The sequence below is a fragment of the Dermacentor andersoni genome, chromosome 11 (assembly GCF_023375885.2).
Source record: "Dermacentor andersoni chromosome 11, qqDerAnde1_hic_scaffold, whole genome shotgun sequence".
In the NCBI taxonomy this organism is placed as follows: domain Eukaryota; kingdom Metazoa; phylum Arthropoda; class Arachnida; order Ixodida; family Ixodidae; genus Dermacentor; species Dermacentor andersoni.
In genome coordinates, this window is record NC_092824.1 from 29926140 (window position 1) to 29994289 (window position 68150).

At 44.2% G+C, this 68150-nt stretch overlaps 2 protein-coding genes across 3 annotated transcripts; one reads left to right on the forward strand and one right to left on the reverse strand.

Annotated features, from left to right (window-relative positions):
• Nucleotides 1-213: 213 nt before the first annotated feature.
• On the reverse strand, nt 214-12622 carry LOC140214141 (uncharacterized). 2 transcript variants are annotated; one of them, XM_072285502.1, is made up of 4 exons: nt 12431-12622; nt 9770-11024; nt 5867-5971; nt 214-375 (listed from the first exon to the last, which is right to left on the reverse strand). In XM_072285502.1, the coding sequence occupies exons 1-4, from the start codon at nt 12548-12550 to the stop codon at nt 371-373; spliced, it is 1485 nt and encodes a 494-aa protein (XP_072141603.1). In that variant the 5' UTR covers nt 12551-12622; the 3' UTR covers nt 214-370. The 2 variants fall into 2 exon arrangements, 1 of the variants encoding a protein (XP_072141603.1); XR_011891092.1 differs by lacking the exon at nt 9770-11024.
• A 6329-nt stretch (nt 12623-18951) lies between these two features.
• LOC140214142 (uncharacterized) lies at nt 18952-34712 on the forward strand. The gene is made up of 8 exons (XM_072285503.1): nt 18952-19216; nt 22208-22288; nt 26175-26222; nt 26402-26458; nt 28317-28424; nt 31055-31096; nt 33154-33236; nt 33731-34712. Exons 1-8 carry the CDS (start codon nt 19174-19176, stop codon nt 33995-33997), a joined length of 729 nt encoding a protein of 242 aa, XP_072141604.1. The 5' UTR covers nt 18952-19173; the 3' UTR covers nt 33998-34712.
• The last annotated feature ends 33438 nt before the right edge of the window (nt 34713-68150 follow it).

Sequence of the window (68150 nt, forward strand, 5' to 3'; positions counted from 1 at the left end):
TCGTGTACTCTATATTCATGTCCCCAGCAGCAAGTAAACCTGCTCTTAATAAATTAAGCAATGACAGCTATCGGAATCCCTCATGAGACATTGATACTGCAGATACACCGAGATTACCACACCAAGACACCACTCCCGACGGCTTCTCGCACCAGCCACCTCCACCTGTCCTTTGCATTGTTCCTGCAGCTAAGCTTGTGAAATAACATGAATCAGCTGCGACTGATCGTGCAGACACCAGCTTTTGCTGTACTATGCCAGTGCCATCAGAGCACCAATGGATGACACGGTCCTCAACATCAGCCCTTGCTGGACCCTTGCCGTCAGCATACACCTGCCTGGTGCACCTCGGCCCCGATTCCAAGATCCGTCACACTGGAAAAACATATGTATATTCAACATAACACTGTCAGTGGGCAAGACTGCACGTTTCATGTACAGCCACAGGCTTGGTCTTCCCATGGCTATGTCTTCCTGCAGGCTCGCAGCTGACAACCTTCAGATAGGCAACTACGACTGGCATGTACGTACTTCTTGAATCTATGCAACCCACCGCCCATCCCCAGCACCACTCTCAGCCTTGACCTCTAAAGAACCGTATGTACCATTCACCCCAACATGAACTCGACCAGGACAGCCCAATTGGCCCTATGAACTGCCACCATGTGTACGCACTCTCTTATTCGAGCGTTTCTTTTGCATATATTATTCAATCGCACTGCATGCTAGGGGAAGTACCTTAGCAGAAATGTGCCAATCAGCTACATTATCGCCAAGGACAAAGAAAGCTGTAAGCAAATTTGTGCATGTATAAAATGCTAGCACAACTGGCCTGTGCAGCTGCACTTGCGAAATGCTCTCAGCTTCAAGGCTATTTGGCTTCGACGAACCATGACCGTGGCATCTCCCTCTCCTCAAATGCCTCCACATGCTTTTCAACTCTGTCTTGATTAGCAGCCTATGGCATTATTCTACATGTCGTAAGAGGAGGGAATGGCTGCACTCTTTGCGTGCATCATAAGTGATTCATAATCCCATACAAACAGTAATGGCCTTCCCACAACCAGTTTTCTCATCTGCCATGGTCCCATTTGTTACATGTGGTGGCATAAAAGCCGGCTCTGCTTGCCATTCTAGACAGCTCACAATGAAAGGCATGGCACACTTGATGAAATTGCTACCGAGCAGCCATTAGTAAACCTTATGGAGGTGCATGCGCTCGCCCGCCTTACCACAAATTCGCATAGTAATAGAGGCACACAGCTCCTACACCTTGCTGCATCTACGTCAAGAGTGCTGGAACATGAGCTGCTACATTTGCCACCCCAATTAGGTCCTCTTGTCGAAATGCTTACTGCAAGTTTCTTTTATCCGACCATTCCAAGTTCCAAGGCGATTTCAGTAACAGGCACTGACGAGGACACAGACAAGAAGCAACAAAGGCTTGATGAAGTCTGCACACCCTATTACATGGCAAGCATGATGTATGGTGCTCACAGGTTGAAACACAACACTGCAAGAGGGTGGCCGCCGGTATATGCAATGTCGCGTGGGAGCAGGGTGATGCAGTGTGGTATACCGCGAGGGTGAGAGCGTTTTGTGCATAGGCTTACTGCTTCCAGCTGCCAATGAATGAGACTGCGGTTCCCCGCAGCGCCCCACTGATGCTGCATGCCTGGCGCGCTAGAGTGTGCCGCCAATGTCGTCACACTGTCTGCTCGCATGCTCTTGTTACACATGCCCTTCCAATATGGCAGATATTCTGTGCACGTAAGGCACATTTACGTTCACCTTAATAAAATGAATGTCTGCATGAAGGAATAGCAAATGTTATTCTTTCTTTTTTTTTTTCTAGAAGGTTACATTCTGCAATAAAGTTTGCTATTCCTTCGTGCAGACGTTCGTTCTATTCAGATGAACGTAAATGTGCCTTACGTGGACAACACATGTGCCGCATAGGAAGGGCATGTATAAAAAGAGTGCGTGAGCAAATAATGTCGTGAAACCATCGGCACGCTCCAGCGCACCAGGCTTGCCGCGCCCCTCCGGCGCTGCAGAGAACCGCAGTCCCATTAATAGGCAGCCAGAAGCAGTAAGCATACGCTCAAAACAACCTCACTCGCAAAGTACCACAATGCAACACCTTGCTTCTACGAGCAGTGCTGCATGTACTGGTGGCCACGCTCTCAGTGTCGTGTTTCAATCCGTGAGCACAGTACATATCTAGGTAATGCAATGCATGAAAAGAGCCTTTTTTTATACAGGTGCAAAAAAAGAAATACAACTTGTGGAATATCGGTTAATAAATTAGATGAACAATTACATATTGATCGATTCTCGTTTTATAAAAGGACCACTAGAAGTAAATGATACAATAAACAAGAAACAGCAATAGAAAACTAGCTATTCTGCAAAAGCTCAGGACACACCATGCAATGCCACATAGAAACGAAGTAGCAATACAGCAGTGCAAGGCACTGGGAAAAAAATAGCATTACAACAGTTTGTACAAAGCATACCATGACAGACACACTTCACTAACAACAGCTTTCACATGTCATTACTCGCACACAATAACAGTGAAAAATACATAATAAAATAAACAGTCCAATGGTTTGTGCAAAGTGTTCTACTATAGACACTTTGCAAACAATATCAGCAGACAGGACTATTGATCAGTTTTTAAGCATGTTGATGACCAGATGCAAAATACAAATAAATAAAAATGCCACATTAGTGATTGAGAAAGGGGGAAAAATTAATTATACCCTCACACTACTTCAGCTTGCGGCCAGACCAACAAGCCCCAATTCAATGTTATCAATAAGGTAGAAAAACTCAATTTTATGACCAGAGCACACGCACGTAACAAAGCAGCTCCCTTCTCAGCAGCAGTCTACAAGACTTGGCACAGAACCATTGCAGTTAGATTCCTACAAGAACATGGATGTGCAGATACCAAAAGGAGGACATGCCTGCCTCTAGAGTCACCAACATCAATAGTATACTGGGCACAGTTTTCAAGCAATCCACGACTGTATGGTGAAATAGAAAAGATTCCCGAGAACTAGAAAGGGCGGCTAAACTTTGGCCATGCTAAAGAACAATTGAGCACTGCACATAGCGCTAGCCAATAGCCATGACAGCCTGCCTGCTTGCCACTGCCAGGCAAAATAAACAAACTGTAATTCACCCACAATGACAGAAAACAGAACCCCTGACAAATAAGTGGTCAACATGCATGCAGCATCAGCAGAGAACATTCCTAACAAAAGCTGAAAACACTTTTGCAGCTTTTAGTCTGTGGTGCTCTCCCGATTTTCGTTATATGGGAAAAATAAAGGCAAATTTCAAATGTCGCGATGTTAACCTTTCCACCATGTCCAAAAGAAATATAGGCTTCGATTATACCACTCAGCAATAAAAGCTCAGTAGAGCAGACACCTAATAGTTTGCATTTTTTTTTTTGCGCAGCTTCACTTCACTGAATCTATGTGCCTGTAATGCCCACTGGCAAGAACAAAGAGATTGCCACAAATAAAAATTGCATCTGCTGCAAAAAATATGTGTGCAGGAACAAATGTAACAGATTGTCCTCATTTATCATCAGATGGTTCCTTGTGCTTTAGTTTCACATGGAAACAGTATTACAAGCTAGCCTAGCAAAAAGTCAATACGAAGTGCGACACAAACAAAAGTATTGCTATCATTTGCATCTACAGCTTCTAGACCATTCATGACAGGAGCTTCTGTGCAAACATTCTGGCAATGTCATTCTTGTCTACGACCTCCAGGGCAAAGTTAGTTAGCATAGAGGGTAAAAACTTAGTCACAGTTGTCTTGAACAACTTCTCGTGATCACTGGGGCCTGAATACTTAAGACTTAATGCTGTCGCAGCACTTCAGCACCATTTTTGCCAATATCGCACACCAATGCTTATGGTGCCGCATTGATCAAATTGCATTGATCGCAATATGGCATTTAACAGCAAGAATAATTAGAAATCTAAGCTTTCAAACCCGGTACACAGTCGACGACAACTCCATTACATGTTTAAACGCAAGCACATTAACCTTGCGACTTGTTCACAATGTGCAAAACAAGAACACTAACCGATACATATATATGTTGTTTTTTTTTTCATGTGGCACACGACTGGGGCTCTCGGCCAATGCAGCTAGTTCATTGTATAAAAGTAAGCCAATGAAATCCTACAGCGAAGTAAGGGGCTCTTGAATGCAAAACAACAGATTTGCTATGACAGCCTAATGTGTGCTTTACTTCACAGACAGCAGTCATTGCTCTATTACTATATCCTTCATCCCAAGCCACAGTTTTAGTAAGGCGAACAGGTTTTGTCACATTTTAAGACTTCCAGAAGTGCATACACTGCCATTGCGACTTTTCCGCATAGGTGCTTCGACAGAGAGAGCGCTGCAAGCCTGGATTGAAATGCGAGGCGGCTCAGAAACTATACAAGAGACTATGGTGTAAATTATGCAGAATGAAGTCCCCACTGCTCTCTCAGTTCAAACATTGCTAGTATTGATGCACATCAAGAGAGTTCATATGATTAACTACTGCAGGCAAGAATAGTTTCAGCTCGCTGTACACATTTCGTAAACTCGCCATTTCACCACAAAGGATTCCTTTAAAAGATCAGTAGTCAGTCCCTGTAGGCCTTGTACATCTACAGGTGGAATCAAAACTTCTCTACAGAGTTCCCAACATCACAGATGTAGGATGAGCTGCCTACAGTGAAGAATACACACTGTGCCTGCAAGTCATCACTGCTGTACAGGCAGTGATTTTCTGAGGGCGGTGGGTGTTGGCAGTGCATAATGTGAGGTACATCAAAAGCACAAGCACCAATGAGCATGTGCTGACAATGAAAATATATGGAGCTTGTGTCCGCATAAATTCCCAAGACATGCACGTACTTGCCATCCTTCATGCTGACATAATATGAAGAGGTTTTTCGCGGAACTAAATAGTCTGCAGCATGTACGACTACTGTGCCAACCTGTGCTCGGAAGTACCTTGAAACTTCAGGCACTCTCTCAAATTTAGATATAAACAATTCCTGCAAAGTTTCTGACATCCCTGAAAATGGCTGGGGCACACCAAGAACACATGTCTGAAAGCATGCCTTGTACTGAATTTCCATCTTCGCTTTTGCAGATGCTATGCGAGCAGACATAGTCACTGTTCTTTCCAAGTTATGATACATCTCTCGCATAATGCACCTCTCAGCTACCTGCATTGGCACAAACTTCGCCGCAGAAATAAGACGCAATACAAAGCCATTGCCATCTTCAAAGGGAAATGTCGATGTTGCCCAAAGAGGACCAAACATGCGTGTTGACTTCGGCAAGTGTAGCAGTTGGTGGACATTAAATGTCATTGAAGATTCTCCATAAAGTCTTGACATATGAGCAACAAATCTCAGCAACAGCTCTTCTGCCTCATTTATGCCACTTGCAGTAACAATATCTTTAAGCAATAAAAAAACAGCTTTCGAAAGCAGAGAAAAATGAGCCAGGAAACTTTGTGCAAGCACACCTGAAAGGCATGGAATACTATAAAATAAAAGCCAATGCCGCCATTCAACAGCCTTCCAAAAAGAACGCTCCGAGAGCGGTCGCGGTGTTCGTCCGAATGGTATTGGTGGCTTGATGCTACACAACTTCCCATCCAGCAATTTCAGCTCTCTGCCAATGTAATAGGCAGATCCTACAGATGAAAGCCACAACTCAGTCAGCTGTTTTGTTACACCTTCTAAAACACAATGCATATAGTCTGGGGGCAAGCCCCACACAAGGTCTAGACTTTTTAGCTTCATCAAAGGAGATGGCCCCTTAATACCAGCGACTGTAGTTCTCTGGTGTACAGCTTGAAGCATCGCCTTGAAAACACCTTCATGCGTCCTTTCTGGGGCTGGCTCTGCATGGCACAAGTACTTCAGTGTTCCTGCAAATATAAGCGCACAAATGCAAAGGTCATCTCCTGAACGCATCAGAATAAGCTATGAATTACATCATATGGCAGTATCAGCAATTCAGCTTTAGTAAGTCTTCACTCACATACACTAAGTATTCCTGCAAAATAAGTGACTCAGCAATCGGCCTTTGTCCATATAGCATAACAAAACCAGATAAAATATGGTGATTGCAGCTATTAAAATTGGTAAAGTGTGCAGAGCATGCCACCTAAACATAATGTGATGTGGTACCACTACTACTGGTGGCAGCACAGAGCATTGCAGCAATGGTGCTTTCGGCAGTACAGTGGGAAAATGATCAGCGATGTAAATAAGAGGGTTAAATGAATTCTTGATGGACTCTGCAGTTAATCCACCAATGTTTAAACCACAATGATTTTTATGTTTCTATAAGTGGTTTAGCACACTAGCTTAAAAAGCCAAGCATTCAGCATAAATTTATGTGCGCTTTTTAGGCAGATAGCTACCATGCCCAAGTAATTAACCACTTATTTTTGATTTACATTTAAATCATTTAAAACATTACCTTTCAGTGCATTCCCACTTTATTCGCATACATGTGGCAGCTAAATCTGCAGTAAAAAACTGTCAAAGGAAACAACAGAGATAGACTCCAATTCAGTGGTGCAAGCTAATGTAGTGCTTTTAGGGATGAGAATATCTTCAGATGTCATGTTTGTAGCGTAGAGAAGTGCAGAGCCATGATAAAACTAAGCCAGCCCTGATGCAAAGGTTATCCCTCTTGCGAGACCGCTTGCAGATGGTAATACGAGCACGTCGCCGCAGTCAATGACATCAGACGTCACAGTAACAATGCTTTGATGGCGAGGAGGTAGCGCAGTATCTTCTGCAGCAAGCAAGTGAAGTGGAGCATCATCTGCATGAAGTGAATAGGTCGCGTCGTTCATGTGGAGAATGCGTTGCCCGCAGCAGATGGAGGCGGAGGCCATAGAAAGAAAATCCCATCCCAATATGAGCTGCTGGGCACACGAACTTAGCACTGCAAATTGTACGTAATGCAGAAGTCCATCAATGGATATACAAGCAATGCACATGACAGTAGGTCGAATGGCGGCCCCTTGAGCAGCGAGTAGCGTAGGTCCATCATAGGGGGTCGTAACTTTCCGAAGTCGCGAAGACAATTCACGGTGAATAACTGAAACACTAGCACCAGTGTCTATCAAAGCTTCTACTTGTACACCTTCTACTACAACCAATATCATGTTGCACGGACGCGATAGAGGAATTTCTGTTCTGTCGTTTGATGCAGCTTTTCCTCCAAAAGCCGGACGACGCTCTGCGAATTGAGAAGCAGGTCCAATTGGGGACGTGGAGTGGCGAAGGGGTGATGGCGAGCAGCGTCTCGCAGGACGGTACGTCGGAGCCATCTTGGATGCTACATTAGGCGATGGTGAGCGGCCGCGTGGTGGAGCATAAGGATGGCATTGACCATGGAGGCTCCCTAGACAATGGAAAGTAGCTTTGGGCGAAAAGTCATCCCGTTCGTATACGTCATATCCGCAACGCTCGTCTTGCTGGCGCTTGTGGCAAAAATGTGCTATGTGGCCACGATAGCCGCAGTAGTAGCGGATGGGACGAGGAGGATGCCACAGCGGATAGCTGGTTTGGCTAGGTGCGCTGGTAGTCATGGAGGCCATGTGGGCCGGCGTTGGTTTTGAAGGCATCAGTGGAACGATGACTGGAGTAACTGCGACAACTTGTGCATATGTTGGCGCGGTCCAGATATTTCAGTAACTCAACTTGTTTCTAAACTTATGCTTTGATGTCATACATATAATTGTACCCATGAATTTTGCACTGTACCATGTTTATTTTTCAATTTTTTTTATTCAATTTCGTTCCCGGTCATCACAGGAGGTGACCGGAAGTGCTGCGCAAGAAACAAGAGTGTCCCTCGGAGCTCGTGCTACTAAAATGTATCACTTTTTTTCTGCAATTTCTGCTCGATTTATTTTGACATTGCATAGCAATGGAAACAAGTATCAAGCACCAGCATATAAAGTAAAATATAAACATAAAGTAATAAAGCAAAAGAACCAATGTTCTGCTGAGACTCAAACCTGGGTCTTTTTTAGTGGGAAGCAACCATTCAACCCAACAACATAACTTATCGCAGCACAACTACTGGCATTACCATCTTCTGGCTTATTTTTTTGGAAGTTTCTTCTGCATCACTCCAGCATGGCACATTGAAAACAAAAAGTGCAATGCATGAAGGAAGAAATAAATTCACCGACAATCAGGATACTCCCTAATGCAGAATTGGAGCACAGCTCTATACATGTTTTCATTTCGCAATATATTGGCTGGCACAGACAATCAGTCTTGTGCAGCCCACTGCAAACAGAGTGAAGTACGGCGCGACTGCCTTGCTAATTTAGAGATTGCGGGAGCCAGCGTGTGTGTGACGCGTGCTTGCGAATCACAGCAGCAGCCGCCGGCAGACCTCCTAGATGACGCGCACTACTCTGGCACCGACTCGTAGCCATCATCGCTACACTACACTTTTCTTCTCATGCCTTCCTCCTCACATCTCGTCCCCTGCTGCAGTCCGCATTCACTCTTTCATTCTTCGCTGCGGTCATTTGCTCAGTTACGCCAACGCTTGCCGCAGAACAAGCGCCTACGAGCTGCACTCTGCAATGAAGATGAGCCCTTCCTGAACAGGAAGCATCTGCAACTTGTAGGGCAGTAGCTCCTCTATGCATGCCGTCTCTGATCTCCGAGCTAAGCACGCCTACGCCAACCAAAGCCACATCGGAGAGCAACCATTGAGATTTGTTCCATAAACAAGGGCAACGAGACCTAAAATTACATGCGAGTTTCGCCACACTTTTTGCAATGCATCTAGAATTGTCGGCTTACCAAGACTGCTGCTTGTGATTGCAGCAGCATAGCTTAAACTCCCGTTCCATGCACAGGCAAAAGCACTTAACTTTTCTGCTGACCTACACACTAGTCCTAAAAAGGGCTTTCAAGTACCTTCTGAAAAAAGTACCTTCTGAAAAAGATACAAACGGAAATTGGCTCAGGAATACTAATGTTCCTGTGGCTTCATAGCATGCTGTCATAATGCCATCACTGATAGGTTCAGCTGAATTGTATGTTCTGCAAGTAATAAATTTGCAAATCGTCTGGCTGAAGCCACAAATTAATCCATGGGTATCATAGCGCTATAGGACACAGAGAAGACGGAGGCAACAGCATGAGCGCTTGTCCTGTTGTCTCCCTCTAGTCTGTGTCCTATAGCGCTATGATCCCCATTAATGTATCTAACCAACTAGCACAAAGAACCATACTTCTAAGCCACAAATAACTTGCTCATACGGAGATAAATTATGTTAAATTCCACTACCAGTTCTCTAAAGAAATGGTCTATAGAAAATGTCCTGTAAAAAACAATATATACACTGCTTTGAGAAAAACTAGTCAAAAATTGCCCAATGTGGCATAAAAACATTGCAACTATCCAGACCATTTAGTAGATGGGAACATATGCAACAAAACTTCACCCACCCAGCTTTTCCATCTATCAAGATAGATCTCCAGCTCTAGCCTCGGTGCTGGACAAATAAATACACTTTCTATGATAAATGTGTAAAGTTAAGCTTGCACTCAATTTGCCCTCCACTTGCTGGTTCATAGTACTCACTTAATATTTTTGCTTCTGTTGCCAATAAGAGTTTGACAACACCAATTCAAAGTGCTTTGTAGCTATGGGCACTAAGTACCATGCGTGCACTCACCTTCTACAGCTGTGCCTCTCTCCAAACACCAACTACAGCCAAAGTAGCCGTTGAATTGCTTCATGTTCAGAACTGCAGCTCTAGCTGGCGAATCAACACAGCAAGTAACTGCATGGACCGCTGATTTGATTCGTCTTCCACCATGGGACCATGTAAGAGTTCCAATATTGGCAAGCTCTTCAACAAATTTGCCAATGAAAAGATGCATTGGAGGGTGAACTTTTGAAAACCACAGAGCGCCAATTGCTATATTTTGCCACCGGACTTGAGCAGGAAGCTCGTTCAAAAGAATTTGAATTGGCCAAATTGAATATTTGCTCGATTCAAAAACTGGTGCACCATCTGTATTGAAGCACAGTGTCAAATCTGACCAACTCATATTAAACTGTTTCCTTATGCTTCTATACAAATCACCGTCAGTGATGTCACTGTATGTTCCTGGTATAAAGCGTCGCGATGCCAGCAACTGCAAGTTTTGAAGCAGTGCACCACCAACATTCTTCAATATATCTAGCATCCGCTGCCTCATATCAAACATCAAGAAGAAACTCCCAGAATGCTTCAGGCTCTGAAGCGTCTTCTCCATGCCACATGACTGACAAGTCACCGACACATTTTCTTCAGATCTTGAGAACTTCCCCAAATATTCATGACAAGTGTGACAAAAAAAATGTAGCTTTATCAGTTCTTTCTTGTCTTTCCAGAGCTTTCGGAAGAAATATGTGCTTCCAGGCACTACATTGCTTCCTAACAGGGCATTTATCAAAATTAGCAGACCTCTAATTTGAGCCCACGTCAGTCCAGCACTGACAACATAAGCTAAGATGAGCAACAGTGCCTCTGCCTTTGTCGTCGACTGCGAAGGGAGCGTTTCCTTTGAGAGTTTCAAGAAGTACTGCTCAGGGGCATCATCCAAACCGAACTGTTCCGTGTCACAATCTTCGGCTGCACTGTCACCTTCGCTGTCATGTTGCACCTGTGTATGGTCGGCCTCTTCTTCGGTTTCAGAGCCGACATCCTGCATGGCAACACTGGGAGCAGGAACAGAGCATTCATCTTCGTCTCTCTCGTCTCTTTCACATGTGTTGCTGGCATAAGGCATTGGCGGTTCATCATCAAGGCAGCTAGCAGCCATGTCTGGTAACATGCTCAGGTTGCCATCCCGAGATGCATCTTCAGAAACACTGGCTGTCCGATGAACTGGAGAGTCCTTTGCACAAACAATGGTCGCTGCCTGCTTGTTTGGTGCAACAACCTGGAAAAAAAGGCCTTCCAGTCTTAATTAAGTGGTAATTACTTTTACTGCGTACTGGGCAGATAAATTACAGTGGAAGTGATGTGTAATAAACAGAAGTATCACAACTAATAATAACACAAAGAATAAGTAATATAATTGATATCCAAAACATTAAAAAGGGTCACACAATGGAAGGCTCGCTCTGGGCTGAGGCTTCCCTTGTTCAGCCATTATTAATAATTGATATTACAATATGTGTATAACATGCTGCCATATAATCAGTTGCAAAATACTCAATTCAGGTGGTTCGTAAGGCATCTTAGAAGCAGGATATTCTAAGTGCACTGTACACAGAATCGTATGAGAACATGACACTTAATATAACCTGGATTAATTTTAATTGCTGCGCTCAAGTTCATACCGACATGAGCAAAGGATGAAATTATGACAAAATAGAGAAAACATACGCCCATTGGAAGCAACACAGTGATGCTGTTTTGTTGCATCATGTGCATTAGTTTAAAATACAACTAATCCTGTTTTCCAATAATACAAATGGCTGCTGACAAATCTCAATGCCAAGGATACAGAAAGCTCCCCTAAGCTATCAAGCTAATATAATACAATTTATTATATTTTATCACAATTGTGTGCTTATTTATTTGTTAAATCAAGGAGTGCACAAGTACTTAGAAATGCAAAGATCTGACGGCAAGGGAAAGAATCCAACGAGTTGGCACAATCCTGCAAAAGGGAATTGATGCACTGGCCTCTTGGGTCGATGTGGTAATAGCACGTGAAAGAAATGTATTATATTTGAGGGCAACAATTACCTACATTGTCACATGCTCAGTTATTGCTTATGCTCATTTGCCTACACAAGCAATCGAAATCAGAGATAACTTTTGCAACTGCGTTGTCTATTCTAGATTTGTTACCTGAATATAGGGCACAGCAGCAATTCTTCTGTGGTAGTTCAACGCGTTCAAGCCCAGTCTTTTTTTTAAGCTTGAGAAAAAGAGACGCAATTCGCTGCGGCTCAGCTACGTCGTGATTTTAAGTGACGCATTCTCTCTTTTGACCCTGGTGGTCGTCTGATGCTCTCGCAGTTGCTTTCACCGTTCTAGACTAGAGCCTTGATCAAGCTCTGTACGAAAAACTACACAGGACTGTTTTTACTTTCTGCCTGCATCGTAAAGCGGCGCCGCGGCAATCGTCATGGGAGCCCTGGATTAGGGGCCCCGCCAACAGTCCTCTGACTAGTCAATAAAGATGTTTATATTTCTCTGCACAGAACTCGACTTTGTGCTCGGCTGCAGAACGCCACAGCCACTAAACCAAAGTGGCATGTCAAAAACTGCCCCCCCCCCCCTCCACCCAAAAAGAACTTGTTATAATCACTGAATTATCAGTATTGCACGTACCTTGCTAGCGCTGCGTGTTTTCGCTCGCTTGGCAATGCTGCTGAGGGTCTGCTTTGGTACTTGATCAGTTGAGTTCGGTTCCAAGTACCGCCTGTAGCGGCCTCGCGTCTTCTGCGACATGCTGCGCGCAAACACTAGCAGAGAGCAAGCTGGGCCTGCGGCACGCTTATTACTGCTGCTGCAAATACTTGCGGGCAAACACAACTAAGAGCTAGCTTCACCTTCGGAATACCACAAAACTTAGTCGAAACCCCAAAAGGAGGCATGTACAAACCGAACCACGCGGCCGACTATCCAAGATTATGGAGCCATGCGTGAGCAATGGATATATATTGTGTTTTGTGAGATGGAAAACATTGATGGTCGCCACCTGGCCGCTGCTTTTTTTTCTTTGCTAGTAAACATAAACTTGTTTCGCCGCCTGCCGTCAGCTGCAGAAAGCAGCGTTTCAGGGAGGGCTTCCGCGCGTTGCCCACTCCTAGGATAGGCGAATGCCCTCCTTGAAACGCTGCTTTCTGCATCTGACGGCAGGCGGCGACACAAGTTTATGCTTGCGCAGTGACGGCAGCAGCTTGCATTCTCATATGTGCAGTATATTTGCACTTTGTTTCATAAAAACCAAACAAGTAAATGTGCGAAGTGTTATACTAAATGAATTCGATGCAAAAATGCGATCGTTTTGCAAAATTTGAGCAAGAACAGTGCAGGGATGAGCACAAAACCTTTTTGAGAACACGCGCAGCGAAATATTCAGGACCCTGTACTTAGGCTGATGCGGCCACTTATTAGCGTTTCTCTCTCTTACGCTCGTCTAGTATACCTGTGTTGAAACCAACAATCGGCATGTCGTATAAGCTCACGTCGAAATCATGCCGTCGTCGTCACGCGATGGTCGTCACCGTCGTCTTGCTGATGTCGTAATACGCACGCTCCTGTCAGACACAGAGCTATTTGTATTACACAAATATGTACCTGGTAACGCTTTGCGCAATCCCAAACGAGCCCGCTACATGCAAATGTTTCGCATAACATTGATTCCCACTGTGCGTGGGATGAACCAGCCCGATTCAGCACACTTGTGGATATCAGTGTAATTATCCACACTATACCGAAATTATAAGTCATCCTTTATAGTTCTTTTACATGACTTTTGATCTGCGTTCTGTAGATTATGCGATGTTGGCGAAAATCACAGAAGTCAAGATACATGTGCAGGGTGCTCTAAACGCTTTCCAGCACTTTTGCCGATCATCATAAGTTGCAGCACTCTAATACATACATATAACTACAGCGCTGTACTCTCGTATAATCAATTCTTCCCAACACAAGTTCCATCATTAATGAAATAGGGGGAGTCGGGACCGTCACAGCAGCATATGCATTGCTATATCTCGCTGTATAAACAGCTTCCTGAATGTCCACTTGTATAAGTCGTAGGATTGTATACCTCCGTATCACGCATAAGTATTCGCATGTTTTGTACAAACACTCAAGCATGAAGCACTATGCATTATTGCTCTTGGCTTGCAAGAACTAAGCTTGGTTCATATTTTAAAATGTTAGTTGTTCGCTCTAGAATATTGAATAGCTCTTAAATATTGAACCCTTTTCGAAAAATAAACCAATTGTGAGTAGCGTTTCCTCGTCGTCGTGTCGTCTTTTCACCGTGTGTTCGTCCTTTTTAGCGCTACCATCAGTTTTAAAGAATCGCTGTAGAAGCTTGTGCATGACCATATATGGAAAAGTTACAGATTAACAACCGTCAAAACCCCGAAGCTAGACTAGCCCGTGCGCTATAACAACAACCGCGGGACTGGGAATTAAGCCAGGGTTTTTTCGGGAGGACAACGAACTAGAAGACCGCAATATTAATTAAGGAAATTAAAAAAAAAATAAGAAAAAAACGCAGGAACAAGAAAGAAAGGAAGGGAAGCAGGAAGAAAAGATGTGTTTGAGGATGGTAACTGGGCGCATCCAACGCAGCGTAGGTCGACAGTCAATCGTGCTTCAAGCGCCGCACGCTTCACAATTAAAATATTTCGAGGATTCACGATCGAAACACCATGTAGCTTACCAAAAGTGAAATAATGCAGAAAAGAGCAAGCAAGTTGTGACTGCAAATGTGTGCCAAGCATAAAAGTTGTCTTCACTTTTGTGTCCAGCTGCATCAGTGTACACGTGCAGCGCCCTAAAAAGTGTTCACTGCCAACTTTCAAAGGAGTAATTTCACGACGTGGCAATTCCACTTCCACAGAATAATTGCATTTTCCCTATTATTATTAGCTATTGTCGCTGTTGTCAATTGAGATAAACTTAAATGTATAAGAAAATCATGGGGTATATACAATGCCATATATACAGAGTGACCCGTTATGCAATATGATACGAATACCGAATTTAGAAAAAAAAACAAAAATTCATCTCGCTTTTATTACACCCACTCACCTTGCCGTTTTAATCTATCTTGCATGTAATTCTCGGAAACTTCCCGTTCGTCGTGCAAAATTAACTTTTGACGCAGATGTGACGAAAGTCTGCATTAAAAAAGAAAGATTAAGAAAGTGCAGCCAACATTTCCTAACCTTATAACGGCATCATGGTGGCTCATTTAGTGTGGACACCTGTTTCACATTATTTAGCACGCGTTTTGAATGAAAAGGCTCTATTGTGCGTCCCGCAAACAGCTACACTAGCACGAAAGCAGTGTGGCACTTTCGTATGTTCGCGCCTTAGATCACATGACATTGGGTAATGTCGTCAATAGGACGTCACATCTCAAGCACGTGGTATAACGTGAACACGTGGAGATTGCTACTCTCTCAGTGACAGTTCGCTTGGTTCGCCCGTGCCTCCTAGCTTGCCGCCACTGACCTGAGCTGCGTGACAATGTTTGCGTTCGTGCAATACGAATTCGATGGCAAGACGGCTGTCGTCAAGCACTGCGCCATAAGCGACTTCAAGCCCAAGAACGTTGCCGATTTCCAGCCAACCAAATCTTACAGCGTTTACTGGCCTGGAGACGACAACACAGACGGCGACTTCTATGAAGCGCGAATCCTGCATCTCGCTGGTAAGTGACACGTCAAGCTCCATTCGTACCCTTTCGTAGTGATGTCCTGGATCGAAGAGCGTACGTTGTGTATAGGCAGCGGCCGTAGTGACATAACTTAAGTCGGGAAGCAGCTTATCTAGACCTTTTCACACAATGTGTGTTACGCCTCGAAAGTGGCGGTTACATTACCTGTATGTGCATTCACTTGGAGTCTTTAATTTTCAATATACGCTATCGCACAATGATTGCACCATGAGCATTTCATGTAGGCGTGCTTCAAAACGGCTGTAGAGTCTCCAAAAGGCGGCGTCTTTCCTTGGATTGTAACGGCGTTGTCGTGCTTGCAGGAACATTATGCAAGTAGGCCTTGTAGGATATTTGTGTCTGCGTGTGTTTGGGTTGCATCCCACAACGTTATATTATCTGCAGAATCGATGGAGGAGATGCAGGCCTACATGGAGAAGCGCCCCAGGAAGGTGTTGGTGGACTTGCCAAAAGGGCGAAAAAGGAGCAAAGAAAAGGTAATAATGCCTTGTTGATAATTGCATTTGCTGCATGCAAGGCAGAAGGCTAGAGCACTTAATATTATGTGCTGAACTGCCTTACGTCTTCAAAAAGTAATGACAGTGATGTCCAACCTGCACGGAAGTCAATGTGATTGCATCACACATACTACAGCGAAAAGAATGGTAAAAAAATTTTTGGAACACCTGCAAGCATTCCGCGTGCTAATTAGTGATAGTGGAATAAGTCAGTAAGTGATGCACCACCATTCACTTAAACCAAGCACTTTCCACCTTCATAACACTCTGTAGATGTACTGCAAGTCAATTTCACATCGCCTCTAAGACAACAGTGTGCTGATAAGGCAAAAGCAGACAGTTGGGCAAGTTTGCATGGTGGCAAAAGAAACAGCTAGAAGAGACAAATGCGATGAAAGCGAGAGGGTGGAGTGCCCACTCTGAACTTATAACTGATTCAAAATCTTGTGACGTCTGCAGGAGAAAGAACAGAATGCAAACACAATTTTATTCTTAATAATGTTTTAGTTACTTTGGCAGCTGAGATCAGAAATTTTTTCATGGTAGGTCACAGTACAAAGCCTTCACAGAATAATTTTACTATGTAAACTGCAAGCCTTTTTGTAATTGAAGCCTTATATATAGCATTGTGCATGCATAACATACTCCATATTACCAAATAGTTGTCTAAATAGTAAAAAAGGTTTCATGTTCTAGTCCATGCAAGTTCTCCCACATAAGCTGCTGCATGCACAGGTATATCAAAAGCAAAAGCAGTGATTAAAATAATGATATTTAAGATGCGCCACATGCATCTTAAAACAGTTGTGGTTGAATCTGTGCTGCAAGTTTCAGTAACATGTAAAGTGCTTTATCTATATGTGTATACATCATCATCATTAACCTACTTTAAGTCCACTGCAGGATGAAGGCCTCTCTCTCCGATCTCTAATTGGCCCCTGTGCTGTGCTAACCGATTCCAACTTGCACCTGCGAATTTCTTAATTTCATTACCCCACCTAGTCTTTTGCCGTCCTCGACTGCATTTCCCTTTTCTTGGCACCCATTTTGTAACCCTAATGGTCCACCGGTTATCTAACCTATACATTACATGCCCCACCTAGCTCCTTTTTTTTTCTCTTAATGCCAATTAAAATATTGGCTGTGCCCGCTTGCTCTCTGATCCACACTGCTGTTTTCCTGTCTCTTAACGCTACACCTATAATTCTTTGTTCCATCGCTCTTTGTGCGGTCCTTAACTTCTTTTCGAGCTTCTTTGTCAGTCTCCAAGTTTCTGCCCTATATGTTAGCACCAGTAGAATGCACTGATTGTACATCTTTCTTTTTAGTGATAATGGTAAGCTTCCAGTAGGAATTTGAGTATGTCGGCCGTATACACTCTACCGCAAATTTATTGTTCTATGAATATCTTTCTCATGATTGGGGTCCCCTGTGAGTCCTAGGTAAACATATTCCTTCGCGGACTCTACAGGCTGACTGGCGATACTGAAATCTTGCTCCCTTGCCAGGCTATTGATGATTATCTTTGTTTTCTGAATATTAATTTTCAACCCCACTCTTGCAAACTCTCTGTTAAGGTGCTCAATCATTTGTTGTAACACGTCCCCAGTGTTGCTGAACGGGACAATGTCATCTGCGAACCGAAGGTTGCCGAGATGTTCGCCGTTGATCCTTACTCCTAAGTGGTCCCAATTTACTAGCTTGAACACTTCTTCCAAGCATGCAATGAATATCATTGGAGAGATTGTGTCGCCTTTGCTGACCCCTTTCTTTATAGGTATCTTCCTACTCTTCTTGTGGAGAATTAGGGTAGCTGTGGAATCTTTGTAGATATTTTCCAACATATTTATGTAAGCCTGCTCTAATCCTTGATTAAGTAATGCCTCTATGACTTCTGGTATCTCTACCGAATCAAGTGCCTCTTCGTATTCTATGAAAGCCATGTAGAGAGGCTGACTAATCTGCAGATTTCTTTATTACCTGATTGATTACATGGATGTGATCCATTGTACAGAATCCCTTCCTGAAGCCAGCCTATTGCCTTGGTTGACTGAAGTCCAATATTGCCCTTATTCTATTGGAGATTGTTTTGGTAAATCTTTTATATAATAAGTAAGCTAATGGGCCTGTAATTTTCCAATTCTTTAACGTCTCCTTTTTGTGGATTAGTAGAATGTTGGCATTCTTCCAGTTCTCTGGGACCCTTGAAGTTGTGAGACATTTCGTATAAAGGGCCACAAACTTTTCAAGCATGTCCCCTCCATTTTGATTAAATGAACTGTTATTCAATCTTCTACTGCCACTTTTCCAAATCAGCCGGTAGCCCTCAATGATTGGCAGAAATTATTTTGTGTCGTGCCCATTTTGGCAGTCGTTGTGAGCAATCGGGTTCATGGACTACAACTTTGCTATCTGCCACACACGGTTTAAACAAAATTCTTGTATAGTAATGGAAACACCTATTGTATGTGAATTGGTTAGTTATTATTGGTGTTATGAGTGTACCATTGAAATCCCAAGTCGTCATCATAATAATATGAGCACCTTTAACTAGCATGCAGCAGAAATATGGAATGCAAATTCTAGCTTTCTTTTGTTTGTGAGTGTAACAACATCTGCACCACATCTACAGAAATATCATTTCAGCTTTGTTTTTATTGCTTTTCACATTGAGTTGGTTATTGTATATAGCTTTGTTTGTGTTTTACTTTTATTCTGCTGTAGGTAGGTAAATAAAGTCGTGCTGCATTACACTTAACTGTTACATTCTGTGCAGAAAGTGGTGTGCGTTCATTTTGCCAGGGCATCTATTGTGCCTTATTGAACTGCAGGTGGAGCAGTCCCAAAAGAAGTTAAGGACTCAAGTACGCGAGAGGTCGGAGCTGCAGCTGGCGGACGAAGTCCTGCAGGACGATGACTCTGACTTTGTCCCGAGGAGTGCATATGCAGCTTTACAGCTGCAGCTGCAAGCTGTGCAAAATGAGCTGGACAGCTTGCGCGCCCAGTTCACTGAAAATGCTCAAGTAGTCTCCTCGGCACAGCAGGTTCCTGAGGATCAAGGCAGTGCCTTGCCAAGAGGCACTTGCATATGTGCCGAGGAGCACTACAAGGAGCTGAATGAAGAAGTGCGGCAGCTTCGTGCCAGGAACATGGAGCTGCAAAAGACACTCTGTTACAAGCTTTTTCAAAGTGGTGAGTGTTTTCATTTCTTGAATTTTGGATCATTACTGTACTGTTGGAAAATTCGCACGCCAAGTATGAAGTTGATCCCATAAAAATGTTTAGGGCCCCATGTTACATACAGTGTAAACAAATGCAGGATATTTCATATTTCTGGTTTAGTTGAGGCTATTGGTTCCTGTCTGTGTTGCCTGGTTCACTTCAGTTATATTTTCCCTGTATTATTGTTTTTCGTGCTTTACTGGTTGCAGCTGTCTGGTGGCATATCGTCCTGAGGAAGGTCAGTCTGTCATGTGCTCAGGATTGAGTGTATTAGAAAAGGCCTATCGACTAGGCCACTTGACTTGGTAAAGCCTGGTGTTGGGTGCGAAGTAGAATGGGCAGCTCAGGATGGCAGACATGGCTTAGAAATGAATATTTACATATGGAGTTTGGTAGCAGTACATGACATTGCACCAATTTACTGCTTTCAAGACTGGACCATGCTTTAAAGTGTAAAATAATGCATTTTAGGTGGAAATTAGTCATGACAGACTCTGCCATTGGTAGTTTTGCACACATTTGATTTTTCTATGAAATATTATTTCCATTGTGACATTTCTGAAAAATACTTTTAAAAAAAGGCAGGCTTGAGCAATTTGGAGGACTTTCATTGTGCATAGAGTGACCTGGGGGGAGATATTCTGTAAGTGTCCACCTATTGGACACGTCCATTTCTTCTGCTGCTGAAGTTCTGATTGGCCAGGGGTCGCCTGTCTCCTTCTGATGCATAGCCCAGCCCAGCCAATCGGAACTTCAACAGCAGACAAAACGGACATGTCCACTAAGTGGACACTTAGAGAATACCCCCCCCCCCCCAGCAGTATCGTCAAACCTCAATGTGGACCTAGTGCTCACTCCTAAGGGAAAGTTGGAACGCAGAAATTGTAATTGATATTCGGGACAGTCCTGCAAATTCTAGGAACCTTTGTGAGCCTAGCATTGTTACTGCCATCTGATCATGCTAATGCAGCAAGAAGCACTGAAGCAATGTTTGGAATTTTGGTTAAGTGGAAACACGTAGGAAATGCTTGAGATCCTTTTGCTATGTGATCAACAAAAGTCGGACAAGAGCTCTTATCCATTCTTGAAGCATCGTCTCCAGCCTGAGACATCTGTTGTTTGAATGCTGTTAATGACTAGTGGAAGTTTATGTATGTGGCTTCAAAATGCATAGGAACAGAAAAATTATTTTTCTCGGTAACCACTGCTTCAAGTTTGATTAGGTTTACTGCATTTAATAAGAAACGTTTATCTAGGGACTGCAGCAAGGGTATTTTTATTAGGCCATCAATTTTTCATATGAATTGTTAAAAATTGCAGAAATTCAGAAAATGAGAATATCAAGCTTACAACTTCGTAACTCGACAACAAAAAAAACCATTTCACAATTCTGTAAATTTCACCTTATGACATATAAATGGGACAAGGTTGATGTATTATGTGCCTTTAATTTATGGGTTGGACTTTTGCAGAACCCCTGTAAACATTTACCCATTCATATAGGCTGTAAAATCTTAATAAATTTGTCTGATTTAGATGGCTCTAATGGATGAAGTTTACAGAACTGTGATGTCTGCTTTTGGTGCTGAGTTATGGATTTGTAAAGTTCGTGCTTCTGTTGTTGGAAATATTTTTCACATTATATTCCTAAATCAAAATTTCTTAATCATTAGAATTTAACTCTCTTAAGTGCAGCGAATTTTATTACAATTGGTCGAGCAGATGTTTTATGAAAACGTATTTGCATTTTGCATTATTTCAATAAAGAACTTGGTGTTGGCCACAAGTTTCTTCTTACGACTTAATCTTTCTGTGAACCTCTTGTTTAGAGTGCTAGATAGATGAACAATACAGAGCACAATGGTAAAGCGATATGCCTTCTACAAAGAAGCTAAATGCAGCAAATTTGTGGTATAGCTGTGAAATTTGGTGCATCTGCTATGCATATGTTGCACCAGCCATGCTCTGTACACAGAAGTCGAGCTTGTTGGCATTTGCAGAGATCATTGCCTTTTCAAGGCTAATTTGTTTCATTGTTTGTTCCCCAAGTGAAAATCTGAATGAAAGGAAAAGTACAAATTGTTTTCTTCAGTTTTCTTGGTGTCTCATAAAGGGAATTGCAAGTGGTTGTGAAAATATATCAACTAGAGCTGGTGCCTTTGCAGAGAAAAAGCATGCAGATGAACTGCAATAAATAAGTGCCTCAGTTAAGAATGTACTTTTCAAAGCATTGCACTTACACCAAAAAGGCAATGTAGGGGCAAATTTGGTTGAATTATGAAGTATTCATATTTTCTGGCCAGAAACTTTGCCTCCATGAAACAAACTATGCTAAGATAAAAAGTGAAATTGTTTTGAGCTTTAAAGGGAAGCTTAAGAGTCTGTCGAATTCAATAGGACACTCATGTACACTATTATGTACAGATGTTCACTCATTTTTTCTGGAAAACCTTTCAGCTTCCCTTTAATGCTCATTGCTACAAATGCTAGAAATGTTTGTGTTACCACCACTTCAGTGTAAGAACTTGTAATGTATTTTGACACTGTTGTGCAAGCACAGTCAGTGTTATTGGAGATTATTGCTCTGCAGACATCTGTTATTTCCTTGACTCATATCAACACTGCTTAAACAAAGAAACATAAGGGATCAACTGTGCTTCCCAAACGCAAAAGTTGCACTAGGAGAAATGTTTGTGTTCATTGCTAGCATTGGCGAAACGACAAGCAGTAACAGCTGGCAGCATCTGTTGCTATGTTGTCTTAGTTTTCTACTCCATTCTCTGTTTTTGACTTGTGCTTTCTTGTCAATGGGCTAATTAAACATTATGTCTTTGTGGAGTACATACTATTTCATATAGAAGTTATCATTTGTCATTTACTGGTGCCAGTCATGATAAGTTATGACATTCAGGTGCTGGTAAATTGTTGACAGCTCAGATGCCTCCTTCAAAAACCTTTCAGAAAGCAGAGTTGTCTATGCCACATCGTTCGATGTGTCAGTACGGGCGCAGCCGGACCCTGTCACCCCTTCGAACATTGGAGGCAAGTTCTATCTTCTGCTGTGTGTTCTAGTTTAATCTTCATTAGAAGCACTATTTTGTTTTCCGCAGTAAAGTGTATTGAAAAAAGAACAAAGAATGACTCAAGAAAGCATTTTTTTTCTGTATTTGATGTAGCATAAGGGCCATTATGTATCATCATATTGGACTATAACATTCCAACTGGAGTGCTTGTATAGCATGCAATGATTACATTTTCAAAGCATCATTCAGCCTTATTTTATATCCTGTGCATATGTACTGTTAAAAAGACAGTGAAAAATTTTGTATAGAACTTTGGAAATGAGCTTGAAGTTAATATAGTCTATTTCATAAATACCTCGCATTCAAAGAGTGCTTCAATGCATTCAGTAGAAGTGTACTTATTGGCATTCAAATTCACCGTTAATCCCCTTCGTATTCCTTGTGCTCCTTCAATGCCATGCACTGCAAAGGCTATGCCAAGTGCACTTGTGCTCAGTGAGCTGCAGTGAGCTCAGCTAGTGGGCTCATTGCAGTACCCTGGGGCAGCCGCAGTATCTACGCTATGTAGCAGACGCAGCAACATGTAACTGTAATGCATATATGCAGCATTTGCTGCATGTACAACACTGGCTGGAATGTGCACTTGTGCTCATGTTCTCCAATCTGGCTGTGCAATGTGGTGTGGACAGGCTTTGTCCTGAAACAGCTTGACTGAATAATAGTACCACATCGAACTTGTGCATTCTTAATTTAGCACTATCAATAGCTCAGTAGGAAGCGATGTCTGCCAAGGCATCTAGCGAGGAGCAGCCAGGAGTGAGCACGCGCTGGCAAACGTACGTGGGGTCTGACCCTAAGTTTAATATGGTTCAAGGCCAGTTCAATATTCAAAACAAGTTGAGAGTAATGGGTTTCTTCATCAAAACTAATAGCTGGGTAGTTGGTGTGGTTTCATTTTAACAAAAACCTGTATGTGAAAGGTGCGGACGAGCAAAGAAACGAGAGTTGCAAAACAGTCCCGTGTTTGTTGTTTCTTTGCTTGTCCATGTCTTTTTCACGCTGGTTTTTTGTGAAGATGAAAGTAATGAGACTCAGCGGCTACGACACTGATAAGTGGTGTGGCCAAAGTTTAATTCTTATGCCGCGCAAGAGCAGAGGATACCGTAAAAACCGGACTATAGGTCGGACCGGAATGTAGGTCGATTCCCCAACTAACAAATTCTAAAAATGAAAAAAATCTTTTTCAATGGCAAAAGTACCGAAAGACACCCTTACCTTGAAACAAATGCAACTCATGCACAATAGTGACAGTATTTATTTAAATGCTACTCGCATGTGCACCCGGTCAATTTTTAACAGTATCGCGCGACCATTGACCCGTGTGCTTGTCAGCACCTTATTAACGGCGCTGAGCGGTGAAACAAACGAGACATGCGCATGTGTACACGTGCGCTTACTTTCGCTATTTCACCGCTCTGTGCCGTGATGACAAGGTGCTGACAAACATGCGGGTCGATGGTCGCGCCATACTGTTAAAAATTGGCCGGGTGTACAGTACACAGAAGGGCACAAAGTGCGCAAGCGCTACTACGAACCAGAGCAACGCCTTTGATCAGAGTCGTCCAAACAAGAGTCTGATGACGAGTGCTTCTCGCTGCCCAGTCCAGAGATGCGCGCAATCTCTACCGCTTTCAAACGAATGCATTCGGCAGTCACAGGCCGCGATCTTAAACGCAGCGCCCGGATGAACTCCGCAACCTTGTCTTCCAGTTCTGTGGTCGGCCCACGAAATGACGTTTTCTGTTGGTTTGCTGCTTCTGCCTCCGCCAGTACCGAATGCTCTTTTCGGATACTCCAAATTCGTTCTGTGCCGCGAGGTCGCCGTGGGCTTCCACCCACCTTGTCGACTTTTTCTTGAAGGCGACGATGAATTGCCGTCGGCTTCCGCTCATATTGAAACAAAATGTGAAAAAGCAGCCTTTAACCAGTATAACTTTGTAACAATGTAAACGCAAGTTGGCAGTGCCACAATGTCGCCGCGCCGCGCTGCTGCTCATGGCCATGGCGAAGGTGGCTCTTTACTTCATCCGTCCATTGTTGCAAGACTTTCGTAGTTTTTCTGCCAATGTCCGGTATAAAAGACGAGGGTTGACTTTTCGCAATGGTTTCCTGAAAAAAGTTCGACTTATATTCCGGTTTTTACGGTAGTTGACTTATTTCCGAAGTACGTAATTCTTATGGAAATTCGAAAGCATATTTTTGCTAACTTCAATTTCTATTAAACTGTGTTAATAAATATATACAGCAACATTAGAAACAAGTGCACTGATCTAAGCATCCTTCTTGCTATTGGCCAACAGCAGCCTCATATGGGAATGTGCTATATGACGAAATATGGCACCCAAAAAGAGTGAGAAGGCTTCTGTTGAAAAGAGAGTGTTTCAGAAAAAAGGTGAATTCATGGTATGCTTATGATCTCCATATGCACAACACGACTGAGCTCCACTGTGCATGAATGGAAAATTTGACTGACGTTTATAGCAGTGTATCCTTTCTGCGTACCCGCCGTGGTTGCTCAGTGGCTATGGTGTTGGGCTGCTGAGCACGAGGTCGCGGGATCGAATCCCGGCCACGGCGGCCGCATTTCGATGGGGGCGATATGCGAAAACACCCGTGTGCTTAGATTTAGGTGCACGTTAAAGAACCCCAGGTGGTCGAAATTTCCGGAGTCCTCCACTACGGCGTGCCTCATAATCAGAAAGTGGTTTTGGCACGTAAAACCCCAAATATTATTATTATCCTTTCTGCAGACTGTTTTTTCACCAAGCCCAAGGGGTGGTTCAGGAGTTCTCTAAAGCAAAAAGATGGTTTTTATCCCCAAAGAAATTTGTTGCGTTACAGAGAAATTGCTGGTGTGCAGGATTCATATTAAGGCTGTACTTGCAACTTACTGAAGCACCTCTTATTGAAACTGATGATATGGATCCAGCATAATGTGCAGCCTTGCGCTCACATACACAGCATTCCAAGGTAAAGCGTCAGTATATTTAATAACACTATGCTAGCTATACAAATTGTTCTTGCACAGGCACTTCAGCACTTTTGCCGAGCCTATATTTGCAAGAGTCTGGAGATGCACAATTAATGAAAATTCGTTGATTATATTTTTTTGTCACATTCGTTGTGTACATTTACATAGGAAATTTGAAGACGGTCATATTTGAGGACAACTACATTTTGTTTGGTTCTTATGAAGTACTTCTGTTCCGTTATATTCATAATAAAATTTGGCTCTCTCTGTGTGAATTTCACATTTAAAGGAGAGGGAGGAGTCGAAACAAGGCAAACCCATCATGTGACATAGCATATTGCGTATATCATGCCAGTGTAAAAGCCAGGCAAAGCTGATAACAGCTGTGCTCCTGCTCCCAGAATGCAAAAGAGGTTTTTGCATCAAGCTACATCATATGCAGTCTTTTCCCTATCTATTAAGATTATCTCTGCCCCTGAAGGTTAGATTAGCATACTGAGTATGAAATTGATATCCGGGAACACCAGTGCTTTAGTAGAATCAAAGTGAAGTTGCCTTCACATACAATTGCCTTGAAATTTCTAACACAGTTGCAAAATAAAAAAAAGTTTCCAAACTTTCGTTAACCATGTGTTGGTTTGCTGAAATTGTGTCTGCTGTGAACCACACAAACCACTTCTGCAAACATTTGTGTAGGTTGCATAAGGTATTTATTAATCTGCACTTTATCTTCGCAAGCACTGTAATGTTAAATGCAATAAAGGCACTTGCTTTGTGATCACTTTAGTAATGATGTCGCATTGCAGGAATGTATTTGTAATAACAGTGTTTGTTCCTATATGGTCTTTCAGCAGTTTGTGTTTTGATATTCTAGGGTCCACAACCCGCGTTGTGCCAGCACCAAGGGTGCACTGTCAGACGGGTAAGTCATTGTCTAATAATACAGGCGATTTGCATTATGCAGTACTCATCCTGTTATGTTGTGTTCACTGAAGCCATGCATGCCCAGCACACTGATGGTACCTAAGCTACTGTAGAGGGTTTTTTTTCCCACGGCCGTCTAATTTCTTGACGTAGCTCACAAGTATTCCCTTTCTGTAGGACGTGCAAGACTCCCACTTCATAGGCCCACCGTCTCAGAGGAGTTGGCCCAGAGAGGTAAGTAACGTCCATGCTTTAGCTTGGAGCTTACATTGTATTATGCAATGCTAAAGTGGTAGGTCAACATGGCAGACCAAACAGGCAGCTGTTTACTACTTTTTTTCCAACTTTTGTTTGTCACAGTCTCAACTGGTGCACATTTATTCTTTTTTGTGCATCCGTTACTGTTCTGCTCTTGTGTAAGGTTACTTGATTTTCCTGACTGCGAGCACAAAGGAAGAATCCGAGTGGGAGGCAGTTGAGGAAGGAGGAATGAGGGGCACATGCTATTTGCAGCAAGTTTGCACTGTAGTGTGCTATATGTTAGTTTTCAGTGGTTACTTTTCCTTCCCTGGAGGAACACATATAGTACTTGCAATTCGGGGCACTTGAAAGAACTGCAGATGCCAACCTGCCAACTCTGCTTAATTTTCTATAAAGGACAGCTGCCATGCACAACTTCAATTTTGTATAGCCTTGTACACGTGATGCTCAGGTTGTGTGTTTTTCTTCCATTGGTGGCAAGTTTTTCGACTTTCATTTCCTTCTTTTTTGAGGAGATGAATATAGTAACAAACGCTTCCCCTTTATTTTAACTTTGCATTTCAGTTCTAAATTTCATAAGTTATCTGCATACTTTCTTCGTAGGGCTTTTACTAAGATGCAGAAGGGTTGAAATTCGGGCCAATTGGTACATAATTGAAGGAAAAATAAGTCCCAAAACACAAAGGACAAGAAGAGAGGTTCACACCACAACGGCTGGACTATCAACTGAGCTTTATTAGAAATGGCGTAGTCCCAGCAAGGCCAGCAGAGCATGCACAGCAACAGCATCACTAATCACAGAGCATGAAAAGTCAAGTTATCGCATCTGTCGTGACCGAACTAAAAAGGCTAATTCTTTCTCAAGTAAGCGCACCGAGGTCGTACTAATGACGGCTGAATTAGTACAACCTCATTGCGCTTACTTGAAAAAGAATTAGCCTTTTTAGTTCGGTCACGACAGATGCGATAACTTGACTTTTCATGCTCTGTGATTAGTGATGCTGTTGCTGTGCATGCTCTGCTGGCCTTGCTGGGGCTACGCCATTTCTAATAAAGCTCAGTTGATAGTCCAGCCGTTGTGGTGTGAACCTCTCTTCTTGTCCTTTGTGTTTTGGGACTGTTTTTTTCCTTCAACTATGATCGAGCTGCATGGTTTAGTTGTACTGTACAAAATATAAATATCAGGAATATATTTCACATAAACAGTAGTGATGAAGCTATAGGCTGAAAATGCAACATTCTCTTGTGTGAAAAGAAAACTACAGTGCAGTACATATTCTTTTTACATTTATACCTGTAATGGTGCTAGCTGTTTCTGAAATAAGTTTGGCAGCATATGCCACGTCATGTTACAGCTTAGCACAACAGCAGCACCATTGCCAAACCTGAAGGAAACTGTTGGCAGTGTGAAACACCGATGCACTTGTGCATTGATGTTTTGCATGCTTGATGATGTTTGTAAGAGGTGCTTGCTTATTTAAAGTGCAGCGATTTCACTTTCTATGGACTCTTTCACTTTTGCAAGTCAAACCATAATTGATCATGGCGGAAACATCTAATAACCTTGTAATTGGAAACATCTGTGAGGTACACCAAGAAAGTGCTTGAAATTTCCCATATTCAGTGCCTAATTTTCCAAGCTAAGAAAGTAAATATAGTAGAGCTAGCTTAGTGTCAATAGGCAAGTAAAAGCCATCAAGAAATTCTGTGATATGTTTAATATCAGGTGAGTAGAGAAACTAAGGAAAATAGGCAACCATCAGCTAAATGGCGGGTGTGTGTAGTCGTTGAATATAGGTGCAGTAATTATGCGAATATTTTTATTCCTCAGAATCTGCAACTGTCCAAAAGGATGCTGCTGCTGCTGTTGCTTCAGAACCTGAGATTCCTCAGAACTACGATGCTGCAGCATCAAATTTTAACAGCTTAGAAGAGTTGGGTGAGGAATATTTATATGTTAAATGATTTGTTTCTACTATATCTGTCTTCTGGTGTATGTGGCATTGTCAACATATTTGTTAGGGCAAGTTTTACAAACAGTGTGAACTTGTAGAAGGGAGTTGCAAGGTGTTTATCAAGATTTATTGGTGCCTTAGGTTCGTACAGGGAAGCAAAGGATAAGGGTACTAAGATAAATATTCACATTCATTTATTCTCCTAGAAAGCTGGAATTCAAATTCTTTATGTGTTTTGTAGGTTTTGCACTCACTTAAGTTGATTAGTGCGGAGATACGGGCTTATTGGTATGTCATCATGAAGTTTTTTTGGTGTAGCGCAATTAGTACATGGATGTAGAGCAAGAACAAGACTGACCGTTTGTGGGTTCTTTTCGTTATCTGTGCACTAGTTGCACTACACCAAAAAAGCACTCATGCAACTTCTAGCTTTTTGAAAAAAGGTTCTAAGCAGCTTTCATGTACGTTACATGCTTCCGGTAGCATATTCATGTGTATGAGGTGCTAGCGATATTACAATCCATGCTGCCATGCATTGGTCTTGTGTTTGGCTTAGCTTTACTATGTTTGCTTATCTAAGCACTGTTACAGAGATGCTTGTGCATAAAGCAGTTGGCATATGGCTCTTGAATGAATAACCTAATTTTTAACCAGTATGAAATAAAGAAGCCACTGCTTTTCAAGCATGGTTCATGGGAACTCATTTTTTCTGGGATGTAATTGAGGTAATTTTCATGTACTTTGCGTGTATTTTACAGAGCTCTCACACTCAGTAGTGGTGAATCTGCTGCATCCTTCTGTCACAGGTGCTTGCGAGTAGGTGTTTTCACTGCCAGCCTTCTAAAAAAAATAAGTAAATAGCACTGGAAGCAGCTGATATGATAGAGATCATAATGTGACTGAGTCATGCATTCATTCATCTGAAGATGCAGCCACCACAGCAATCTCTCCACTATTTAAATCTGTTTGAATGAGTGAGACAGTCATTAGAGTATGCATCAAACTTTTGTTGTACATGCAGGCTGTGGAGTGAAAGGAGATGAAAATTTGTGGCACGTTTACAGCCTGGTGGATTTTTTTAAAGCCTTAAAGGAGTACTCACACAAAAAATTTTCTATCCTGCTTTTTCTGGTGCAATAAGTAGCTAATGACCCAGTCATCACGGCACGAAACATCATTGGCTTCAGAGCGTGACAGGCAATTATTTGGAGTCTTGTCTGTAGTGACCAGTCCAATTTTTGGTTTCAGAGAGCTGCAAGATAGGACAAACAAGGAATGTAAAAACAGTTGGACACGTGATCGCAAAAAACTGTGACGTGCTCGCGGGCGTGCGAGATTCGTGATGCTAGTTGGTCTGCTACGCCTGCACATGCTTTGCGATGTCCTCGCCATCATTGTTGTTCTCATTTTCATTGTCCAGCGATGACTATTTCCTGGTTGCGCAAGTCGTCACCGTATTAGACGTGGTCAACCACTTTTGATTGGCTCCACTACAAAACAGCGACTTGGAAAGTGTGACTAGCGACAGCTATCATTATGCATACGCACTGCTACAAGAAGTACGAAGCATTCGTCGAGGGCGCTTAAGGAATGAAGCATATTCCGGAGCACGAGACAAGACAGGATAAAAGTTGGCACAGCATCAGGCTTGGGAACATAGTCTTGGGGGAAGATCATCGAACAGCTTTGGTTTTGTTTATACCAGGCATGTTTGAAATGAAACGAGCAAATCTGGCTGCTCTTCAGTGGGGTACATTCTAAGCATCCAGTGGCACGCACAAACTCGGCCCACTTCTGCCACTTATCACACCAATGGTATAGCGAACGAGCAAGCCAGGTGAGCTGGCGACCGCTGGCAAACGGCATATAGGCCTAGCTCTCTGGATGTAGGATCCGAGGCCGATGGCCCTTGCGACCCCCCCACAGCTTGTAATAAAGCACCTATATTCGTCAACAGAATCAATGCCTGCACATTTATGTCGCTCATAAGAGACAATATTATTGGTTTTCCCGATGCCATTGGTAGCGATGAGAAACCACGCTGGCCAGGCGAGCTGCTTCACAGAGACGATTGCTGTGGGGGCTGCGCTGACTGCTTGCGAGTCAAAATCACTTCAGTGATTTACTATATTGCGCATCATTTTATAACATGCACACTTCTGAAGTCGCTTTACTGCACGAGTTACTTTGTGTCGGAAAGAAATTTTTGCTGATTATTGTGCCGCTGTCAGCGGCGAGAGATGTCAGTGTCGTGACCAGGGAAAAAAAGAAGACTGGGATGTTCAGAGCGGCGAGAAACTTGCTCGCTGGACCCGTTGCGATGACATCGCAAACCCGTAACGTAGCATTTTCTCGGTTGTGTACGATCCTTCCTAGATGTCGATGTCGCGAGGTGCTGCGTTTTGCAATTGGCTGCGCACACATACTGTAAAATTGATTTTAAATATGTTCTAAGCTGTATTTGCCGTTGATATTTTGCAGACGATGTATGTGTGCCCACATAAATGAATCTTGAATGTTAACCCGACTTCGAAATTTTGTGTCGGTACTCCTTTAATGTCTGAAGCTGCTTAGGTCACTCAATATATGTGATAAATTTGTGGTTATTCTGCAGAGTCTGTGGAAACCTCGGCACCATTACCATTGGAAGATATAGGTAAGAAATAGTGTGCTACTGGTAATGTTGTGAAGGAAAAACATTGTTCAATTTTATATCTTGTGTAGAACCTAGCTCAGTGCAGAAGATTTAACAGCTTTGTCTTCCTCGTGCGAATAGGAAACACATGTTAGTCATCATCGTCATGATCAGCTTATTCAGATTGTACACGTGGACCACCTTTCGTACTGGTGGCCAGTTTACACTTGTCCCACCTCAGCCAAACCCATTTTATGCTTGAATATTTGCGAATATTATTGCTCCAATCCATAGCACTTGGGAGAATAAGAAATGATGAGGCAGTAACACTGATCTGGACACCCTGCCACCAATAAGGGAATGGCCAAATTGCATTATATGTCACCTTAAAAGCACATTTCAATACAAACCATTCTGTGCTTCTACAAGGTACATTTCTGGAAGTTGCTGTCTTGCCTTGTTGGGGGGCCTCTTTCACAAAAATTGTCTGGTGGTGGTTACCCACTAGGGTTACCCAGTGCAACAGCCTAATGGAATATCCATTATGCCACAGGCGCATGCATGGCATTAGAGAATAATTAAATCCTGGGGTTTGACGTGCTAAAGCCACTTTCTGTTTATGAGCCACACCATAGTGGAGGACTCCGGAAATTTCGACCACCTGGGGTTCTTTAACGTGCACTTAAATCTAAGTACACGGGTGTTTTCGCATTTTGCCCCCATTGGAATGCGGCCGCCGGGGCCGAGATTCGATCCCGCGGCCTCGTGCTCAGCAGCCAGACACCATAGCCACTGAGCAACGACAGGTCATTAGAGAATAGCAGCCTACCACAACTCCTCACATGTGCAAGCTACTGCTTTAAAATGCTTGACATACATCGCATTGCATAGCAAGTTTGCTCCATCATGCAAGCATGCACCACTTTTGTGATTGCCGCAGTTCATCCGCCTGTGAGGTTAGCCTTGGTCATACCGGAATAAGTTGAATGTTTCATCTCTGGTGAACAAGAAATCAGTTGCCTTGCCATCCTTTGCTGTTGCCACAAACACACACCCTATACAAGCATGTTGCACCATTTTCATGGATCCCCAAATGATGCTATGCGGCCCTAAAGTTGTTGGGCAAGTTGGTTGATACTTGAAACCTGCCACGGTGGCGTTGTGGCTGTGGTGTTGGGCTGCTAATTCCGAGGTTGTGGGATCAAATCCGAGCGGCGGAGGCTGCATCTTGATGAGGGCAAAAAGCAAAAACACCCATGTACCAAGCATTGGGTGCATGTTGAAGAACCCCAGGTAGTCAAAATGAACCCAGTCTCCCACTATGGCGTGCCTCATAATCCGGTCGTGGTTTTGGCATATAAAAACACTACAACCCAGTTTTCTTTTATACTTGAGGAAGGTGGCATGGCATTGCATGGCAAATAAAATGCAAAGAACATATGGTGGGGCAGCATGGGCTGCTCACCATATGGCTGCCTGATTTATTGCAGTCTTGCTGGCATGTTTTTTCCAGTCTTGTAGGGGCTGTGATGAATTGGTTGTGGGTGGCGCCTACGCTCTCCAGTGTGTTCTTTGTTCTATTTGCGCTACATTAGTGTCCCTATATGCTAGATGGCTAGTTACCTAGCTGTGTAATGCTTTGCCTAACATTGATTCCCACAATGTGTGGGATCTGCATAATTGGCTGCCAGAGGGCTATAAAGATTAGGACACAAAGGACAGGAAGTTTATGTACTTGAGCAGCATCCTTGGTTTTATTAAAGGCAAGCTTTATGAATTTATTTATCCCTTAGGCCCTGAAGTGATGTACAATTTTCATTTTCTTATTTCTTGAATAATTTTTAGCTTTAGTTTGTTCGTTTAATGTTTATGAAAAAAATGTACACTTGGTAGGGTAAATACTCTGCTGACTGACTGTTTCCATTTTCTTACCACCCTTTCTGTTACTATAACAGGGTGCTAGTTATTCGTTCTATGCAATATATTATTTAGTCCTAGGAATTCTATTATACCAATTTCTTTGTTCTTGCTTACACTGTTTGTAATTTGTGCGTTAGAAACCTCATTTTGTTGTGCAGGCGATCTTCATTGTGAGGAGGCTGTAGATTTTGAGCACGCCACCTCAGACTTTGTGATAGGCTCCAGAAGAGATGACGGAAAGGTAATCACACCAAATTTATTAGCTGCAGATATTGCCTGAATGTTGCCACAAAGTGATCAATTCAGCTGCAGCTTGAATGAGCTGAATTTATTCTGTGACAGCTCGCAGGCATGCATATGAAAGTCCTACCTGTACCTGCCTTTCGGCAAGACAGTCGGGCGATTTTCAACTACTACACAGCCTGACTCAGTGGTTGCAAGCCACGCAGTAAACAGTGTGCTGGTCAGCCAGACCAGCACATGCACCAGCAGTTTGCGACCACTAAGTCCAATTTTTGTAATTTTCAGTTTTTGTGAGAACTTTTAAAGAAACTCTATGGAGAAGCCACACTCTCCATTTTGTGTGCATAAGTGATATATTGTGCATTCAAGGAAATCTGGCATGACACTAGTTATGGAGTTGACAGCTAGCCCTCTGATAAAGCAAAAAAAAAAAGTGATATAGACCTGTCAGTGCTTCTAATTTGTGAGTGATTATTTCTTTCTGTAATGCAGGTTTATGCAGGCAGTGGCTTCTGGTTGGACCAGAAAGCCTGGGACTGCTTGTTTAGTGCCTCGACAGATTCTATGTTTTGCAGAAGCGCTGCTACCGTGTTATGGACGGCAGAGCAATTAAAGACGAGGAGTGTGACGGGGACACTTTCGAACAAAGCCCGTTCGCTTGGCTACACCGAGGCAAAGCCACCACTCACGCCAGAAAAAATCTCGTCTCTAAAGGGTATATATCTTTTTCCTGTGGCCTTTAGAAAGTTTACATATTGATCTTGTGCATGTTTTATATTTTTATTATAATGTGGTTTATTCTACATAAAACTGGCACATCAATTTTGATTAATTGCCTTGTGTTATGTTCTACCATTGAATAATGGAAACAAAATATTTTAGCTCTGTTATTTGTGCATGTGATGGCCAATTCAGTATTTGTGCAGCAAAAAGAAAGTTGAAGGCTTGTTTATTTGAGTTATTGTTACCATGGTCTTTCAGCCGATAGTACAGTAAAAGCTCGTTAATTCGAACCGCAAGGGGAAGCCGCTTCAGTTCGAACTAACAAAAGTGAAGGAGAACAACAGTACACGGCGATTTGGAAGTAGTAGGGCATGCCAGAAATTTAATGCTTTAAAAAGTCCGTGATCGTAGCCTGCCTTTTTTCCTTGAAGGTGACAGCTAGCACTTCTTGCTCTAACGAGCTAATGTGGCGGAAGGCCTCCTCTTTGCCTTCTTTAAAACTGAAGAAGAGACGGGCAGCATTCAATCCAGCCATGACCTCCGCAGCGGAGGGCCTCACTGGCGCGTCGTCTTTCTCCTCCTCCTCGTCACTGGCAGCGACAGGTTCAGCGCTTCTGACCTGAGAAATTATGTCCTCATCTGTCAGCGCACCACACACCACTGCACTCTCGTCCATGTCGACAAAGTCAGCAAAGGAGATGTTGTCCAAAACGTCCGCCATGGGAGCGGTGACGCCGTCTTCGGGCGCAGCTGGCTGGTTTCCTCCTTGTAGAGCTTGTGCGCCGAAGCCACAGTGGCGATAGCAAGTTGCTATCGTAACTTCAGTTACTTGCTCCCAAGCACGCACATGCATGTGTAGCGCACTTAGGAGCGTCACCTGATAATTATTGCACAAAATAATTTGCTTCAACAAATGGCGCCGGTAAAATGATTTAAAATTTTGAATGATACCTTGGTCCATGGGCTGCAGTGCCGCTGTAGTGTTAGGTGGAAGGAAGGCTAGCTCAATGGCCTTCGTCTCAATGTTGACCTTATGAGCCCAACAATTGTCACCGAGCAGGAGGACTTTCCGTCCACAACGCTCAAACTTTTTGTCCATCTTCGCTAGCCACTGTCCGAACAGTTCCCCCGTCATCTATGCCTTTCTGTTGGCCGCGTAGTCCACCGGGAGGGACGGGATCTGGGTGGCCAACGTAGAACGGAGAGGAGGCAGCCGCTGCTGCCTTCTGGCTGACCCCGCGCCGGTTAGATCTTTTGCCGATTTTGCTTTCTCTCGCCGTTCTCTTTGTTCCGGAGGCGATGCAGCCTTGTGTGTATGCAGGAGGTGTGCTTCTCTGGCAGTGTGCCAGGCGCCATGCCGCCGGCACCGTGGCGCGTAGTTCGAATTATCCATGGCGGAACCTTCTCGCGCTTGAATTAATGGGCTTTTTTATACACAGACTTCTGGGGAGCTTGACCAGACAAAATCGTACAGTTCGAATTATCCATAAATTCGAATTATTGAAGTTCGAATTAATGAGCTTTCACTATACTTGTCTGGCAACTGTTTTCTATATTTTGCTCTTACAGTGAAACCTCATTAAACCGTAGTTGGCCGGAGCTCGGGAAAAGTACTTACTAAACAGCAGTACTGCTTAACCGAAATAGCATGAGATCGCCCACTTACCTGTCAAAAACTGAACTCTGAGAGAGTGCGATGAAAGGGGGAAAGAACAAGCAGTATTTATTCACTTTGCGCAACAAAAGTGTTATTTTCGTTTGATGCCGTGGCGGCCTAGCAGCAACAACAGCGGCCTGTCGTCGGCTCACTCATAATTTGCTCATTTGCGCAAGATGCGTGAGGCAGCCAATCGCAGTCGAGAATTCTGATACGCATCGGGCTTGATCATGATCAAAAGTGTTCACTGGTGTTACTGAAGCTGCGAGCCAGCTTTTCAGCCAGCCCCCTCTTCTCGCCAAGCACTCGCATGACAAACTTCTCATTGACATTGCATGTTCTCCATGCATGCAGGCGGTAGCGCTGCAGAAGTTGCGGGGCGCCTTTTTCATTGCCGGGCGCTGTTCTCATCGTGGCGATTGCATTCATGAGGCTGACGTAACGCGCAGCTTCTGCCACTGTCGGGCCTGAATCGTCCGTGCTGTCGCTTTTCATGTCGTCTTCGTCACTGTCGCTGGTTGACACTTTGGCAACAACAGAGGCAACAATGGCGAAAAGTCGAACCTTGTAGCCGACATCTCTTCACGGTCGCAGCAGCGCTGCCAAGCAACTTCGCATTCTAAATGCCACGCACCGTAGCCAACAGTAGATCCTTGTTGTGTGCCAGCACCGACTTCTTCGTATCACGTTCGATAGCACGAACGATGCCTATTTGTTCTTCTATGCTGAGCACTCGGCGTCTTTTTTATCCGAGCTTCCGTATGACGCGAGTCCTTCTTTGCACGATGCCACAATGCTCTCTAGCGTGGCGCCGAAATGATGTTGATGTGGCTTCACGCGCAAACGCACAGGATGCTTGGAGGCCGTTCTGATTTCTGAGGCGTGTTCTGCCGGGCTGCTCGATGGAGACCACGCACTGCTGTGATTGTGCGATCAAAAGTGGAAACGCTACTTGTTAACCGATATGCACGCAATAAGCTGGTACGGTTTATGCGGATACAAAAAATTATTTTCAATGGGCACTGAGTCGGCGATTTCACTGTACTACTTTTAAAACGAAACTACTGTTTAAGCGGGTACAGTTTAACGAGGTTTTACTGCGCTAGATTTCTGACTACAATTTTGCACAAGAACGCAAGCTGCAATCACCGATGCATTACTGAAGTTAGTGCAGCAACTTGCTGCACTCGGATAGTTAGCCATATCTTTATTTGTCATCACTGTAGGTATACTAAGATGCTCATTATGGTCAGGTGTTAACAGTGCTCATGCATTGCAAGTCATATGGAGCAAAATGTGGTACTATCGGCATCAAATAAAACGTGAACAGTGGAGAGCATAACTGAAGGGTTAGGGTGGACCGTCCAGTCATCACCATCGGCAGGCGTGCTCATCCGGTTTGAATATACTACATGATGATGCTCCCCCTTTTCGTTTCTGTTCTGGCTCTCTTTTATTTGAATGTGACAGAACAAAAATTGAAGAAAACAGAAGCTAAAATATCAAAGTACAGGGTGAGTATTATTGCCCATTGCGGTGAAACCGTATATGCTATTGGTGTCAAATGAAACGCAGTGGTACAGTTTGCACTGTCGTCATTACTCTGCCATAACCTTTCGCTTTCAAATAAAAGAGAACCAGAACAGAAACTAAAATATTGCAGTATAGAGGGAACATCATTGTGTAGGACGGTCAAACCGGAAGTATGTGCACGTCAATGGTGTCGATTGCATGGGCGCAGACTTTACCTTCAGTTAGGAGCTCCGTTCGTCATTTCATGTCGATAGTATCTCACTAGCAGTAGGTGTAACAGCTTTTATACATGGATGCTTCATAGCTTCATATTAAATATGAAGTAATCAAGCACACCACTGTTACACACGACTGTGCAGAACAATAATAGCGCACTTATTTTTTTAAAGGAAATTAATTCATGCGTTCACAAGCAGTAGTGGCTTCCTTTGCAAACTAAATTTGTCTTTGCCTACATACTGTGCTTCAGTGACTTCTGAATGTGCCCATGGAGTAATAAAGAACTGTGCTTAGTTCTGTGTTTTCTTTATGAGGTTAATAGTTTCACTTTCTATGCAGCGATGCCTGCCATCTACATGGGCGACGTGACAAAGGAGGTGGCGGACAAGCGATTGAAAATGGTCCGCAAGCATTTGTCACAAAAGCTTGGTGACGTGCAGCGGCGCTGAATTGTGTGTATCAGCCACGGACATTAAGGTGTTCAATAAATCTATCAGTCGGAGCCTTCAGGTTTCCAGATGTCACATCAATGCATACTCTCATGCCATGGAGGAAGAGTAGATTTTAATGAAGAGAAAGGAGAAGAGGTTGGCCTGGAGAGCTTGTCTCTAGCCTGCTATCTTCCCTGGGGAAAGGGGAAATGGTAATGACAGGGAAGGGCAGGTGGCGGGTGATTGTTATGGTACAATGAGCTACTATATACACATCCAATATGCGGAGGCGTACTGTAGATGCAATACACGCAAGAGTAATCTTGTCCACACAATAAGTTATCATGCAAACCCATTTTGCACTGTCCATGTCTCGCAGGTTCTAGAGGCGATCGTCTAAACCAGTCTCATGTAGAAAGTTCAAGAGACTTTATGGCTCGTTGGGCACAGTCAACTGTTCACCACGTGCCCAGAATCTTTTCTTCTTAAAAGGGGCGATAGTCCAAGCAGTCAACACTAGCTTTAAGTGTTCTTCATTCGCCCGCTTAGTGAGGGCACACACAAAGTACTTGAGCTATTGTCTCGGGAGTGTGACAGACACTACAGTGCTGAACATGAAGGCTGTGATGTGCAATTTTGTTGCCTTTGACCCTCCTGTTGCATGTCACCCAGAAAGAGTATAGAGCACCAACAAGATGACATAGGATGGGACACACTCAAGCATAAGTGTGTGTTACCCATTGTGTCCTTGTTTTGTTCTTGCCCTTTTACTCTGCTGTCTGTGCTGTTTTGTTGCAACTGTTACATCTGTTCTACAAATAAAACGGACTGTGCTAAAGTTGCACCAACCAGAGGGGTGGTCAATGCAAGTGTGGGAGGATTTATTCATTTTTATTTATTTATTTATTGCCGAAGGATACTGTTGCATCTCTTCTAACTGGTCACAACTGATTGTGATATAGAATCGTCACTTACAGCGCATACATAGACGAGGGACCTCGTCTATGTAGGCGCTGTAAGTGACGATTGATACCATTGAATACGAACTAGCCCGTACCCAAACCTTGCTGTGATACAGAGGTTCCTAAACAGGAATAAAGTACCTCGGAAAGGCTGGCTATATTTGAGCAAGCAGGTGGCAATTAATGAACCGGCCTGTTAACAAGTTTTTTTCCAGGCTGCCTGACTATATGTATGTTTTTGTGGTCCCCTCTGTTGTCTGCAGCACCTTTGTTAAAGTCGGCTGCTGTATATATAGTACAGCCCTATTTGTTATGCGACAGTGGTTATGCTATATAGCTTTTGAAATCTAGTCTGGCTTCTGTGTTAGCTGTAAAGTGCATGCCTTTGTTCATTCATCCAGTAATAATATATTCTGGTCAGTTGTTATTTTTTGTTTTCTGCATCCTCAGGCATTCTTGCTATGACAACAAAGTACTTATATAATAATCATAGTGGTAAGATATTTGCAGCAAGAGCAGTCCTCTGTGCTGTCACCCTGCTACAATACAGCATTTTAGCGGAACATTTCACCGAGCCTGTGCCAAAGAAAGCAGAATGAAAGCTTCATTCCATTCATGCTTTCTTCGGTTAGTACAGGAAGCATCTTCAACAGCAGTTAATGCGGCAGTTTTTCAGGTCACTTTGTTGTTATTGAATGACCGACTCATGATAAAGCATTTAGTACAATTTTGTCATTTTAATTATCTCTAATACTGTAAGCCTGTATTCTTGCCCACATATAATGTTTTTCCCTATATTTCTGCAAAAGTACCCTTGCTGTAAAATATGAATGGTGTATATTTTCCATTAAGACAGTATATTCTGCATTTCATGTTTTTTCTCTTCCCATCTGCTTCAAAAGGGGAGGCTGTTCCAGAATTTTCTTCAAGACAGTTGGTTTTGCACCAATTTCGTCAATGCAACAACAAAACCGAACTGCTCATGTCGAGTGCAAATAAAGCTTCAGTTACCTCAATTTTGTTTGTCCTGTTAAAAATGGAGTGTAGAATGCGCACATGCCTGCCTACTGACTGGCATACAAGCTGGTTGAGACACAACAAAAATGTTAGTCCTTCAGCCTGCGTAGCAGCTGTGCCAATACGTCTTAAAATTGATGCAATCATGCATTTTTGCCATTAACCGATAAGCTAGTAGGGAACGATAGACTGGTAGAGACCGATAGACTGGTAGAGCCCGATAGACTGGTAGACCATCAGACTGGTAGACCGGTAGACCATCAGACTGGTAGACCATCAGACCGGTAGACCATCAGACCGGTAGACCATCAGACTGGTAGACCATCAGACTGGTAGACCATCAGACTGGTAGACCATCAGACTGGTAGACCATCAGACTGGTAGACCATCAGACTGGTAGACCATCAGACTGGTAGACCTTCAAGGTCCAAAATTACGTATAGCCATCAGACATGTAAGCCAGTAGCTTGATGGAATTTTTGACTGGGTTGGCTTACGATGTACGAACGAGTGTGCGACAACAACAGCTGGGATCCAACAATGATTCCAGAAAAATGTAAGCAGACATTTATTGAAGATTAATATAATTGCTTCTCTTTCTACTCCCTCTGGCATGTTTATTTGTTAGCCGAGAGAAACCAAGCTGAGATAGCGTATCATAGCCTAGATAGCGCGAGATAGGTTGGTCTCACGAGTGCATCGTAAGATAGTAATTTAATTTCGCATGGAGCTTGGCGTCGGCGCCGCTTAATAAAAAAAACTCGACGTAGCGCCGTTGAACTAATATGATTACCACGGCAGCTCCACCTACAGGTCAGAGGTTAGTGTTAGACCGACATACTCGTGCTCTGGGACTGCTGTTACAGAGTCATCCTTTATGGCGTAAGGGAACCCCTATACAACGTGTTTTCGTGTTACTCTCACAAGAACAGATGTTTTTATATGAGAGTGATTTGCCCCTTCGTGCAACATGCAGAGACGAATTTATTTATTTTTTTATTTATTTATTTATTTATTTATTTACCTCACAGGCTCCCGAAGGAGTATCGCGTGAGGGGAGGATGCAGGGAATTAGCAAAAAAAGATTAAAAAGAAATTATACAATGTTAGCGAGTAAACATGAAAGAACAGATATCTAACAATGTAAATAACGCGCTAAATGAAACAAACGACTGTGTGAAGTAACAAAAAGGAGTACCAAGAAATTATACAAATGGTAGCAGGTGAAGGTAAAAGAACAAGTCTCTAATAATGTTAAAGCAATTCAAAAACATTCAAACAAAACAAAAAGAAAAACCTATACAACTTCGCTACAAGTATTTACTTACCTATTTGAGCGCATTGTCTAGAATTTCGTGGTCAACTGGCGAAGTAATTTCTTTATACAGTATACAATCGTCAGCAAAGAGCTAGTTAGTGTCAGTGAGCTAGTTATTAACATAAAATGAAAGTAGTTCAGATGCTAGAACGCTGCCTTGGGGCACACCAAAGGTAATCTGAGTTAGTTTAAAATTCAAATGCTTAATCTGCACGAATTGTGCCCGGTAAGTTTTGTATTTTATACACTCGCTAATTGGCCCCTTTTCAAAAGTGTGCTGAAACTTTCAGATTAGGTTCTAACGTGAAACGCGATTGAATGCTTTCGAAAAATTGAGGAACGCGAGGTCTGTTTGGTTTTGGCTGTCTATGCCACTAGATACGTAATGGAGTAATTCGATTAGTTGAGTTACTGTGGATGAACATTGACCAAAAACCATGCTGAAGCGGAGCTAAAATGCGGTTTTGTTCGGGATACCTCTTTTTCTCTAATAATGATGTCTAAAGTTCCAGCTTAATTGCGGATGCTCGTGCATGGTATTTGAATACAAAAGGTTCGACTACAACATAGACAATAGGTAGAATTGCCGAAAATGCATGCATGCATTTTCGCCAACTCAATGCATTCAGGCGCCTCATAAATGCATGCATGCATCTTCGCTAATTCGATGCATTCAGGCGCCTCGTGCGCTGAGTGCTAGCTAAACATTTGTTATCCGGGGAAACACGTTCACAGGAAGAACACATACAAGTACGTGTGTCAGTAATATAACTATAAACTGCACATCACTTATCATGTCATTGCTCGCACGGATACGTTTGTCACATCAGGCTAAAAAGATTCTAAAGCTGTAAATATAGAGCAGGGCGAGTCAAAGCAGGCGACTTCCATCTGGATAAAAAGTGTTCCTTAAAAGTGGTAGATGTCACAGCACAATAAAACAAGAACGAAAACTATTCGCAGTTTGGGCACATAACCTATAGTGAATCTCCAAACTATCGGAATTTATTACAGTCTCAATATTGTCATCAGCTTAGTTCAGTATAGACAACCGATACCTTCAATATGGATACAAGAGCCAAACAGACAACATTAACAGTCAATGCATTCAACAAATTTAAAGAAATTATGGCTTTCCGATGGGTACAACGTGGCGGTGTGCTTTGAAAGCATCTGAAAGTTCGGTCTCTGGAAGGCAACGGGGCCTTCGGACCTCGATTAGCGGCAGAAATTAATTTTTAGTTGACAAGAATACAGTCCCTCCTTCAAATGCTTCCTAATGAGGTATGTTGCTGTCTATTCACACTGCAAAATCGCAATAAAGAGTACATATTAAAGCTTGTTTACTAGTACACTTTCAAAACCTTTGCACAAACATATTCTTCTATCTAAACGAGGGGACAAGGATCTCATTTGTTCAGTTCAACCGTCTAGTTAAACAAAGAAAGTTTGTCGTGAAATAGGCTTTGTCGTGAAAATAGTTTGGTAAAGTTACGGTGAAGAGCAACATGACTCTGCAAACAGTGAACGCTGGCCATGATCTGCAGTGTACTTTGATATTGAAGCCCGACAAACACGTCTGGCGGTGACGTCTTGTCTCGTAATTTCGAAAAACCAGATGGTAACATTGTGAACGATACCATCAGGTCTCGTAATTTCGAAAAACCAGATGGTATCATTTACAACGTGCATTTCACTGAGCCATGTTAAGGGGCGTAAGAAGTCGGTCTGTGCACACGATGCAATTCGATAGTTTCTCACTACTACTATGGGAGAATGTCAGCGTTGTTTCCCGGCACTGCTTCGTTCTCACGTTCCTATGCACAAGTCGCGGGCAATCTAGTGCACTTGCGCACTAGTCACTATGTCACGGCTGCGCACCCCTATGCGTCCGTCGATGTCTATACAAATTCGAGTGGTTCGCGAACGATTTATGACATGTTTTGCATTTGCAGAGCTTTTTGCCTGTATGCGTGCGCTTATGGATATCCAGATCACTAGACAGCCGGAACGATTCGTGGCATATCTTGCATTTGTAGTCTTTCTCGGCTATATGCCTGCGTTCATGGTTACCTCGATGCTGAGACTGCCGGAACGTTTTATCACATATTTGGCATTTGTAAGGTTTCTCGCCTGTATGCGTGCGGTAATGCACAGCTAGATGATCAGCCCGGTGGAACAATTTACCACATGTTTTGCATTTGTGGTTCGCACCTGTACGCTTTAGGCAATGTTCTACGAACTTAGACACCTTAACAGATGATGGGTCACATGGTTTGCAAATGTGGGCTGTGTCGCCCACCTGTTCGTTGGCTTGCCCGTGTAAGGCATCCCGTCTGCTAGAAACATTGCCACAGACATCGCAGGACACTTGCTGTTCTTTTCTTCCTGTTCCAGTAGCATTCCTGCAAATAGACCGACAAAGCAGCTCAAACTGGCCGACTCTCATTACGGGGCAACCTAAACAAATTTTGGCCAATGGGGATTTTGACTAAATAAATGACCCGTTTTTCGCAAGGCTATTTGCTCAACCTGAGCGCTAACTTGCTACCTTTCTATTTAGTGCTGGATTTGGCCTCTACAATGGAAAAAATAGACCACTGGTGCTTTTGGAGACTTGTCCGGGTAAACTCGAAAACAAAACTACCTTCGTTCGAGTGGCAAGTAGTACAAAAGTGTTTTTTAATACATCATTTATAATCTATATATAGCCTGTGCAGGCGAGTAGTACTATCTGTAAATGATGGTTAGTTATGAAACTTGCACGTCCTAAGCAATAAAAATACTTTTGCTTCTTGAACACGCTAACAAGGAGTGCTCACGCAAAAGTTCACAAATGTGCCCTCGGAAATGAGACATTAGGCATTGAAAGACTGTATTGCCTAAACTAAAACAGGCCTGCGTTTTTTATGAGCCCTTTTGCGTTACGAACCGTGATATAATTGGAAACGCTTCAAATGAGCACTATGCTATTCACGTTAGCTCAGACAAATTTAGGTGGTCTGACTCCACGGCGGACACAATATGTCATAACTCAATGTGTATACATCGAATATGAAGACCTTCCGGGTTCAAATGTTTCCGCAGTCATATCAAACCGTTTATCATATTTATTTATTTCAAGAAACCCCTAAAGGCCCTCACAACGAGGGTATTACATAGGGGGGTGACAAAAATTCTATAAACATCTAGAGAAGCGTATTAAAGGAATAGGCAACAAGAATAAAATAGCAGAACAGCAACACTCAATGAGACATAATGGAAAAACGCAATATAATAAACAGAACAAAAAATATTAAAATCAAACACATTGCGGTAACGAAACAAAACTAGAAAAGCTACTCATCGCATTCATTTTTTAGAAGTTAATGAAATTTAGACGAATTCATTTCAATTGCGGTTGAAGTAGGCAGCTGGTTTCACTCAATAATTGTTTTGGGTATGAATGATTTCGCAAAAGATGAAGTGCAGCAAATGATGCGTTTGATCTTGAAAGGATGGTCACGGCGTGGAAAGACCGCCGATGGTGATTGAAAGAAATCGTCATGAAGCAACGGATGATGGTATATTTTGTGAAATAGTGTTAAACGATTAAGTTTGCGACGATGGGAAAGGTTATCAAGACAAGCTCGAACCTTTAACACTGTAACGCTAGTAAAACGTGAGTAATCTGAAAAAATGAAACGAGCAGCACGGTTCTGCAGGGATTCGATGTTATCTATGAGGTAGGTTTGATACAGGTCCCATATGGCAGAAGCGTACTCGATTTTAGGTCGGATTAGGGTGATGGAAGTAATTTTACGCACAGGCGCTGGAGCGTGTCGAAGGTTACGTTTTAAGAGGTCAAGAGAACGGTTAGCACCTGCTAGAATCAGATCAATGTGATAGTTCCAGGTTAAGTCGGACTGAAGGTGAACACCTAAATATTTGTAAGTAGAAGCTGTCTCAACTGTTACGTGATTAATAGTGGATGCAGTTGGAATGCGGGAAGAGTTTCTTGTGAAGGAGACCAGCTTAGTCTTAGCGTGGTTTAGGATCATTAGCCACGATGAACACCAAGTGTTAATTGAATCGAGGTTAGTTTGTAAAGATTGGTGGTCAGCTGCGCATTTAATGGCTCGGTACGCAACACAGTCGTCAGCGAACAGTCTAATTTGGGAAGATACACAATTTGGTAAATCATTAATAAGTATTAGAAAGAGCAGGGGACCAAGCACGCTTCCCTGGGGTACACCGGATGTGACTTGAGCCATTGAAGAGTTAGAACCATTAACAGCGGTGAACTGAACGCGAGATGAGAGGAGGTCTTTAATCCATGCTAAAACCTGAGGGTAAACATTCAGATGCGACAAATTGAGTAGCAGTCTATGGTGAGGGACCTGATCAAATGCCTTAGAAAAATCAAGAAACAAAGCTTCGACTTGAATCCCGGCGTGTACTAATGTAAATAGGGCGCTAGTAAATCCAGCAAGCTGAGTGTCGCACGAAAATCCCTTGCGAAAACCGTGCTGATATTTAAATATGATTTTGTGATCTTCAAGATAATTAATGATATGGGTGTGTATGACATGTTCAAGGAGGTTTGAGAAGGTGCAGGTCAATGAAATGGGTCTATAGTTTTGGGGATGACAGCGGCTGCCAGATTTGAAAATCGGCATTACTTTAGCTACTAGCCAGTCATGAGGGATGAAGCCAGATGATAAAGACAGAAAAAAGTGCAGATAGGACTTGAAAACTACTCTGAGATTTATTTCTAAGTATTTTGTAGTTAAAGCAAAGCGGGTCCGTGCTTGTAGTATATTAATGGTTATTTAATAAAGAAAGAAGGCCATCATCACTTATGACTATAGAGGGTATGGAATAATCGTGAAGTGAACTGAGTGCTAGGGAAGGGGTAATGACTTCATGAGTGAAAACAGACGAAAAAGCGTTGTTAAAGAGTTGAGCAGAATGGGTATCGTCCTGCTCATCACCATTAGAATTTTTTAAGGATGAATCGGGAAGTGAATGGGGGTTAATTACGCTCCAGATTCTTTGGGGATTATTAGATAGCGTAGTGGGTAAGACGTCACTGTAAAACTGGCGCCGGCTGGCTTTCAGCATTCTTTGGTAATCGTTGTCGCTTTTTCTGTAGGTTTCCCACGTAGTTGATAGGTTGTTAGCAACTGCCTGCCTATACAAGCGCTTGTTTTTATTGGCTTTTCGCAACCGCTCATTGAACCAAGCCGCTCTTTTAATGCGCTTCATTGAGATAACCGGTATGAACCTTGTAATGAGGTTAAGTAGGGTTGTTTTGAACAGCGTCCAGTTCTGTTCATTGGAACGGAAAGTACATTCAGCTAAGAACCGCCCAGAAAAAGTGGTTAATTCGAGCTTCATCTGGTCAAAATTAGCCCTGTTATAACACCTGATCAGCTTTGGGGTAGTTTTCCTGTCAAGCCTACGGTGAATACGGTATGAAACGCATTCGAACATTAAAGCGTTCTTGCCGAAGGAATCGATCAGACGACATGCCCATAATCTATCGCCTCATATGCAGTGAGCAAAAATACGTTAAATACACCAGTTTTCATGCACAATTGAATAAATATCCTTTCTAAGGAGTTTTTTTATCTCCTTGTAAAGATGTTGATTACAACGCTCATTGGAATCTTCGTAAATGTAACATAAATAGCCTGTATTTCTCTCGTACATTCGATTTTGTGGCCTAGAAGTCTTTCTCCGCAAATTTATGAACCTGGCAAGCATTGAGTTTCGGCATTGTTTGTACAACATCTTTTCTACCGTTTCGGGCACAAATTAAAAAAAAGGGCATGACAAAATACACTCACAAGTACCTAGTGTATGCCTCTTATCCAGTCTGTTGCTCTCATGCATGATGTACGCATTACCAGTCCTGAATACACCACCTAGTATTTGGCCAAACTGGAGCGAGATCATCGCGTTGCCCTTCGACTGATGCTTGGATTACCTCGTGAGGCGCAATCTATTGCATTACTCACTGAAGTGCATCGATAACCTTGAGGCTGCAAGCAGACCGGAGCGCTCTATATCATATTGAGCGTCTGCACCACGCATCGAATGGTCAATCGCTCCTTGATCGTCTCATCCACCGCCCGTTATCTTGCATAAGAAAAATGGCGGCGTTATTTATGTATATCACCCACATTTCTGAACATGTTGCTTCAGTTACGCCTCCGCTTCGAAAATATATAACGAAACACGTATTCCCCATTCACCTCACAATCCCTGACTTGCACAAAAAGTCTGATATACTTGTTTCGGGAACATTCCAATTGGCTCAGTCTCAGATGTTCGAAAAGTTTCCAGATTATTAAGTATAAACGTATGCATCAGTACACTGCGACGGTCAAGGCGCTTCTGCAGCATTTTTCTACCCAACAACTCAAGTGCGGCGTATTTTTCAAATACCTCATCCAATTTCGTCAACAACTGCGGAGCTTGTAGTGATTTTATTTTGCATTGAAATACGCGCAAGAGGAGTTAACTACATCGAAGGTTGCTATCTTTACGGACTCCCGTGCTGCCTTGAGCAGCTTACGATGCAGTGAGATTGATTGTCCACTTGTGCGCAGTATTACTGACTCTACGAGCAAAATTTAATCACGTGGGGTATCTCTCATTGCTCAGTGGATAACTTCGCACGTATGAATCGCCGGAAAGGAAGAGGCCGATTGGCTCGCTTCAACTTGCGTTCATAACAACTGTGACTGCAAAGAAATTTTGTGCAAGCTTGATGACGCTCGTCTGCTGATTCGTCGTGACCTACTCAAGCAGCATCTAGACCAGCGCGTCGCAAAGGGAAAGTTCCCGCCCCGTGTTTGTGGTCGAGGCTTGCCTCGTCGCGCTAAAGCGATGAGGCAAGCCGGAGATGATCTCAGAATTCTTAGAAGGATAAAGATTATTGTGAGGACAGCATGAAAGTTATCCTAATAACGATACAATGCCTAGCAACAAAACAGCTGAAATGCGACGTGCTACTGCATTTGTTCACAAATGCTAAAGGGTATACCGTAGAATACCATGACTTTCCACTTCTTAATGGCTGTGCTTTAAGGTCACTCCCGTTTGCTATTTAAAAAAGCGGTTTAAACCCAGTAATCTAAACTTCACGCGTCAAAAATATTAAAAACAAACAAATACCTTCATCAACCAAACAACTCAATGCGGGAAAAGTACGTTTTCTTTGTAATGAATATTTGTTGCCCTTAACGAACGCATGGAAATGGATGAGAAATCGTTCTAAACGAACTTGTGGACATTCATATACAGGTATTATGTTATCAAAAAATAAAGCATTGAGAGGGCAGTACTCAATTGGTCAAAGTTTCTTTTTCATTGACAAATAATACTGTTGTGGACTCTGACTATTTGTCTAGAAAACACGGCTCAGCAAACCAATTGTTCACTGTGGTTAAAACTAATTCCTACGTTTTTCGTGCAAGAGCGACGACTTGATAAAACGTCTAAAACAGTAGTGGACTGAACATAAATTTTCACCTCCGTAGCTTCTGTAACGATCACATAAATGCAAACACCGGCTTTCTAGCAGTGTCCTTTCATCGAAATTCGGCGGTCGCACCAGGGATTGAATCCGGCACTTCGAGCTACAGCATCCCGTGGCGGGTGTACATCGCCGATAATTATACATAATCGAAAAATATTTTCTTCTTTAAGTACGTTCGCTTCATGTCCTGAGAAATGTTATCTTGACGCTAAGCAGCTGACCTTGCGCTGAACATGGCAATATCTTCGCACCGCCTGTGCATCGACGCGTCTAGATCTAAGAAAACGTCCGATTTAAAAGCTGAAGTTGGCTGTCAAAAGGACCCGTTTCAGGTGCGAACTAATGTACAGATATACAAGCCTATTGCATGGGTCTTGTCTAAGGGTAACTGCATTGAATGAAAAATTAACAGGCGGTAAAACTCACGTTGTCTGGTCGCCCAACGTAGATGAAGCCCTCGGGGTACCGTCACAGCTTGTACTTGCAGTTGCCTCGTCCGTCATACTAAACTCAGGAGGCGTGTATTCGTAGCTTCTTTCATCAGCCATGCCTGATGTTTCGATGCCGTGTAACTGGCGTGTATTTGCAAATGCGCAATGTTGAACCACTGCGCATGCGCACTCAATGCCAAGAAAGAACGCAAACTAAGAAAACATTTGTCACTTCGGGATTTCGATTAAAATGATTCCGCTCGGCTGAAAAAAAACGAGACGTTCGAGTCCGGCACTAGCTTGACGCGAAGCTGCAAATTTCTGAACGCTAGCGGGGGTGCCCGGAACAACCTTGCTATCTTTCCGACAAATGATCTACCCAAGCTATCCCTCACTTATATCAACAAAAACAAAAATGTACAATGATCGGATGACAACGCAAATTTTCTTCCATGGTCCTCTCAAACTAAAGTGCACATCTTTCTGGCAAGAGACTGTTGCTAGTGTAAGCAATCCCGGAAGTGCAGGAGGTATGCAAGCTAAGTTACACCCATCTAGTTTACGATTGCCAGACGATACAACACTGCTGACAGCGTGGCGCTCTCTGACTCAGTTGAAATGAAGCAGGTAGTTCTTATCACCTGATGAGTGGCACTCGCAATGTCGTGTTGCCCACAAATTGCAGAGCTGTCTTCTCTAACCCCTAGCAATACAGAACTACAACTGCTTCGCTATTGGCGCGATTATTCGGTAATTAACGCTCATGCGCCCTGCATAGCCGTAGCTCAGTCAGACCCCTCACATTGGGGACAGTTTTGTGTGAGTGCAGCAAAGAGGCTTATTGCCTTTCACTTCCAGCACGACGAGTGGTGGTGTCGGTAAACAAAATACGCTGCTGCCCACTCCGCACCTCATAGAGACATTACCCTTAAGGATAATTTCTCAAGAGAGAGCGATCATATTACTCGACATTTTCATTCGAATGCATTGTTGCTCCTTATTGCTTCGTTTCGCACTAAATGTCGTGGTTTCGAGCGTCCTAATTAAAGCTACAATAAATAACTGTGCCTTAGTATTATTCGCCCTAATTAACACAATATTATCGTGGATTCGACTCCTATCAAACGTCGTGAGTTCGAGGGCCCTAATTAACTCTGCAATAATTAACTGCCATTGCAAATTTGTTGTTCTTTGATTTGGCATGATTAGCCGCGTCGGTGTAGCACCGATGTCGAAGGCGACGACGAAAGAGCGAGCAGTCGCACGAGCACTGTGATTTTCTGTGCAATCACAAGCCGACATCGAAACAGAGATCTAATGCTTTCCGCCTTAAATATGTCCGACGACGGGTAGACTTCACAGCATTAGCGTAGTTGAAACGCGACGTACTATTGTAATTGTTCACAAATGGTAAAGCGTACCGGAGCATATTGTGACTTTCCACTTCTTGATCGCTGTAGTCTAAAGTCGCGCAAGTTTGCTTTTTTTAAAAACGATTCGGAGCCTTGTAATCTAAATTTTTATAGGGAAAGAACCCTTAAAAGTAATACCAGAAGTGGTTTCATTGGCGAAACTACTCCGAGCGGGAAAAGGGACAGCTTGCCCAGTACTTTGTTTTCTCTTTGAAATACATCGGTCGCCCTTAGGCAACAGGCAATTCCGCAAGCAAGCGTCTTAAGTCAAACTATGGCTTTTCCTCCACCGTGCTCATGTTTAAGTTACCAGAATTTAATGTCTCTGATATCTTTGTAGCAAGTTGGTTGATACTGACACACATGCGTACAATTTATCGCTCCCGCACAGCATACGAAAGGACAGACGTGCGCATAATCTATTGCATAATACACCGCGCGCGCAAATAAGTTAAATACATTCATGTTTAAACGCACTGTGGATGAAATATGCCGACAAGGTATGTTTCTCCTTCTTTAATCTCGTTCTTGAACTATACATTTCAACACTCTGTCTGCCTTACTGCTCACATAGATAACCTGCATATTTCTTTATTTCTCTTGCTTTGGTGGCACATACTTGCTTTTCTTCATTAAAATATTGAACATTTCTAGCTATTACTTCTGCCTTCTATATGTGATAGATCTGTATATGAACAATATGAACTGTAGGACGAGTTTATGTGGTAACATAAATTGAAAACATGCCCTTGAGAGGCAGCGCGCCTGGTGCTGTTTCAGAATTAGGTTTGTGTATTCGCATTTATTCTGCTACTTTTGTTGACGCGACTCAGCCAAATATGTTAGTCGATTCAACCCGCGTGATGTTACTTTGTAAGTCTTTCTTAACTATACTGGTAAACACGGGGAAGGCGGGAGTAGACAAGTTCACTTGTCGAAACGTAATCTCCTGCTTTCATCTTGTCGTTTTGCAAATTAACTGTACTGGTTTCTATGGTATCTATGTCGCAATATGTACTTAAGTAAAACGAGGTAAATAAACCACAAAAAATAAATCGATAAAGTTAAGCAAATATTTATTATTTTCATTAATACAGAAATTTTACCTTAAAATTGTATAAATCAACATTTAGGAAGAATTCCTCTCACGATCAATGTCGACTTTATAGCGACAAAAAGCTCTGGTTACTTGTCCGGGGTAGAACAACATATACAAACCTAAACTCTTTATTTATCTTAAAAGAAATTGCACCGACTATTATGATACTTTCAAATGCCTAATTTGAGCGCAGCTGCCTACGTGCTTTCATTTGGCGAAATATTGGCTGGCGCGGACAGTGTGTCCCGCGGCACGTTGCAAACGGAGCCAAGTGAGGCCCGACTGCCTCGCTAATCGGGAGATCGTGAGAGGCAGCGCAGTGAACCGCCGCAGTCAACCGCCGCAGTCATCACTTCAGTGTCGTAACCCAATTGTCGTCATGCCGTCGTCGTGATACCACCCTCGCTGATTCGTCGACGTCATTTTTTGTTCGTTATTCTGCGGCAGTTATGCCGTCGCCATTGTGTCAGGATTAGGCCGTCGTTGTCATGCCGTCGTTGTCATTGCGTCGTCGTCCAACAGACGCTATCATGCATTCGTTCTCATAGGGTATAGTCATCGTGCCGCCTTGGTGGTGCGGAGGTCATCATTATCGCTTTTTCATACGGTTGCTTTACCGTCGTCTTCCCGACGTCGTTGTTATACCATCATCACCACTTGAGAATACGGATGTCATTGTTGTCATACCGTCGCCATTGTACGACTTTATCATTATATCAATATCATCACTTAAATATAAAATTAAGCTTTGAGGTTTTACGTGCCATAACCACGAACTGATTATGGGGTACGCCATAGTGGGGGACTCCGGAAATTTTGACCACCTGGGATTCTTTAACGCGCACCTCAATTGAAGTGCACGGGTGTTTTCATTTCGCCCCCATCGAAATGCGTCCGTCATGGCCGGGATTTTATCCAGTGAACTCGTAACATCATTCATTCTTATTCCATCATCATTGCGTTAGCGTCATATAGTCATCATGCCTCCAGGCTCATTGCTTACCTTGGTAAGCGAAAGTCATAGAAAAGCGGTCGAATACTTGAGCATGTGGTGAAAGTCATAGCAAAGCGGTGCAATACTTGAGCATGTGGCATGTAGTCGAATCATCAAAAGTCTAAGAAAAATAGCTGCACTCTGAAATTAACGTCACTTAAGCAATATGGCCCGCCACTGCATTGCTCGATTGCTTTGTAAACCCATCGTGGTTGCTCAGTGGCTGTGGTGTTAGGCTGCTGACCACAAGACCGCGGGATCAAATTCCGGCCACGGCGGCCGCCTTTAGATGGGGGTGAAATGCGAAAGCACCCGTGTAATTAGATTTAGGTGCCCGTTAAAGAACCCCAGGAGGTAGAGATTTCCGGAGTCTTCCACTACGGCATGTCTCATAATAAGAAAGTGGTTTTGGCACGAAAAACCCCATAATAGAATTTTGTCATTAGACAGACGCTTTTCTCTTTACTAACTTTCGTTCGCATTTCACAAAGCTGCAAGAGTGCCGAGCACGACAAGCGTGTTAGCACCACCTGCACCATACCGCGTGCTTAGAATAACGGTTGATATTGTGCGCGTTTCAGATAACAGAGCTCACCTTCGTAGCAAAAGTGCGACAGTGGAGGCATAGTTGTACCACGGGCAGCATTACGCAACCTCTGTGATTTGGTTTGTGCAAGTATATTTTTCCAAACGTGCGCTCACCTAGCGCTGTTTTCCGGAATGGCCGTTGCTTCCTCCTTGCCAGCGTGGCTTGTACTGGGCTGTGTGTGATTGATCCTGCTGCTGGACACCATAGCTGGGGAACGGGCGATTCCGCTTTCAGTGACATGTGTATGGCTTGAGAGAATAACAGAGGTGTTAGCTCGTCACTGTGCAACGGTCATTCAACGAGCGTCAACATCTTATGCTGATAAAAAAGACGAAATTCAGTTGAGGTTTAACGATAGGGTAACCTTACTTCAGTGCTTCCGTATGCGGTGCTCTTTCTGGAAATATGCCTTCAATACATGTGACGAAAGAGACGTGCGTCACGGTAATTAGGCAACGTTGGGTATCCCCCAAAATATGTGCTGTATTTAGTACACCACAATATAACACGACAGTGTTCCATGCCGAAGATCAGATTATGCATTTTCAACGCAATAGCACTGCAGGCCTCGTGTCGCAGAAAATCCGGTGTCTGCGTCCGGCGCCGGCGTTTATCGTCCTGCGAGCCAAAAATCATTCCAAATTATGCATACCGAATCACGCAGGCCTTCTGTGTAGCGCGAATGCGTTACTGAACTAAATGAATTTAAGTAAAATCCGCCAGAAACATAGTAAAATATGACTCAACATATATATGCATCATATTATAGCATCAGATTGTAATATTAATATGCGAGAAAACATCCTTTACGCGGGAACTCAAATACAGACCCATTTTGCAGTGTTTCTACCACTCTTGTACCACGGGCAGTGGCGTACCCATTTCCGTGCAAAAGCATCCAGATAGAGCTCGCCACCGAGAATCCGCGGCCCACGTAATAAGCGGCGTTTCTGCCAGAAAGCTCGCTTTCGTGCATAGCGTTTGCCAGCAGCGTTGCCCGGTGAACATTACTCTTACATAAGCTGCAGTTACCGGGTGGCGCCAGAAGCAGTCAGGTATCTTTGAATGGTATCGCGTTGCACTCTTAAAGGCTAAGCTAAAGCGTCCTGAAAATTTTGTTGTGTCTGTAATCGGAGTCATATCTTGGCTCTGCATTTCCAGCAATAAGCATATTTCCGGCTTTACTGAGGTGCGGATGAAAAATATGCAAGATTCCGTAATCTAGCTTGTCCACAAAGTTGACTTTCCTTAACAATAAAGGGCGCGTTCTCGTTATAGTAAAGCTCCTTAGCGCAGAGAAGTAAAGTTTAGCTCTGGGTATTCGGTCTAAATACATGAGAAATACGCGGTAACAATTGCTCTAAATTTGCTGAGATCTGTTGCACTTAGAAAAAAGTTCAAATGGAGGGACTGGAGCAAACGAAGTTTTGTTTTGGCTGTGAATGTTTTTATAAAAAAATTTCGGCATAGAGGAATTTGTAAAATATTACCAATATCAAACTTTCAAATCTAATGGACCAATTAAAAGGATGGCACAGTTTTGGAAACATCTAATAATATATCTAAAGTGGTCAAAAAGTTATAATATGGGGCGCTCTGAAGTATGATACTATGATGTGGGTAGGACTCTTTCAAAAGGCTCCTAAACATTCAAACTTTTTAGAAGCTGGTAATTAATGAACCGATATTGGCTGCCTCAGGTGCTCTAGACCGTGCAGTTTTACATAGCTGCGATATCTGTTTTCCGGCGGGGGGGGGGGGGGGGAGGCAGATCTACAAATTTGTCAACTATGTCCTTGTCCGTTGTGTTATCCAAGAATGGCTTTCGTTCTGTGTGGCTTTGACGCACCAATTTTCCGAATCAGCTTTCCTATTTATTCGCATTGGGGCTGTTCATACGGAAACCGACACAGTGACACTCGTAAAGTGTATCCTCTTCTACAGTAAATGCGCCGTTGTCGTGGCCTATGTAAATATTCTTTCCGTTGAAGGTTGTTAAGCGTGTTCGGGAGTGGTATTGATGGTCGATGGTCATGCCGTACATACCCGTAACGTCCTTAGAATAACTGAGGCTGTTGAACGCGTTCCACAGGTCTTCGAAGGAGTCGTCACAAATCCTAGAATTGGACATATGTATTGGTATCGGACTCCTTGCTTCCAGGTAACGCGGGAAATGTCTGATGAACCTTTTGTAAAGGCACAATTTGGAACAAGCAAACTGCTATTTTGTTAATGAACGTGATACGTGCAGTGTTTTATTTTACCCAAATGCTCACTTGCTGGCTGTCACAAGGGAAACCCTGTGTAATATGTGGAGTGGGGAACGACCATCGACCGCAACGGAAACGTCTCCTTGACTTGCACAAACATGCAAGTCAAGTTTCATTTACTTTAGTGTAGAACTTGAGTTTTTGTTCACTTACGGCATTTCCTATTAGTGGTTTGTAGTTGGGTATATGTGTTGAGTTTTCAAACTGTCGTGGCGTCGACTCGTGGAGGAGAATCGAAATGATAATTTCCGAATAGGTGCACCGGAAATCTTTTTATCTAATTGTTCTATAAAATAGGGTGAGGCTCAAAAGAAGAGGCTTCGTGTATTTCTTGCATGCTTTCTTTCAAAGCAGAGCTGTAATAAAAAGAGATGCTCCTTCCACGCCGGATTGAATTAGCAATCGCCTTTGTGGTATTAGATTTTCACGGGAAGTTAAATGAACGACGAATCATGGATACGTGTAATGAGGAATATATTGTAAAAATAATTAAAATTACGAGCAACATGGCTTGCACAGAATCATAGTGAACCGACAGTTGCCTCTTAGGGAAGACCGACTTTGAACACTCGAGAAGAGAAGGTCTCATCAGTTCAAGTTTGGCATATGTGACAAAAATGTCTTGTTGCGAGTTTGCTTCACGTATAACACGTATGACGCGCTCCTGCGAAGTCTCGTCTTTAAGGACCAAATCCTGGCTGTCCAGTGCACCCGCGATCCCGCCGGCAGATTAGATTTTTCAGTCCTGTCGTGGGATTAGCCGGGTGCGCGTTTAATGGCGTTTTGCTGGACCCAATAAAAGTTTATTCCTTCACTCACTCACTCACTCACTCACTCACTCACTCACTCACTCACTCACTCACTCACTCACTCACTCACTCACTCACTCACTCACTCAAGTATTACACTTGCAGCTAGCTTTACAAAAGTTATTTGAGTTACAGGGGCATGAACAAGCCGCAATTGCAGACATAAGCCTCAGCAAAGAAACGTAAATGAAGGGACGGGCATCGGCAGTTGTATACCGCAAATCGTTTACTCTTGCGACTTATCTAGCGTGGCAGCAAAAGAAGTTGTCGAATTTACTCTGTGAAACCTGCTTTAGAACTTAAATATACATTTAAGTTTCACGTCAGCTATAAAAGGAAGAGACATCATGAAGGTGACAGCCGCGCGATGAGGAGCGCGCGTGAACGATGCAGGAGTGTTTTATGTTATTCGTTCGACAAACTCTCCCATAGGGGGCGCATCAGTCTGCCGAAGCCGTCACCCAGCACGAGATGGCGTTACAGGAATCGCCCGACGCTTGAGCGCAGGCGCGAGTAAAAGCAGGTGCGAGACAGAAAATCTCAGGGCTTCTGCTCCTTGAATATCTGACTTTGCCTAGGTAGTTCGGAGGAGTATCTTTCTCATATTGTATGCGTTTGTCCCTGTAGTGTCGGCATTGCTGAAAAAGGTCGCGCGCTGGATATGCCCATGCGGTTCATTTATGTTTCGTCGCTTGCTGCCGGCGCGGTAAATCAGGTGAAACTGTGGGCACTGACGGACCGTGTGGTGATGGCTGTTTCTAAAAGTATATCGGACGTACGTGGATCGCAGAATCTAAAGGTACATCGGCCGTACCTGATTTTCTTAAGTTTCGCTAACCGCGGCTCCACGTGAAGGGCGTTGATCTAGCTCCAAAGGGACCATTAAAAAATGTGCCTTTGAAAGGTCGCGGCGACCTGCATTCGAAAAGCCTCACACGAACGAAATTATGCTTCACCGCCTGGTTTTCTATAACAGACAAGTAGACCCGTGTGTGTTTTTGCATTTCACCATCAGCGATGATAGGCCATTGCTGCAGGAACATCAGGGGTAACCTCGAACAAGTGTGCGATGCGGCGACCAAACACGAGCGACAAACATGTTCTTCGGTAGAAGCATTTGCTTCCCGCAGTGACACTACTTTGGACCTTAACGGTCAACAGCCGCAGTTGTGATTTCCGTGAAGATATTTTCGCATCACTGTGCATCGACGCGCAAAAAAAAGCTAAGAATGTCGCCCACGTAGTAGGCAGTCTGAAGTTGTCCGTCAAAGGCCTGCTTTGAAGTAAGAACAAATCTATAACTATCAACGCCTGTGTTTGGGCTCATACCTAGGGAGGATAATACTCAGCGAGAATTTGTACAAACGGCAAGACTCCCGTAGTGCAATAGTCGGACGTGCATAAAGCGCCCTCGCAGAATTCCTGGCTTATGCTCCGTGTACCTGCTCAGCACCTGCTAGATGATAAACAGACCAAGGGTAATCAGAGACTCGCCGTAGATAGACTTGTGCATAAGCAAAAACGGGGGCGGGGAGGGGGGGTCATTCCGATACGTCCCTTCTCCGAGACCTGGCAAGGAAGTATCTTCCGGTAGGGAAGGAAGAACTTCGGGAATGCCCTCAATACGTGGGGGAGGACGCCCCACAGCTCGATGATCCGTTTTCTGAGGCAGATATCAGGGAGGTGCTCCACAATCTCAATGGCAGGTCGGCCCCTGGGCCGGATCGCATAACCAATTGGGTTTTGAGGAACCTGGACGACCGGTCCATTAGCACCATTGCAATGGAAATCAACACGGTATAAGAGGAAGGCAGTGTTCCGAACTCGTGGAAGCAGGCGATGGTGGTACTAATTCCTAAGCCTGGAAAGCCCCCAAGCCTGGACAACCTCCGGCCCATTTCACTCACGTCATGTTTAGGTAAGGTTGCTGAGCACATTATGCATAACAGGATCTCAAAACACATAGAACACGAGAGGTTGTTCTCGTAAAATATGGTAGGGTTTAGACCATCTCTTTCCACGCAGGACGTCATGCTACTCCTAAAAAGACAGGTTATTGACAACAGGACTAGAGACGTCAGGGACATTCTTGCACTAGACTTGTCCAAAGCCTTCGACACCGTGTCGCACTTCATCTTAAATGAGATTTCAGCATTGAACATAGGAGGTAGATTTTTCGCGTTTGTGTAGTCCTTCCTGAGGGGCAGGACGGCGGTCGTCAAGGTGGGGCAGACCAAATCAGAACCATTCTGGCTAGGAAGCAGAGGCACGCCACAAGGGGCGGTGATCTCCCCCCTCCTGTTTAACATTGCAATGCACGGACTCTCGAAGCGGCTGGCCGCCGTACCAAACGTGGTACACGCACTGTACGCCGACGACATTGCGATCTGGTGTCCGGGAGGCTCGGGGGCGGCCGTAGAACAGGCTCACCAGGAGGCCTTGGACGTGATCCACTCCTTCCTGGAGGGCACGGGTCTGCAACTCTCCCCGACGAAGTCAGAGCTTTGCCGACACCAGTCTCAACAGATTGCTTCTCACTCGAAAAGTAGACCAGCGGCAGCTTTCTCAGGCATTCTAGACTCCTACCGATCCTCTTTCATCCGATTTCACGCCTGCAGCAAGCTCGCCTTGTCCCTTTTGGTTTCTCCGTCCATGACAAGTGCAGCTTTCCCTTCCAGGAGTTGAAATGAAGCCCTACTGGCGAACTTGCGTCGTGAAGCAAGCAACTCTACATATACTGCGTGATTCCTACACCATTCAAGTTCAGATTTCTACCGATGGCTCTTCGAATATAGCCACGGCCGCTACCTTGTACACGTTCAAAAAGCCGACGTTCGAGTTTGCCTCGCGCGATTGTCCAGGCTGCACCGATATCGCGGCCTAGGCCAATCTAGTCCAATCTCGTGTGGCGAAATCGAACTCTGGCTTTTCAAACGTGTACAAGATAGCGGCCCAGATCTGCTGCTGAGGTAGTCATTTCATCGATGTCAATCTGCAAGAAGTTCAGGATTGGCCACGTCACAACATCGACAGGGTCCAAACTTGGCGCCCTCTATATCTCAGTGCTTTATGTGCATCAACATTCGCCAAATCATTGGGCAGTATTCTGTGATTCGAAGGCAGCCCTGCAAGCACACTTATCGAATTTGCTCCTCAGCCGAACTGAACAATGGGTAGCATAGGTACGATTAGGCTACCATCAAGCGGTGGACCGAGGCCATGACACGTGGGCACGGCAACATTACTGGCAATGAAAGTTTCGACAAAGCGGCCCCGGAGGCGCACGATGTATGTGAAAGCTCCTCGATGTTTGTAGAGAACGGATGCAGCGCGGCAACTTGGCGGCCTTGCACATATTACTGCAAAGAAATGTGGCATGCCAGAGTTTACCAACCTACGCCCATATGCCATGGACACACATAGGCAAATGTTGTCCGGTTGTAATTTTTACTTGGTAGATTACAGTTTTACCCGATTGAACCTTATCAGATATCAGCAAAAGGTTTCTTTATCTCGGTCGCTGTGCATGCTGGCGTCGAGGATGGAGCACTTTCTCACTGTTGTTCCCTGGGAAGCCCTTCAGCAGCCGTTAGTTTCACCGCTCGGAGACAACAGTTGGTACCATTATCAGGACAGCAGGATTTCGCGAAGCGCAGTCCACGTCTGAACTCGATCAACCGTTTATTGACTAGTGTTGCCTACCGACAACATAGCAGAATGTTCTTTCTTGTGGAGCTTCTGTATTCAGTACGAAGTTTCTGCCTAACTGTCTTCTAATAGCACTGTGTGACCAGCAGCAAGCCTCATTTATTAGCTGGTTTAAAGGAGGAAGATAGGACGAGGAGGAAAAAAGATTGCATTGCGACTTGCTTTTCTTTGAGACAAGAACGATCACGTTGAGAGGAGAAAAACAGAGGGGTGATGACCGATGGAAAATGGCCGGCACCATGCATGTTGTAAAGACAATGAAGTGCACGTCCATGGTTTGCATATGACGAGAGCTGTCGGTAAAAATTGCGAACAGAAGCACAAGCGGCATGGTCCACCTTCAGTTTTCTGAATGGGGCTTTCCCATTTGTGAAAAGTTCACGCCAAATACTTTTCCTTTTATGATTATGCCTAGTATCGATGTATTTTGCACATTAGGATGGAAATTAAATATTTGTGGAAGGTATTTATATGCGCTGCCATTAAAGTGTTACGCGAGCGGTGCTTAATTAGGTGAATCAGTGAAATATGCGAGTAGAATATCATTGAATACGGTCGTTTGCCAGGAACTCGGTATTAAAGCACGGAGTTCTAACAGGCTCAGACCGGCCGACTTTGTAGCTGGAAGTTCTACTGAATTCTGAAGTAGGAGAGGTGCGAAAAGAATGGAAAGTTTAGAATAATAAAAAGCATGTGTTTTCTGTAGAATAGTTATTAAAGGGCTAAAAATTGTCATCAACACGTATGTAGCACGACGTTACAAAGAAAACCCATATGGTTTCCCCATATTGGCTTTCTTTGTAGCTTCGTGCCATATCAGGATGGATTACAACTTTTCTCTTTCGTGATGATTCCTCCACGTTGTGGTTCTGCAGAACCGATTTGCCATATTCTGTGTCCCTGTGCTTCGAATTTTGGTTTTATTGGACCTCGTTGTGCGGTATGCTAGCCTCCTGGTTCGCTCAGGTAGTAGAGTGGATACCCCGTAAATGCATTGGTCCCGAGTTCGAATCCCGCAGCAGCAGGAATTTTTCCTCAAATGCAAGGCGTTCCTTCTCAGAACCCCAGATGTGTTTCCTTTGTAGCTGCATGCTACATTCGGCTGGACGACAGCTTTTTTTTTTCTTTTAATGATACTTCCTCGTCTTAACGGAATTTCACAGAACTGATTTGCCACACTAGTTGTTATTGGGGATAGGATTTTCTAAGTACTTTCCAAGCGTTTTAAGAAGCAAACTCTGCGCACTCCAACATTATATTGCTGCAAATGTTGCGGTTACTCGGACTAAAATAAGTGCTGGATCTTCACTCAGGCGGTATCAGCAATTAAGGTTACTTGAGGCTTCCTCGAATAAGATACTTTACGGAGTTCTACGCGTGCAATGGTTCGGATGGCCTCTCAGAGCTCATCGGAGCCTTGTCGCTGAATTTTCCATTTCGGCTAAGCACTAGGCGGCTATGTTGCCGAGTGCGCATTTCCAGCATCATATCCACGCCCGTGGTTTCCCGGAGAAATTTCGCGGCGGCCTTCGCCGGCTTCGGATTTAAATCCGGTGTAAAACTCTAGCGTCAAAACCATGAACGAGGAAACGCGTTTTCTTCTCAGACGGGTTGACGTTGCTGAAAAGACGGTTCATCTCTTCCGTAAAGTTCGCGATATTCTCATTTGGTCGGGTTTCAAGCAGGACTTCGGCCCGCTCCTTGCGCACGACACCCGTGAATGTTTGTAGGAAGAGACTGCAAAACTGCTTCCTTCTGGTTAGCTGGACTCTCGATTTTCAAACCATGTCCTGGTGCTGTCTTCAAATGAGAAATAGTCAAGCCATTGCTTATCGTCACAGTTTCAGTTGTTAAACATGGCGGTTGCTGCGTAAGTTTCTAGCCAGCTTTCCGCATCTTCAAATAATTATCCGTGGAAGATCGGTGGGTGGCTTGGTTTTTGCAGAACAGGCGTCGCCGGCCACATGGGGGCTTTCAATGCGACTGCTCACGGGCCATATTATTCCTAGTCTTCTCGGCCACACGTCCGTACTCTATCGGTAGTCGCAAGTTTCAGCTAGCTCACTGGCCCATGGCGGCATTTACACTGTTTTCAGGGCTTTCAGGGTGTATCCGGTAAAGAAGCTCCTCTACCAGATGTCGCGTTGTAGTGACGGCGAACAACACGGTAGCAAGAAGCATGTGGCACACAAATCAGTCTTTATTGGACGAATGTGAACCCACGAAAGAACTTGCACTCAGGCAGAAAGATAGTTCCGGGACATGCGTCGATCATTCAAGAAGTGATTTGCGGCTGACGAACGTCGCATGATTCATCGAAGACTCCAGCGTAGCCGTTTCTCTTTGCATGCCTATCAGAATGCAAAACTGTATTCACGTTGCACGTGGAATTGGATTACACAAGTTTCGACTACATCGTAGAAAAAATACATAATCGGCTAGAATGACCAAATGTTCCAATACACGCTGGCGCGTCATGCGCTGAGCGGAAATTTAGCGTTTGTTAGCTGCTGAAACGCATTCACAGGAAAAAGATATCGAAGTACGCGTGCCACTGTGCCTAAAAACTGCATCTCATTTTCCTTCCCTTGCTCGCGCAGAACCGTTTGTCACATCATGGTAAAAATATTCTGCAGCTGTAATTACATAACAGTGCGAGTCATAACACACAGCTTCCAAGTGGATAAAGGACTGCCCTTTAAAACATTAAGCCACCAAATAACACAACTAAAATTCTCGTATTGTGAGAACGTATGATCTAGTCACGCTCCATATTATTTAAAACGAATGCAGTCTGACTACTGTCATCAGCTTAGTTTATGGTATCAAACAGATTTTCGGTGTGAATACACTAACGATGTTTACACCGTTGGGGCGGGTCCCTAAACAATCTTCATCAGCCTTGCTTTTGTTTGCTTTTTCTTCAATTCAGCGCTCGCTGCTTTCCTCTCGAGAATGATGTGTCAAGCTGATAACGCGCACGCCGTTCGTGTCTAGGAAGTACCGCGCCATCAGCGTTAAAGGAACGAAATGCAGGCAAGACCGATGAGGATCATTGTTCGAGGAGAAAATACGGTCCAAACAGTGTAAACTTTTTTTTAGAGTGTAGAAAAGCGAAAGAGAGAACCTAAAGATTCAATGCATTCAACATCTTTTAAGGAAATAAATTTTCCCTTACGTACAATGTTTCTATATATTGTAAAGTATGTCTCTCGAAGGCAACATGGCGTAAGGACCTTAATTAAGAGCAGAGATTACGTTTAGGTTGAAAAGAAAACAGTGCCTTTTTTAAATCCTTTTCAATAAGAGATGTTTCCTTCTATCCACGATGGAAGATCATTAAGCACAGGGTGCATTAGGGCTTGTTTACATGCTCACCGTGAAAACGCCTGCAAAAAGAAAAACAATCTCTAACGAAACGGGGAGTCAAGGATCTTGTGCTGGCACTTCGGCCCTCTACTTACACAAAACACAAAATTGCGCCCCATTAGGGTCGGTCTTGAAATAAATTTTCTAAAGGTGTGTTCGCAAGCAATCACATGTAGTTCTGAAAACTGTAAGCGCTGGCCAGGATCTGCAGTATGCTTGGATATTGAAGCACTCCAAGTACTTCTTTCGACGACTTCTTGTGTCGTAATTTCGCGAAACCCCATGGTATCGTTCGCATCATGCATTTTACTATGCCGTTTTGAATGTCAAAATATGCCGGCCTCTACACATGATGCGTTTAGTTGCTAACTGCCGTGAAAGAATGTCAGCGTTGTTTCTCCGCTCGGCTTCAGTCTCGCGTTATGCAAAAGTGGTGGCCGATTTACTTGCGCACTAGTTAGCATGTTATGACTGCCCACCCGTGTGCGTCCATAGGTGCGTAATCAGTTGAACCGTGTCTCCGAATGATGCTCCACATAAGTAGCACATATGATTCCGCCATATATGTTCATCGAGGGCTTCTTTCTCGGCGAAACGAAATCCACAGTGAGTACACTCATGCGGCATTTTATACCCGTGAAAAGTTTGGCGGTGACAAACCAGATCGGAGCTGTCCACAAAGGATAGACGACATGCTCTGCAACCTAAAGCTCCGCCTCCACAATGCCACTTGAGTTGATACTTGAGATAACTTTTGCATTTGAATGCTTTAGTACATTTATGGCATACATGTGGTTTCTCGGTCGCATGAGTTTGCTGGTGTGTGCGGAGATTGCATAGCTGCGTGAATGATTTACCACAGGTTTCGCAGGTGTAGGGTTTCTCGCCTCTATGGATGCGCTTATGGTCATCCAGATGTCCAGACAACTGGAACGATTTATTACAAATGTGGCATTGGTAGGGTCTGTGGTGTGCATGCGTGCGGTAATGTGCAGCTAGGGGATAAGCCAGGTGGAACGGTTTACCACAGGTTTCGAATTTGTGGTTTTCGTCTTTGCTTTTCTGGCAATGTTTCATGAACATCGGATTATTCACAGAGGTTAGATCACATGATTTGCAAATTTGGGCTGTGTCTCCCGAGTGTTCGTTGGCGTGCCCGTGTAAGGCATCCCGACTGCTGGAAACATTAGAACATGCTCCGGACAACTCTTCCTGTTTCCGAGCATGGGCTCCAGTAGAATTCCTGCAAGTAGACGGACAAGGCAGCTCAATATAGCCGACTCTCGTAGCGAGACGACGTAGACATATTTTGGCCAATTGAGAAGCTGGCAAACTAAATCGCTCCTTTACGGTAAGGAGACTTGTTCAATCTGAGCACTAAGTTGCTACATTCATATTGACGCGTGTACTTATCTTTATCGGGCGACCACGTTTCGCCACCTAACAAATGTGCACAGCGCTGGAGGCGCCTGCATGTATCCGAATTTTCTGGAAAGTTATCGATGCTTCCATCTGGCTGTCAGTTGTCGCCGAACCTTGTGTTATCTGATTTCATCGCGTGACGCGAATGGTGTAGAACTTTGTGGAAGGCACGCGGGTCCGAACGATTAGTGTGGAACATTCGATGACTGCTGTATAAAAGCCGACGCGCTTGACCCGCTGATCAGATTTCCGGCGATCGCCGACCTTGTTCGCCGCTATCATTGTGCTATAAGTGTAGCCTGTTCTTGTGGGCACAGGTTCGCCCAATAAAAGTTAGTTTTTGCCTTTCACAGTATCGCTACTGTGTTCTTAACGTCACCACCACGTGACATCTGGTGGAGGTGCTTTTCTTTCATGTACCGGACGCCCCCGACAAACCGTGATCCAAGCCCGGACCGCAAAGACAGCACCAACGTAGTCCCGGACCATCGAGCAAGCCGCCGTCTTCAACAACTGCCCCCGGAGCACGGACTTTTGCCTGAAACCAGGAAGATCACCACCAAGGCCACCCCAATGGCAGCCCCAGCATCTCCCATCGTGCTGCAGCAGCCCAGGGAGCCTCCGACGTTCCGCGGTTCAACGTTCGAGGACCCGGAAAGCTGGCTTGAGACATACGAGAGGGTCGCTGCTTTTCACAAGTGGAACAGCGACGACAAACTGCGACATGTCTTCTTCGCATTGGAAGACGCTGCCAGGACGTGGTTCGAGAACCGAGAAGCCACCTTGACGACCTGGGAGCTATTCCGAAGCGGCTTCCTGCAGACATTCGCAAGCGTTGTACGCCGAGAACGAGCCCAAGCGCTATTAGAAACCCGGGTGCAACTACCAAATGAGGCCACCACGATTTTTACAGAAGAAATGAGCCGCCTATTCCGCCATGCCGACCCGGAAATGTCCGAGGAAAAGAAAGTCCGCCTACTCATGCGTGGTGTAAAGGAGGAACTTTTTGCCGGGATGGTACGAAGCCCACCGAAGACTGTCGACGAGTTTCTTCGCGAGGCCACCAGCATCGAGAAGACACTCGAGATGCGAAACCGGCAATTCGACCGCCGCACAAACTACGCCGGAGTTCAGTCACTGGCCACCGACGACCTACGCGAGACTATCCGAGCTGTCGTGAGGGAGGAGCTACAAAAGCTGTTCCCATCATCACAGCCTCAAGTGGCTACGATTGCCGACGCCGTGCGTGAGGAACTCCAACAACAACTTGGAGTAGCCCCAGAATCGCCGCAGCCTGAGCCGCAAGCGATGACCTACGCCGCCGTCGCACGCCGTTAAGGTCCCCCTCCGCGACCGCGCCAGGGCCCTGTCACGCCGCAATTCCGTCGTCCGCCGCCGCCACCGCCAGCACGACCACCCGTCGCCCAGCGCACCTACGCGAGGAAGACGGGCATTTGGCGCACCCCCGAAAACCGCCCGCTCTGCTACCACTGCGGCGAAGCCGGCCATGTTTACCGCCGATGCCCATACCGCGAGCTGGGATTGGAGGCTTCGCCGTCAACGCACAGCGCCCGAGGGAAGGTGAACGCCCTCGTGACATCGCCGACTACCTCGCCGCTACTCAGTGGAGCCCTCGACGACCGTCCCGTTCGCCATCACCAGGCCGCTACCTGTCGCCGCAGCGCCGACCATACACCGGCCCAGCCCGGGGCCGCTCTGCGAGCCCATATCCAGAAAACTAAAAGCAGCAACCGATGGAGGTGCGGTTGCTGTTCGTCGAACTGACGAAGATCCTCCGCCGCCGACGAAGACGACAAAGAAACCATCTCGACGACCTAATGACGACACGCCGCCGACCCGACGAAGTCAGGAAGCCAAGACTACACCGACGAAAGATGGCTTGACGACGCGACGTTCCAGCTTCAGTTCAACACGACACAGCCGTGATCCGACCCCAAGACCCAACTGCAACGCCAGACGAAGAACCACCGACCTCGACGTACTCCTCGACGGCCACGCAGTCACTGCCTTAGTCGACACAGGGGCCGATTACTCCGTAATGAGTGGACACATCGCCGCCCAGTTGAGGAAGGTTAAGACTGCATGGGAAGGCCCCCAAATTCGGACAGCTGGAGGACACCTCATTACGCCGACTGGAATCTGCACGGCAAGAATTACCATTCATGACCGGACTCACCCTGCCACCTTCGTTATCCTGCAACAGTGTTCACGAGACGTCATTCTCGGCATGGACTTCCTGAACCAACACGGCGCAATCATCGACCTGAAGTCGCAGTCAGTAACGCTGTCGGCAGATCAAGCGATACCGTCGGAGAGCCCTCGTAGTCACCACGCCTTGAGTGTGCTCGAAGATCAAGTGAGCATCCCGCCTCGCTGCAGCATCGTTATTTCGGTCGGCACCGAAACACCCGCTGACGTAGAAGGCGTCATCGAAGGCGACCAACGTCTACTGCTCGACCGTGAAATTTGCGTCGCAAGAGGGATCGCTCGACTGCACGGAGGAAACACGAAAGTGCTGCTGACAAACTTCAGCCAGGAGTTCAAGCACATCAACAAGGGCACGACGATCGCATTCATCGAGGAAATACAGGAAACCAGCGATGCGTTTGTCCTCTCGGATTCTGTCGTATCTACCCCGACGACCGTAGTTCCCGAGCCAGACTTCGACATAAATCCAAGTCTCTCCGTGATTAAGCAGCAACAGCTCAGAAGTCTGCTTCGACGATACAAAAACTGCTTTTCGACGTCATCGAGGATTCGACAAACACCAGTCGCAAAGCATCGCATAATAACCGAAGAGTGCGCTCGACCACTCCGCCAGAGCCCTTACAGAGTTTCGACGCGAGAACGCGAAGCTATAAGACAACAAGTCGAGGAAATGCCGCGCGACGACATCATCCAGCCATCGAAAAGCCCGTGGGCGTCTCCAGTTGTTTTAGTGAAAAAAAAGGACGGAACCCTACGTTTTTGCGTCGATTGTCGTCGACTGAACAAAATCACAATGAAAGACGTATACCCCCTCCCACGGATAGACGACGCATTGGATCGGCTGTGCAATGCTAAATACTTCTCATCGATGCACCTCAAGTCTGGCTACTGGCAAATAGAAGTCGACGAAAGGGATCGCGAAAAGACCGCCTTCGTCACGCCAGACGGCCTCTATGGGTTCAAGGTTATGCCATTTGGACTGCGCTCGGCGCCTGCAACATTCCAGCGAGTGATGGACACGGTTTTAGCAGGATTGAAGTGGCAGACGTGTCTTGTTTACTTGGATGACGTCGTTGTCTTCGCCGCAAATTTCGACGATCACCTTAGGCGGCTTGCGACAGTATTAGAAGCCATCGATTCATCAGGGCTCACTCTGAAGCCGGAAAAGTGCCGCTTCGCTTACAATGAGCTT

Excerpts from the sequence above, each read along its gene's own strand:
- LOC140214141 (XM_072285502.1), bottom strand. The coding sequence starts at position 12,550 with ATGTCGCAGAAGACGCGAGGCCGCTACAGGCGGTACTTGGAACCGAAC. Across the intron at positions 11,025-12,430 it reads AAACACGCAGCGCTAGCAAG|GTTGTTGCACCAAACAAGCA; the intron begins GTACGTGCAATA and ends CTTTTTTTCCAG. Across the intron at positions 5,972-9,769 it reads GAGAGGCACAGCTGTAGAAG|GAACACTGAAGTACTTGTGC; the intron begins GTGAGTGCACGC and ends TTATATTTGCAG.
- LOC140214142 (XM_072285503.1), top strand. The coding sequence starts at position 19,174 with ATGGAGCTGCAAAAGACACTCTGTTACAAGCTTTTTCAAAGTG. Across the intron at positions 26,459-28,316 it reads AGAGGAGTTGGCCCAGAGAG|AATCTGCAACTGTCCAAAAG; the intron begins GTAAGTAACGTC and ends TTTATTCCTCAG. Across the intron at positions 33,237-33,730 it reads CCAGAAGAGATGACGGAAAG|GTTTATGCAGGCAGTGGCTT; the intron begins GTAATCACACCA and ends TCTGTAATGCAG.